The sequence below is a fragment of the Patella vulgata genome, chromosome 4, assembly GCF_932274485.2.
Source record: "Patella vulgata chromosome 4, xgPatVulg1.2, whole genome shotgun sequence".
Lineage (NCBI taxonomy): Eukaryota > Metazoa > Mollusca > Gastropoda > Patellidae > Patella > Patella vulgata.
The window spans coordinates 49163783-49224730 of record NC_065882.2 but is presented as its reverse complement, the minus strand read 5'-3'; the positions used below and the strand labels follow the sequence as shown (position 1 = coordinate 49224730).

The window sequence follows — 60948 nt, the reverse complement described above, 5'->3', positions numbered from 1 at the left end:
AAATTTTGCCTGGACAGCGGCGCTACGGCCTACTGTTATATCGAATTCCAACTGCCAAGGGTTCTTTTTCGTGCACGCTAAACTGTACACCGGACCCCGATTATTCGTCCCACCCGAACGACTAGACAGCTGTACTGCCCCACTGAAAAGGGGAAACCGAACCGGGAATTCCAGAGACCTCCAGGCTAGCAAGCCAGCGCCTTACTCACCGAGCCACGACGGCCCGTATAATCTGTATTACAGCCTGATTCGGATAATCTTATTTTTATTTCTCTAAAATCGTACATTTAATTACAATAAGTATTTATATATAATTTTTATATTGCTTGATTTTATAATTTGTGAATTCTTTTCTTCATGCATTCTTTCAAATCAGAATTGATAAAATGTTTATTTAATGGAAGTTTTTAATCAGGTGTGGGAAATGACGGGTGTGTAGGGGTGCTGTTCGGGTTGAACAGTGAAGAATAGGCGTACACACAGCTGTGCTGGCAAAATTTTTCTTAGTTCACACTGCATGGCGTAATATGCCCGTCTTCTTCAGCCGGATTTGTGCAAAAAATTAGAAAGATAACGCCATTCATTGCTTTACTCAGAACTCGAATGAATTTTTCCAAATCGCTATATTATATCATTTCAGATTATTAAAAAAAAATCCCTTAATGGTAAAATGATTGAACAAAAAGAAAGCGTTTGAAAAAAAGAGAAGGTCTAAATGGTGCTTATTGTGTTTTGGAAAGGAGACTTTTCACAATACTGACCATCAAGACTTCTTTGAGCAAGGTCAATTGATTTCATTTCAAGAGATTAACGTCATTTGTTAACGTATTGTAGTTTCATTCTTTGTTTTAAAAGCTTTCAGTTTCACGTGACTGTATCTGTAGACTTAAAAGCTTAAAAGCATATACAGATAGTTACCTCGCAAGCTAAATCAATTTATAAATCAAAAAGGCAGGAAACTAAATAACCGAATACATACACCGGTTGTCTTAAATCGTAATGGCGACTTCCGTTATGCTGTGAGTTATGTAATGGCTGACTTGACAAAATCCTTCACAACATGACGATGACGTAATGTGAGGTGCTCCATAATAAAACATGAAAATTGATGCGGTAAAACTGGACAAAATAACGTCATCTATCTTGCTTTGGATCAAAGCCATGTAGCGATTAATCTTCATTTTTGATTAATTGTAGTTAAGTACCCCTTTAACGTGTCAGGTAATTTACGATTGACCAATAGGGATAGGTAATGAGTTTTACCTGTCGTTGTCATGAAATGCATATGAGTGACAGCAGATTTTCTCTGACTCCGTGGACGTCAAGACCGACTGAAAAACCACTGGCTGTCAAGTAGGCAATATGTCACCCGCCATTTATCAAAAAAAACAACCAAAACATAAACGCCGCCTACGACATTCTTTGGATATATAAGAGTGGAAGACAGTTGTGAATAGTTATCGTAGTATTACTGAATCTTGTTCAAGAAGGTAAGCCATTCTTTAAATTAACCATCCTTCAGGTTCTCTTTTTATCAAAAACTATATTTTATCCATGTGAAATACTAAACACTGTTTCGAATGTTTCTGGTGAATTTAGCGCCTATTTCTTCTGATATTTTGTGACTATGACATACAAATTTGGATATAGCCTCCTGATTTTAATTTGAGTATGCGTACAAGCATTATGAAACAGTAGTAGAAACACTACCAAAATGGTAGTCATTTCCAAATTTGTTCTTCTCCTATAGATTCGGGCTATACCAGTAACTTGATGAATATTTCCTCTAACATTTCAGAATTCTACCAATAACCATGATGTATTTACTGATTGCCGTTTTGTGTGTATCGGGAGGATATGTGTCTGCTCAGGCGCCAGCTTTTTGTAAAGGTGCGGAATGTCCCATGTTTACAACCATATCATCAACTCAAGTAAGGAGACACTCTTTTGTTATGCTACTACAATAAAACAAAATATCACTAGCTATGTAAACTCCTAAAACGCAACGTGTCACCACCATTTGTTCTAGTAGAGATATCCTTCACCAGGCGTCGTCCCAGAAAAATGGCGGTGTCACGTCCTGATAACATTTCCTCCCATTGTTTGCTAGCATTCAGTTTTCAAGCGTGTGTACATATTTTCTTCTTGGGGATGCTTTTCTTTCGCAATGAAGGTATAGCATCTATGAAGACTACCCGGTAACAAATTGATAAATTAATGAATAATCTAATTGTCGAATTACTTTCAGAATTATGATGTCAGACATTATGGACCATTAACATGGGCAACTACATCTTTTGTTGGACAATGGAAATCTAATATTCTTGGACAACTATTTGGTCGTTTGTTTAATTATATCCAGGGAAACAATACTTTGGGTAAGATATTGCTCCATAAAAATAGTAATTTATTTAGCGTCTCTGTGAATCATTTGAATTTGAGGAAAATATCAAATTCTGCACAGTCCATTCCATGCAATAATGTCCTCAAATTTATTATTTAAAATTGAATTAGGAAAATAAAATAAAAATATCAACTGTAGATAATCACCGAGCTTGGTTTGAATCGGATTAAATAGTGGTCTATCAAAATATTTCAGCGCTACCTTGTTATGAGCATATCCCGTATATATCGCCTGCGGGGGATGCTGAACGTTGACAAATTTCCAGTTCATAATATCTTTATAAATACTGAACGGAATCGAACCTTTTTGGGCTGATATTTCTTCTAGAGATTCCACATTCACGATATCGTAGTTTGAAGGTGTACCCTAAAATTACATTCAAAGACTTTAAATCGAAGATATTTATATCGATAGCTGTAATAAAGATGAACCACAATATAATGGTTTGCTAACAGAAAAGTCTTGGAATTTCTTGAAGTTATATCAAAATTTAAAAATTAGCTTAATCTTCTATGAATCAAATAACGGCAGTATATTGAACTCGAAATGTTTATGGTTTCTATTAGCAACGGATAAATCTGATTTTGGTCCATGCTACTACGATTGCTGACCTTTCAATTTAAACTCTGTTTAATTTAGGGCAAGTAATGCAAATGACGGTACCAGTTTTAACAAGAATTGAGAGTGCGGGTCAAGTTGGAACTAAATACACAATGCATTTTATGATTCCTGCTGGTAATTCTCTTAATATCCCTAGACCAATTGATCCAACTGTTAGTTTAATGACTATCCCACCAGCTACTTACTATATCAGGTAAGATATCAACAAATCTGTATACATTAAACATACGTTATGCAAGAGCTAAATCTGCCTATTGCAGGTCTTTTTTAAGTTTTAAATGTTATATAAACTATTAATTAGACATTAATTAACCTATCCAGACCACAATCAACTCTTGATGTCATCGCTAGCCTGCGATGTTTATTGGATTAGGTTTCGATTTGCTGTTTGACTTCTATTCATAATTTAATCATGAAATGGATAATAGAGACTATGTTTTCTTTTATCGTACCGATTTTAGTAATGATGATCGAGGTTAGGCCGAAAATTCAATTGCTAAAATCTCGGTTCAGAGTGAATCAATTTGACCGAAATTGACAGCAAATTCCCTTTCCATTATCTAGTTTTTAACTATTATAGTGAGAACTGTCAGCTCTTTATCTAATCTCCCATAATGTATCTTTAATGTTATATGGTGGACTAAACAAATCCAGTAGTTTCACAGATTTTACTTTTACGAATTCATACAGTCTTCACTCATACATGTTTGGTCCATACTGATCTTGGCCTCAAATAATTGCAAGACAGAAACTTGGGATAGATATGAAAATAACTTCCGCTTAACCCGCGAAAAATTTTTGTAGTCGAATCAGCTTGGGATTCCAAACAACATGACGTCCTATTTGGTTTACGTTTAAAATTATTAATGGTTGGCTTGTATGGAGATTTGGCATCCATGTTTGATGAGATAAATATGTAAAATTGTGTATATAACCCAGGGATTCCAATCAACAAGACGTCCTATTTGGTTCACATTTAAAATTATTGATGGCTGGCTTGTATTGAGATTTGACAATCATGTTTGATGAGATATAAAAAATCTTTGTTCAAGATAACTCCAATATTAGTCAGTAAATGTATTACTCAAGATCAATTTATCCAGAAGTCTTTCTTTAACGTATGTAATTTTTGAATATCCCCTAATTTTTAACGTTTTTTGCAGGTCTTTCAGTGGATATGCAAATGGTCAGATATTTATGACAGAGTTACAAACATTGGTGAACAATATCAACAATCCTCAATCATACGACAATACTTACTTTATGACAGCCACCTACGATAGTCCTTCAGTTAAAACTAACAGACACAACGAAGTCTGGTTGAAAAAGATCGCATAAATTCTCCATTTTGCCCATTTGTAAAATATGTTGAACTATAAAATCATTTTGTACATATTAATCATTAAAAAGGCCTCACTAGAATTATTCTTGTTCATTTATTTTTGTTTGTTTTGAATTGCGTTTGACTAGAGGGGATTTTGTCTAATACTTTAAGGTGATCCTCAACATTCAGGTGCCAACCTTACCTTGGCATGTCTTTTAGTGTAATAGTTGCACTGAAACTACTTTTTAAAAAAAAAAATCACATTTTATACCCTGTGTCTGTGCCATATAATCGTGACTTTCAACATTCCCATCTGTAGTGAAAACCTATGGGTTCCCGTCCTGATCACGTGTTAAAATTCAGAGTAGTTGATTAAAATGTATCTCTAAACGACATTTACAATCATCCATGTATAAAATGGATGACTTTACATTGCCTTACACAGAAGACACGGGTGATGAACAGACACCATTCTTTAATATATTTTCAAATAAAATGGGGTTTAACGTCCTATTATTCTGGGCCGACTGGGAATATATTTTCAAGCCATCAATTTTACTTCTCGGGTGTTGCTATTATCGAATAAGCTTCAACCGTGATAATGAAGGGGGTGCACTCATCCTCGGTATCCACAGTGCCGTTCCACCCCACTTTACCCTAGTTTTATCCATGGGGTATTCACGTATTCAAATTATTTGCCCTTGATAGTAGCTTGATTCTACGAACCAATCAAACCAGTCGCATCCTCATTGTTTACGTTCACAACAATATGGCGGCTTGTTCGCTCGATTGAGAAAGTTTCCAAGAAATCCAATATAAAAGGAGTGACATGCCCACAAAACGATGTCCTAAAACATTTTTGACGGGAAAGATGTTTTTATGTCAATCAAAACAGGCAGTGGCAAGTCGTTATGCTATCAAGCGTATTGATCGATAAATATAGCACAATCATCAAGTGCAGATAATTTGAATACGTGTCTCCCCCATGGATGAACCTAGGGTATAGTGGAGTAGAACACGATTGCTGGTTAATGATTTAATAAAAAAAATAGAGATCCTCACGTGACATTTCCGATGATTACGTAGTATGATGTATTCAATTCATTCTTTATTAAAACAGCGAGGTGGACAGACTTGTTCTTGTTTCATTAAACGGTAATAGATTTTATATTTACTTGAAAATACCTTGGTAGTATATTGATTTTGGCTTAGGTAGCCAATAGCCTTGGTGGCTTATTGATTTTGGCTTAGGTAGCCAATAGCCTTGGTGGCATATTGATTTTGGCTTAGGTAGCCAATAGCCTTGGTGGCTTCGGGTTATACCTTGGCGGTATTCAACTTTTGAAAGTTCTGATAGAAATAGGAAAGCCTTGGTGGCATGAAATTATTTGTGCAGCAGAATTAGCCATTTTCAGTAGAGAAAGTTATTGGTGAATGTTATTTGTAGCAATATTATCTTAGATCGACGCAAATGATTAATTAAGAGAAAATGAATGGCAGACTAGCTAAACGTTTTATTTGTGTGTAAATTGTTTACATGCTTGATTGTGGATAAGTAGTTTAGCGCGTGTTTGTATTGAATTGTAGTGAGTGTCATCAGCTATGATAGGTGTATATCCTCACGTGACATTTCCGATGATGACGTAGTATGATGTATTCAATTCATTCTTCATTAAGATAGCGAGAGCGCTAGTCAGTTGTACGGGAGGACATGAGATATGATTTTTCCCACCCACAGTCTTTCAGTTGTGACACTACGAGGTAGAGGTGACTATCTTTCGTCACGGCACTAAAAAGGAATTAGCTGTGACATTATAGATTTGACACTTTTGTCTATGACTTTCTTCGACTTCACGTTGTGAAAACTATTTCCAATGATCAATTAAGTCTGAAACACTGTTTATGTTGTTACTACGTTTATATATCGAATACAGCAAACTACAAAGGGTAAATACAGGAAACTACAACATCTATGATAGTACTTTTCGAGTTATTAAAATATCCACGGTCTGAGTTTAATATCCTTTCTAACTCTGACGGCTTAAACGTTACAAGAGCCACATACTTCTTGAGTGTTCTACATAAGGGTCGGGCTAGGATGATGTGTTCACCCTAGCCTCTACGCCGAGGAGGCTATGGGTATGTAATACTATATTAAATAGAACACCTTTCTTATAACTAAAATAAACCCTATAGTATTACACAGTTGTGTTGATCCTCTTGCATTCAGATTTATCACATTATTGTTCCTTAATACTTAATACTTCTGGAAGCTGCAGGAATTGACATGCTGAGGTTTGGTGTACAACCGAGACTTTGTTTATTGTCGTAACGACGGTAGCAATGACAACCGAGATTATACTGTTTCTCTGAAATTTTCAACATGTTCTTTTTCTTTGCCTATTTGTCTACTATTATAGCCAGGATTGCCCACTCTTATTTAATCTTACATGATACATCTTTTAAGTGTCTTTGGGTTAGGACGTGGATTATCCATCAACAAGGATCAACATATTAGAAATCAATACTTAAAACATTTCCATCATCAATTTATTCCAACATACACCATGCAAGATATCCAACATACACCATGCAAGATATTACAAGACATCTATAAGGCGTTTTCATTTGACCTTTCCTCGCCTGGGAGGCCTCAGAAACAAAAGCATTAGGAATAGTCCGTAAATTGTGGATACATGTGTGCGAAATAATGGTGGCAAGGAGGTGAAATCGATCGTGTTTATTTAATTCTGTTTCTGAAAGTAGAAAAAAGAAAATTAAAGGAACACGTGCCTCCACTGGTCTGTGAAACATACAGCTCGACATATTGTCCTAGAGGTTTCGCTACAAAAACTCTACGATCAACCATATATAGGAATTCCCATGTATATAGATACCCAAAGCCATTAAAAACGCAATGCCCAATTCGTGAAATATTTCTAGTAAACGTTTTCTTGGGCTTTCCTATCTTATGTCACATAGGTGAAACTTGTGATGGGTCTCTTGTTGTGGAGTTCTGGGTTTGAACCCAATATCAGTTCTTGGTAATGAACTTTGTTCGTGCAAACGCAACACCTGTCCTTTTCACGATTTTAAGCAGTCCCATGTCACACGTTTTGCACGTACATTCCCTGCATTCTGGCCCTTTAAATACAGGTCAAAATTTCAACATTCATCACTTCGAAAAAATGCCATGCCTTACACAAGAAAACATGAACAGAGCTATTGGCATGCTGGATCATGGGGTTTCACAGATAGCCGTCGCTAGACACTTTAATGTCCACTCATCGACCATTGCTCGCCTCAGACAACGCTTCCACGCCACTGGAAGAGTTGCCGATCGACCCCGATCTGGAGCGCCACCTGTAACAACCGCTGCTCAAGATCGCCACATCGGACTACAGCATCTTCGCAACAGGTTCCAGTCAGCTACTGCTACTGCCAGGGGACCTGTTGGAACACGGCAACGTCAGATCAGCCCTCAAACAGTCCGAAGGCGCCTGGCTGTTCTTGGGTTACGCTGAAGTCGACCTTACCAAGGTCAAATTCTTTTGCATTGTCATCGACTTGCCAGACAGCGATGGGCCGCAAATCTGGGGTATCTGCACAACACACCATGGTGAAATGTCATCTTTTCGGATGAATCCCGATTCAACCTCAGTTTTTCTGATGGAAGTCACCGTGTCTACCGAGGTCGACATGAACGTTTTGCTCGTAACTGCGTGCTGGAAAAGGATCGTTTCGTGGGAGGTGACATCATGGCTTGGGCCGCTATCAACGCCACCTTCCGGCCCCAGTTGGTGGTGGTCCAAGGCAATCGCAACGTTTTTAGCAAAACTCACTGTTTGAATGTTTAAAGAGAGAGAGAGAGAAATGGGGTTTAACGTCCACTCGACACAAACCAGGTCATTTCGGGACTAACATATGGTTCAATTTTATTTCCATAATTCGCTTGCGCGTAGGGGTCGTTAGCTGTGGGAGGAAACCGGAGGACCCGGAGAAAACCCACGAGGTTGGACAGGCTATCCTACTCCTTGTCACATTCAACCGGGAAATCGAAACCCCGCCAGTTGACTCAATGACAGACCGTATGATACAGCGCGCGCGTTGAATGTTTAAATTCTCGATGCTTCATTATCAGCAATCGGAATTCTTCGCAACCAATTCTATTGTGATAGATTAATCTCTAATAAGTGTAGATTGCAGACTAAACGAGTGTTCCAAAAGAGGGCGATAAGATCTAAAATAAACTGGGGTCATTGAGAAAAATAGATCGATAACGAAATATTGGCAGCCCATTTTTCATCATTTTTTATTTGAACGGAAATCTTACTTGTCACTATGTAAGGATAAAAGAAATTCATTATTGGTTTTAAATGTAGGGTCTCTAATTGTGACTGGTCAGACTTTTTGCTGAAATTTGTTTTCGCTTGATTGCACCAAGACAACATCGCGAGCTTTTCGCATGAAACCCAAATCCAAGGCCTTTAAAATCCCGGGGTTCTCGCTTTCAAAATCAGTTGCACATGTAAACACTCAACGAGCCAAGTGATGCCACATCTAAACGAAAACCAACGCAACAACGCTATCGATCGGTTGCTTACAAGCAGGTGAATACCAGACAGATGTAGGTACCTGTACCTGTGGGATAGGTACCGACAGCGAAGATCAACACGTGACCGCCCAAGCTCAGGTCAAACAAGAGTGACCTATCTACTGCAGCAGCAATTCCTGGACGGCATAGGATCTCAGACCAGACAGTCCATAGACGCCTACGTGAAAACGTATTACGAGCCAGACGTCCCGTTAGAGCTGTTGTTTTGAAATAGGCCGACACCGTCAATTCTGACTCCAATGGGTTCAGACACCCAGGTTATGGCCACAGTAACGCTGGAGAACAGTTTGGTTCAGCGACGACTCGCGGTTCCTGTTGCAGCGAGGTGATTGTAAAGTGAGGGTATACCGATGACGAAATATCACTATGGGTTTCTTTTTTTGAAGAGTATATTTTAAAGAAAAATACTCCATGGTAAACAGAATTAGGGAGCCACGGAAAAAGGAAAAAATAAACTATTCTATAGTTGTTTTTATAGTTTTTTCTGTAGTAAATTCTACGGTTATCTTTTTGTCTTTAATCAATTTTTGTGAAGAAACTGCACACTGTCCCCAGTTTCTTGTTAATACTAACTTCTAAAATTCAGCCAATAAACAGTCTTCTGTTGGATTAACTTTCATCAGTCCGTTAGCTAACGGATAATGAAATTGACTTTCCAGCAACAGAAATTTAACGGACCGTTAACAAACGACACGTTAGCAAGATAACGATCCGTTAGAGTTTAATGGATCGTAAAAATAACTTAGTTTTGAGCAACCGGCCCCTGGACGTTGCTAGATTACTTTGCAATTCCCAAACTTATAGCTACGTCCTTTCTCTTTACTGCTGACGTGGGAACAGTAGCGTCCAATCAGTAATTGTGACATTAAGACAATCAAATCAACTATAGCGTCCTCAGCGGAAACCTTGACATTAAACGAACTTTCAACCTTGCAACTCGATTATCACAAGTAGACATTTTAGCTGGAAAGGGCGAGGCCCGGTATTCAGGATGATCGATGAATCTGAAGCTGCGTTCATCTGCATGCGCATTCAATGTGAATTCCGGAGACCAGCCTCCGGCATTCGGATTGGTTTTTCCAGGATTAAAAGCGGTGCGTCACATTACAGCTTATTCGGATGCGCAGTGAAGGTCATTCATATCCAAGATGGATGCACCAGACATTCGTACTGGTGATCTTATGTTGCTCATGCCTATTTTCTTGAGGCAAGCAAGGCTACATCAGCCACGCCGGGTCTTACATCTTCGGCACGTTGCCATGCAGCGCCGGGCACGATTTCGTTGGCACCAAAATCAAATGGGAATGAGATTGAGAATGATTACTCTTTTGGTAGCGTTTGCTTAACATCAACACGTATGTACTTGTACTTCACTCTTGACTCTGTACTAGCGAACATACATTTCATAATTGGAATGGTGTTGAACTTCCTACTGTTTTGCTCCGACTGGCCTTATAAAGATGGACATAGTCCACTTTCCGAGGACAGATCAAGGGATCTTTTACGGCCACGTCAATATATGCACGAGAACTCTATTTTTAGTCCCATTCAAATGACTAGACAGTTGCCCTTGTCAAGCCTTCCGCCCTGCAACACTGACATGGGGAAACCATGCCGGAAAATCAAGATGAACGTTTTCGTTCAACACCGGGAGCGACACCTCGACCACCAGACTAAGGAGCCAATTTCTTACTCACTGAACCATCATGGCCCCCACTTCATAATTCAAATCCTTTCAGCACTAAACACACATAATTTAAAGCAATACATTGTGTTGTCATTTTTATCCAGTTATAGACGATACATGCTAGAGACTAGACTCGATATGACTAAAGCTTGCCTGCCCCGCCCCCAAGATCTAGACCTTGATCTGAACATACCTATCTTTGTAATTGGACTTTTATATGTGGTCGTATATTGTCGTCGCCCTCGTCCGACGCTCTAGAGGCTATATCATGTTAAGGCCCACAGGGGCGGATCTAGGAATTTTGAAAGGGGGGGGGGGGCGCCGCAAAATGAGGGCACTGACCGCGGAGACGGAGCACGCCGCTGAGAGGGTTGTTGTTGTTTTTTTTTTTTGGGGGGGGGGGGGGGCACCAAGAAAATTATTCGTCATTTCCTTGCATCTGTAGCCATTCCAAGAGCTATTTGGCTGATATTTTCGTCTAAGTAAACGTTCGGAAATCGTTGAAAAAGAGCCTTAAAATCGAGCAAAAAAGCCAGTTGAACATGCGACTCGAAAATTTTCAAGGCGAGCGAGGCATTATGATGGGGAAAAAAGACGAATCTATTCCCTAACCACTTCACTATTTAAGCCTTGTAACTTGTACTGTGCACACATGAAACAATGCTACAGCAAGTTGCACTCATGCGCGTAGGTGATGGGCATGAGTGTATACGCCGTCGATTCCACAAGATGCTATCATTGATGTCTGTCTATAGTCACTCTATAGGATTAGGGCACCGTTAGCTAAACCACAAGAATTCGTTTGGAAGTGGAAGCATTAATTAGACCAGACTGGTGTGTTTGAGTCGATGGTTTGAGTCATTTGGGATCCCTGCAACGGGTTGGGAATGGACATATTTGGGTCTGAGAAAAGGCACTTTCAGTAGTAAAAAAGGTCACTGTCGAAAATTAGGGGGGGGGGGGGGGGCGACGGGCCCATAATATTTATGAATAGTGTTTAAGGTCATGGATGAAAAAGCCAATTGATTTTGAACGATTTACGATAATTACTGCCAGAGTTATAGCCCATAAAATAACAAATCCTAATAGATGCTAAAAACCTACATTTCACGTAAACTTCACAAGCGAAACCAACTTTGTCGCCAAGAGTTATCCCTCTATAATCTCGGTTAGCAGGCCGCAACAATTTCAATCACGACGCAATATGACTAATTTCCTATTCTTTTAAATATCTTGATACTTTAAAAATAATTTATTATCGATATATGAAAAATATTTTCTTTCATAAATCATTTACCAGCGACTCGAGACTCAAGAATTTTAATATTTGCAAGAAAGCGGGACGGCTTAAATCTTTTAATATTGAGAATTGTTTTTTGAAAAATTAACGACAACCCATGGCCAAATAACGACGTTTGAAAATACGTGTAAAAATCCATAACTATTTGATTTACAACATCGATAAACCCATTCCTGTTTCCGTTTCGAATTTCGGAAGGGGGGGGGGGGTAAACAGTTAAAGATGTCTTCCCGTGTACAGTCTGTGTACAGACTGGTTACGATAGGGGGCCTGCAACTGTGCCTCACATCGTCATCTCTCCAAAGTTGGAGAAGCCTCTCCGTAGCCCAAACTGCACCTCTGTTATTTGCCACTGCACCAGTTTCATAAGACGGAAGTAGAAGTGAACATGTCCGCAAAGTTATCATTTCCGGTAAAACTGTTGATCTGAATCAAGCGTGTCAAGACTCAAATCTTGATTGCGAATAACCGATTCGGAATAATTGTTCCGGGTTGAATCCGAAAAAATATACGGATTCGTCAAGTCAGATTCAGTTCGGTTTTTAGCGAATTGAGTGTGACGCCAAAGTCTGGAATAAGGCTATTTTGAATTCAATTCAGATTAAATCTCTATTGTGAAGGCAGCTGGATAGGCTCACAAGCCGGGTGAATACCCAATCGAAACGAGTGTCGAAATATACAGGCTATTACCCGAAGGCCTTGCTGAGATGCACGGAGTTAAAGATCATGCCTTCTATTGAAGATGATGCAAACTATACACTATGGTGTAAGCTGAATCTGAAAGGGGTATTGGTCCAGAAATCATTCAAATCCGTTCCGTATTTACAAGGATAAGCTTATAAACTAAAAATGTGTTAACATTCGGTTTGCTCGTCGGCATCGTCCCGTTCTACTCCACTAATCCCCGGGTCCAGTCACGGGAATTTAATTATTTGCTTTCGAACCAATCAAAAACAGTTAGCATACCAGTCTTGGCGTCATTGCTTAGGTTCACCAAAATTGTACGCTCGATTTAGTTTGCGGGTGGGGGATAGCCGAATGTTTAGCACGTGCGCGCTGTATCGTAAGGTCTGTGAGTAACTGGCGTGGTTTCGATTTCCCGGTTGTACGTGACAAGGAGTAGGGTCGCCTGTCCAACCTCGTGGGTGCTCTCCCGGTCCTCCCACTGCTAAAGACCCCTGCGCGCAAGCGAATTATTGAAATAAAATTGAACCATGTGTCAGTCCACAAATGACCTAGTTTGTGTCGAGTAGACGTTAAACCCAATTACAATAAAATGCGAGTTACTTCCCTTTAAATATTTGGATTTGTTGGTAATAGCACAATTATCAAAAGGCGGATAATTTGATCGTTTCCCCCCTCATGAATGGACCCAGTGCTGAAGTAAAACAGGACCACTGCGGATACCGAGGATGGATAACATACGAAAGAAAACAGTGAGAGCGAGAGAAAAAGCCAGCAAGATGGGTTTAACGTCCACTTGATACAAACTAGGGAGGGAACCTGGAGGACGCGCAAAAAAACCCTACTCCTCGTCACGTACAACCGGGGAATCGAAACCACGGAGTTTGACTTAATGACAGACCTTATGAAAAAACGCACGCTCTAACTATTCGCCACCCCACCCGACCCGACCCGATGGAAACAAGACCAGCACCACCTAATATCGGATAATACAAAAACAGTTTAATACAAACTGATTCGATTGAATAGGCAAGGGCCTATATAAGTTCTCAGAAACGTATTTTTATACTGAAATAGAGCAGACCAACACGGGGATGAAACCCCGTATCTCCCGATCAGTGAGGCAGCGCCAGCATTACCAATCGAAATAAGAGCCGAGTTTTTGTGCCTCAGTTTTACAACCGAGCTAATTGTCAATTTTATAGGGTACGAAATGCAGTGTCAAAAATCCCGAACTTTACACTTGTAAAAATGTAATGTTGGAATATAATTTTAATGTCCGATGTTTACGCACAGCGACTATGCACAAAGAGTTCAGGACGGTAGCCTTTTTAGCTTGCTCTAAATTCAAATGCTAATAGATATTGATCCCCATATTTTTGCGCATTTGTTACGTTACCGTAATAAACAACCAGACACCACTTTAACCCACTCAATATTTTATTTTAGTAAACTATCACTGCATTAATGCGAGCAACGACTCCAATAAACGTTTCCTAATCATATTGGATCGTTTACCCGGTGGTGATGATGGAGGCAATACAGAGTTGGTAGTTGGTAACGGCGCAGGGGTAGTTGACACAGGGGTAGTTGGCACACCGGTAATTGGCGACACAAGTTTCTCAGTTAGCTTCGATACTGAAATAAAGTATAAAAAAAAGGGTTATAAAAGTTTAATATACAAAACACTGGACCAAAAGTTTTCAAATTCAGGAATCTTAAACTTAGTTAAGTTTAGATTAAGTTTAGATTTAAGTCTAAACAGTTACTATCGATTTCAAAACAGTCGTTCTGCTTTTCGTACAAGCCCATGCTACTCGAATGAAAATATTCACATGGTTGCATTTTTAAAAAAAAAAAAAATGTCAACGATGTCGCTTACCAAAGCAGATATACTCTTAAGAGAATATAAAAAAAAAATAAAATAACGCACAGCCCATATTTGAACGGGATCGTGACGTTTCCATAAATCTTACTTGTTTTTAATGTTTTAGGTACCGACAGCGAAGATTCCTTGACAGCCGAGGCCAAGAGTGGCCCCACCTGGCCTGGATCGGGGGTCACATCCAGTTACGTTATTTGCGGAAACTGTTCACAACCGCGTAGTAGCAATTCCTGGACGGCGTATTATCTCGGACCAGATAGTCCATAGACGCCTTCACGAAACCGTATTACGAGCCAGACGTCCCGTTAGAGCCGTTTTGAAATACGCCGACACCGCCAAATCCGAATTCAAAATGCGTGCAACGTTGGGGAAGAGTTTGGTTTAGCGACTTGTCGCGGTTCCCGTTGCAACAAGGCGATGGTAAAGCGAGGGTATACCGACGACGAAATGGTCACTTTTTTTTTTTTTTTTTTTTTTTTTTTTTGAAGAGTATATTTAAGAAATTGTCAAATGTTTCAAGCCTCCGACAAGCTAGGTGATGGTCTGAAAAACGGTAGAATACCCACGATATTAGTGGCAACGTGGGGTGGAAACTAAGCGCTCGATCGAATTCCAACAGGATATTTTACGTATCCTCAATACCAGGCCGACTCTTCATCCTATCCGAACGACTAGACACCGTTCCTTGCATCACTAACAATTCGACTGGAAATTCATCACTAAACAAGAAAATCACGAGAAACCTCCTCGTTATCGAGGTAGCATAGTACTAGCCGGGTCAAATTTAATTTCTAATACCAAATTTAACAGAACGGCGTCTGTAAAAAATGGAAACTACACTCACCTAGCGTTTTTCGGATCGTCTCAAATTCATCGCAAGCGTCATCTAAAGATTCAAAAAACGGTCCAATAGAGTCATCTGAAAACTCCTCTACTCTCGCCTTCAGTTTACAAACTAAACCTATAACCTTTACAAATCGTCCTGCAATCCTGGGCCGCCTTCCACCTGTAAAATCCAAAAGCATTAAAATAGGTCCAGTTGCTATTTAATCTCCCTTTATGCGGACAATTCATTATCTGCTCATATACTGGGCTAATGAAGACGGGCGGCACTGTGGCTTACTCTTATCCAAGGGACCGTTCACGTGCACGCGGATGTATGCACGGACCTCGGTTTTTCGTCACATCCGAACGATTAAACACCTGTTCGTCCGGCCCTCCGTCCCGCACCACCAAGGGGAAACCACGTCGGAAAATCCGATGAACTTTATCCGTCAATGCAGGGATCGAACACGCGACCTCCAAGCTAGCGCGCCAGCGTTTTACCCACCTAGCCACAGTGGATTCCCATCCCGCAAAGAGAAGCCAACATGATTATATACTATTCAAAAAAAAGTAGGGGATAATTGATTTTTAAGTGTTATTAAAGTCACCTAATGAAACTGACGAAGAAACAAATGACAAAATGAAATGAAGTTCACATTCATCGATTTATTCCAAATGATCGTTAGACTAAGTAAGGCACAGACTGACCATTATAAGGGTAAAATGATACCCGGGGTCAAACAGCAAAGTTACCACAGCATCACAACCAAGTCAGTAACGGGTAAATCCTCCTCTGTTTGCCAAACAAGCATTGATCCGACGTGGCATACTCCTAATGAGACGTCTAAGTTCATTTTGGTCCAGATTGTCCCATTCCTGTTGCAACGCAGCAGCAAGTTCTTGGACATTGGCAGGACGTTGTTGACGTTGACGTAACCTCTGTCCAAGCATGTCCCAGACATGCTCGATGGGGGAGAGGTCGGGACTGGCCAAGGTAATGTGGTGATGTTCTGTTGTTGGAGGTAACCTGTAACGATCCTGGCCCTGTGACATCTTGCGTTGTCATCCTGGAAGATGAAACGGCGGCCATGACGTCGTGCGAACGGCACAACATGGACTGCCAAGATGTTGTCCCGGTAGTACTGGCCTGTAACACGCCCTGCAACAACATGTAAAGCCGTTCTTCCAGCAACAGTGATGCCTCCCCACACCATAACAGAACCACCCCCAAATCGATCATGTCTGATGACGTTAACATCTTGGAAGCGCTCGTTTCGACGACGCCACACCCTCCTACGTCTGTCCAAAAAATCAACAGTGAACCTTGACTCATCTGAAAACATCACATTGCTCCAGCGTCGATTATCCCAGTGTTGACGATCCCTACACCAACGACGTCTTGCCTGCATGTGATGATCTCTCAAACAAGGGATCACGCGAGGACGTCGGGCGCGAAGGTGACCCCTATGCAGTCGATTTCGAATCGTCTGGCCACTCACTCTCACACCAGTGTCTGTTTGAAGACGAGCGCTTATCTGATTTGCTGTGATGACACGATTTCTCAAGGCCAAGGTACGGATAAATCGATCCTGGGCTTGAGTTGTCGCCCTTGGTCGACCTGAGCGTGGTCTGTCCTGTACAGATTGTGTATCACGGTATCTGGACCATAGCCTGCTTATGACAGACTGAGAAACATTCATCGTCCGCGCCACACCGCCTGTGTTGTGCCGATCTGTAGCATGCCAAGGGCACGTAACCTTTCATTTTGGGTAAGCCGACGCATATCAAAATTTGTTTTCTGGTCACTAAAACAATTAAACTGATGTTTCCACCCTGGAATTCAATGCCACAATGACTGTAACATTCAAAGTCAGAGTCGTGCAAATCTTGGGTTGGACCCCCATGATGATCCCAAGCATCACCTGCATTCCATGCGGTAGCTATTGGTGCGTTTGGGCGTCACATGTAACTGGAAATGTTTCTTCTGTTAGGTTCTATAGTGACTTTTTTCGTAGTCACTTGCATATTTTAGTATTATGCCCCCAAAATCAAATATCCCCTACTTTTTTTGAATAGTATATATTATTCATAGTTAACCCCAAATATAAAAATTTCAATAACTAATCTTAGATTCCATCCGAATTAGAAATTGTATACACTAAACAGAAGATAAGACAAAATACTAAACACTAACAATAATTTTGAAAAGGTTAAAATCTCCAGCCGCCTAGTTTACCACATCATACACTTACCTCTACGTTGAGCATGTGCAGTACATATTATCAAGGCCATTGCGATAACAACCAATATCTTCATCGACAACATGACGCTCTAAAAAAACAATTTAACGTCTAATTATGGAGAGGAATTCGACATAAAAAGATTCTAACTTTTACCTACCTAGTATGCGGATGTGCTTACTTCAATGCATTCAACTTCTTACTTGCGTAGTAAATTGGCTATATAAAGTAATTAATTCATACGCATTGCACAAACTCGTGGGATGCGCAATTTTTCCAATTGTATATTTCAGGACAAAAATAAAGGTTGTATGAACGTCGCCATTGATGCGAACTCAAAATTGAATATTTTTCGATATGGCATATGACTCGGCAATTTTAAATAATATAATTTATGCTTTGAAAGTAAGAAGTTACATGCATGTGAAATAAACATATTAGCATTAAGGTTTATTATTAGGTTAAGAATTTGAATTATGTTGCGAATTCCGCCCAATACTCGACCCATGTGCCATGCTCTGTATTTTTACTATCGAAAATATTAGTTCCTAAATGTACCCCGTCTCGTGACAAATATAGGAAACATTTTACACAGTCGTGGAACCAAATGAAATGGAGTTTAACGTCCTACTGTTCTGCTCCTAAACTGGGCTAATGAAGACGGGCATACGACATACAGTGTGCTATGAGGGAAATTTTGCCCGGACAGCAGCGCTACGGCCTACTCTTATATCGAATTCCAACTGTCAAGGGATCTTTTACGTGCACGCCAATGTGTACACGGGACCTCGGGTTTTCGTCCCATCCGAACGACTAGACAGCTGCCCTTGTCAGGCCCTCCGTCCTGCATCACTGACAAGGGGAAACCACGCCGGAAAATCTGGATGAACTTTCTCGGCCAATGCAGGGATCGAACACCCGACCTCCTAGCTACGAGAACGTAACTAAAAACGCCGAGATATACTGATGTGCTTGTTTTTAGCCACGATTGGATGCCTTTAGTTCCAAGTGGCAAACTCAAATTTCTTTATTAATGCATGTACCATCTTAAATAAGTTAATTTTATACTATTAGTACTTATTACACATACGCAGTTCAATCTACTGAAACAAAATATTGACAAGTAAATCAGGCGTTGTTTTTATCAAAATTGATTCGGACGTTCATAATTACGGCGTATTACTGCGCAACTCTGATCAGATTCGTACTTTGATTGGCTATTGCACACGAGGCCCCACCTTTATGTGTTACAGACGTAAATTTAAAATGTCGGAAAAAGCTATCTACTGTCAGGGTACCCATCACTAGAAATGTCTGTTAGAGTATTTTTGTAACACCTGAAGATGTACGGTACACTGCTGTTAGATTTTCATGTGGTACACTTTTGAGCTAATCTAACCTAGTTGGGGGGCATGGCATATTGGGCGTGGAATACCAAACCCACTACCAGAAACCCGACAGACTTGCAATCTAATGATACCAGATATACATGCATTGAGACAAAATTGGTACACTTTTCAGCTAGTTAACCCCCTGGGCTCCCGCTCTATTTTAGCACCATTTCTTATCTCGAAACACGGAGATAATTCAGTCGATTAAAACACTGGCGGTTCACTGATGTTTTCCAAGCTAAATTGTACGTCAGTCGAATATTTCTATATAGGATCTTACTTTTACCTTTTATTCTCGACAAACAAACCGAGATCAATCTAAATCAAATAACTTCAGATTAATTGAAATCTGTCCCTACAGCTGATATTTATATGATTCAGTGTATAAACGTGTGAAGCACGTGCGCGTCAAACTCAGTTTCCATGTAACTTGAATTTAGGGGAGTGGTACACCTTGTCCCATATTCATTTGTCCATCACTTTGAAGTACTATTTCAACCGACCTGGACACAAAATAGTAAATTAGGTACTATGCGAGGTTTGGGGAAAGAACTTTAATAGTTCAAAAAGAGATAATGAAAAAATTGAATATATTGAAAATTTCAGGCAAGTTACTTTTATCTGAGCTAAGTTATGACTGGCTACTTTTTATCGTGTATCACAATTGAATTTGTAATAGACTGGTATTACTTTAAAAATTTGTATTACTTTGTATTAAATTGGTGTTACTTTTAACTTCGTATTAAATTCGTATAAAATTTATATATTTGTATTAAATTTGTATTGTTTTAAAATTGTATGACGTAAGTGCCGCCGTGCATTTTCGGAAGAATGACAAACATATTTAGTTCCATAGGAAACTTTGCAAGGGGCGCCGAACGCATAAAAAATGAGTTTTGTCAGTGGTATGCCAATTAATTTATATAATAAAACAGACGGAACGTATAGAACAAATAATAATATAGATAAGTCGAAGCGACCACCGCCACACTAAGCCACTAAGTAATAATTGTAGAGAGAAATGGGGATTAACGCCCCCTAGACACAAACTAGATCATTTGGGAACTAACACATGGTTTACTTTCAGATGAAACCATAGGACAAGGTGAAATTTCGCAAGGCTGGCTTACTCAATGAAGACAGACCTTATGATATAAACCGCACGCTTGAACGCCTGTATTACCGCGCCCCTTAACAAAACTGTCTAATCACAGCACCCGTATGTACATTAATATGTAAATAGAAATTAATGTACCTCATGATTTATAGTTTTATCTACATAGTTGTCTATATTTTCTAATACGTTCCTTATATTTTCTTGCTAGCTAGGCCGCCGCTCGGTCTGGGCAAACGCCTAAAGTCAATTAGTGTAAGAACTGCCGGGCCCTTATTCACGAAGGCCTGAAGAGGTATTGGATTTGGGAGGTCTGGGTCGGTTGGTAAAAAAACTTTTTTAACACAAAAGCTTTACGCTCCATTAGAACTTTCCTTCTTTTAATTGTTCTTCTAAGACACAGGCGGCACCTATTCGGAAACTAGATAAATCTCTTTAGATAGTCCCTCAAACTCAGATGGGTGTTATGGTCAGGTCAAGGACGCTGTACACCAGAATTAATATCGTCGCTAAATCATTTCCAAATTGGGTGAGCTTCGTATAAGTTAAGTAAGAAGTATACTTTACAAATAGCCAGGATTACCAAAAGTGTTTGCCTACTTATTACGTACAGTATATATTAATGACGATGTACGTAAATATATATGGAAGATATTGCTATAATAAAATTGACGGAGAGGTAGTACATAAATTAACTTTTCCAGTAGGGTAAGGCTACACAATATACGAGAGCTCTTCATGTTCAAAATATATTTCGACAATAGTTGCTAAGTATACGCCCAAAGTTCATGAGGAAACAGATTATCGTCACAAACTTCTCCAATTCTTGTAAACCCTATAAAACAGATCAAAGTTTTGCAAAGTACTCGTTGCTGAACAATCTTATGTGTTCTGTTGCTCAACCCCGCCGACCACCTCAGCCCTTTTTATCCTTTTCTTCACTTCGTTAGCTTTTGGGTGTCTCCCTACACTCGGCGTAAAGGAAAGGTGCCTCCCCAAATTTCCACCCTTACACTTATCAAAGTTTGTGTATCTCGTAGAATTTATGGAAGGATAGCGTTGCCAATATTATTTCAATGTTCACGGTGCAACATACATATGTTAGCAGTTCAAAATAGGTAATCTAGTTTTACAATTTGCAATTTCCATTTCTCCACAATACCATTGACACAGTGTTAAAATACAAAATAGACTTTTCAATTATACAAATACAGTATAATAGTTATCTTGAACATTACACTTTGCATAATTGACAAATGCATAATAGAATACCGTGGGATCTACGACGAAACTCATTTGCATACGAAAAAAAGTCGGACGGAAATTAATAATTTACGATATCAATCTACAAGAGATCAAGCTGGCATTCCTGTTGTGCAGGAAAGAGGGCCTGGCAAGGACAGCTGTCTAGTCGTTCGGATGCGACGAAAAACCGAGGTCCCATGTATACATTGTCGTGCACGTAAAAGATTCCTTGGCAGTTGGAATTCGATATAAGAGTAGGCCATTGTTTCGCTGCCAGGACAAAATTTCCCTCATAGCACGTCTTCATTAGCCCGATGGGACGTTAAACACCATTTCATTTCTTTTTTTCAAAATATGTAAATTTACATGAATCATCAAAATATGTACATATATAGAGAATATGTACATATTATTTAAATATTTGAAAAGAGAAATGAACATGATTTTTAGTGATTAGTAACATAATATCTAGAATTCGTATGAAGACAGGTACATGTATGTTTACTTTAAATATCCCCCGTAATAGTTTCGTACCATCCGACTTTGATCGTTTTTCTTTCCCGTTGTCAGTTATGCAGGACGGAGGGTCTGGCAAGGACAACTGTCTAATCGTTCGGATGGGAAGAAAAAACGTGTACACATTAGCGTGCACGTAAAAGCTCTCTTGGCAGTTGGAATTCGATACAAGAGTACAGTCATATATACCGCCGCTGTCGGGACAAATTTTCCCTCATAGCACACTTCATGGCGTATGGCCGCTTTCATTAGACCAGTCGGAGCAGAACAGTAGGACGTTAAACCCCATTTCATTTCAATAATTTCATTGTTCGTTTTCCGATGGTCTGTAATACGAGGACTGCCCCCTTCTACTGACCTTTGATCGCGTAAGTTATTGATTTCCGTTCTAGTCCGGAATTTTTTCCGTATACAAATGAGCTTCGTGGTAGATCCCCCATAAGGTATATGTTCTACTATGCTAAGTTCTATGAAGGAGTGTAATGTGCAAAACAACTATTATACTGTATTTTGTATAATTGAAAAGTGTATTCTGTATTTTAAACACTGTCAATGGTATTGTGGAGCGGGGATCACGTGGCTAAGTGGGTAAGACGCTGGCTCGCTAGCTCGCTAGCCTGTGGGTCGAGTGTTCGATCCCTGCATTGGCCGAGAAAGTTCATTCAGATTTTCCGGCGTGGTTTTTCCCTTGTCAGCGATGCAGGATGGAGGGCCTGACAAGGACAGCTGTCTAGTCGTTCGGATGGGACGAAAAACCGAGATCCCGTGTACATATTGGCGTGCACGTAAAAGATCCCTTGGCAGTTGGAATTCGATATAAGAGTAGGCCGTAGCGCCGCTGCCCGGGCAAAATTTCCCTCATAGCACACTGTATGGCGTATGCCCGCCTTCATTAGCCCAGGTTAGGAGCAGAACAGTAGGACGTTAAACCCCATTTCATTTCATTTGGTATTGTGGAGCAATGGAAATTGCAAATTGTAAAACTAAATTACGTATTTTGAACTGCTAACATATGTATTTTGCACCGTGAACATTGAAATAATATTGCCAACGTTATCCTTCCATTAGAATTAAGTGTTCTAATTTTATTTTCAGATCATTATGGTTTCCTTGCACATCTTTATAGCAATTTTACTACCAAGACTGTTATCTGGACGACAGCTTAATAACAAGCCACTAGCAGCGCTATACAAAGAGACACCAGAATCTTCACCCGAGAAAGTTCATCCAGATTTTCCGGCGCGGTTCCCCCTTGTCAGTGATGCAAAACGGAGCGCCTGACAAAGACAGCTGTCTAGTCGTTCGGATGGGACAAAAAACCGATGTCACGTGTACACATTGGCGTGCACGTAAAAGATCCCTTGACAGTTGGAATTCGATATAAGAGTAGGCCGTAGTGCCGCTGTCCAGGCAAAATTTCCCTTATAGCACATTGTATGGCGTATGCCAATTTTCATTAGCCCAGTTCGGAGGAGAACAGTAGGACGTTAAACCCCATTTTATTTCAAACTAGTTCAGCTGAACCGCCTACTGGTCCATATATACTATTCAAAAAAAAGTAGGGGATATTTGATTTTTAAGTGTTATTAAAGTCACCTAATGAAACTGACGAAGAAACAAATGACAAAATGAAATGAAGTTCACATTCATCGATTTATTCCAAATGATCGTTAGACCAAGTAAGGCACAGACTGACCATTATAAGGGTAAAATGATACCCGGGGTCAAACAGCAAAGTTACCACAGCATCACAACCAAGTCAGTAACGGGTAAATCCTCCTCTGTTTGCCAAACAAGCATTGATCCGACGTGGCATACTCCTAATGAGACGTCTAAGGTCATTTTGGTCCAGATTGTTCCATTCCTGTTGCAACGCAGCAGCAAGTTCTTGGACATTGGCAGGACGTTGTTGACGTTGACGTAACCTCTGTCCAAGCATGTCCCAGACATGCTCGATGGGGGAAAGGTCGGGACTCAGTGCTGGCCAAGGTAATGTGGTGATGTTCTGTTGTTGGAGGTAACCTGTAACGATCCTGGCCCTGTGACATCTTGCGTTGTCATCCTGGAAGATGAAACGGCGGCCATGACGTCGTGCGAACGGCACAACATGGACTGCCAAGATGTTGTCCCGGTAGTACTGGCCTGTAACACGCCCTGCAACAACATGTAAAGCCGTTCTTCCAGCAACAGTGATGCCTCCCCACACCATAACTGAACCACCCCCAAATCGATCATGACTGATGACGTTAACGTCTTGGAAGCGCTCGTTTCGACGACGCCACACCCTCCTACGTCTGTCCAAAAAATCAACAGTGAACCTTGACTCATCTGAAAACATCACATTGCTCCAGCGTCGATTATCCCAGTGTTGACGATCCCTACACCAACGACGTCTTGCCTGAATGTGATGATCTCTCAAACAAGGGATCACGCGAGGACGTCGGGCGCGAAGGTGACCCCTATGCAGTCGATTCCGAATCGTCTGGCCACTCACTCTCACACCAGTGTCTGTTTGAAGACGAGCGCTGATCTGATTTGCTGTGATGACACGATTTCTCAAGGCCAAGGTACGGATAAATCGATCCTGGGCTTGAGTTGTCGCCCTTGGTCGACCTGAGCGTGGTCTGTCCTGTACAGATTGTGTATCATGGTATCTGGACCATAGCCTGCTTATGACAGACTGAGAAACATTCATCGTCCGCGCCACAACCGCCTGTGTTGTGCCGAACTGTAGCATGCCAAGGGCACGTAACCTTTCATTTTGGGTAAGCCGACGCATATCAAAATTTGTTTTCTGGTCACTAAAACAATTAAACTGATGTTTCCACCCTGGAATTCAATGCCACAATGACTGTAACATTCAAAGTCAGAGTCGTGCAAATCTTGGGTTGGACCCCCATGATGATCCCAAGCATCACCTGCATTCCATGCGGTAGCTATTGGTGCGTTTGGGCGTCACATGTAACTGGAAATGTTTCTTCTGTTAGGTTCTATAGTGGCTTTTTTCGTAGTCATTTGCATATTTTAGTATTATGCCCCCAAAATCAAATATCCCCTACTTTTTTTGAATAGTATATTACATCAATAGGTACTTCGAGACAATCGCCTTCAACTACCAGCACAAACAGGAACAAGACAAAACAGACTTAAAAGACACCTATTAAACGCTTTACTTCATTTATTACATTGAAAACATGTGGAATAAAGCCTTGGTTTAGGGAAATATAATGTAGTTCAATTTTATCATTGTTCATCGACTACTATTACCGTCAAATGAATAGTGTCAGTCATCAATTTTAATTAACGCTTGAATGCAGTTGCAACATGGTTATATGCCCATATTTTGCATCCCAACAATCGTCTATTAAAATCCTTATATACTATTCAAAAAAAGTAGGGGATATTTGATTTTTAAGTGTTATTAAAGTCACCTAATGAAACTGACGAAGAAACAAATGACAAAATGAAATGAAGTTCACATTCATCGATTTATTCCAAATGATCGTTAGACTAAGTAAGGCACAGACTGACCATTATAAGGGTAAAATGATACCCGGGGTCAAACAGCAAAGTTACCACAGCATCACAACCAAGTCAGTAATGGGTAAATCCTCCTCTGTTTGCCAAACAAGCATTGATCCGACGTGGCATACTCCTAATGAGACGTCTAAGTTCATTTTGGTCCAGATTGTCCCATTCCTGTTGCAACGCAGCAGCAAGTTCTTGGACATTGGCAGGACGTTGTTGACGTTGACGTAACCTGTGTCCAAGCATGTCCCAGACATGCTCGATGGGGGAGAGGTCGGGACTCAGTGCTGGCCAAGGTAATGTGGTGATATTCTGTTGTTGGAGGTAACCTGTAACGATCCTGGCCCTGTGACATCTTGCGTTGTCATCCTGGAAGATGAAACGGCGGCCATGACGTCGTGCGAACGGCACAACATGGACTGCCAAGATGTTGTCCCGGTAGTACTGGCCTGTAACACGCCCTGCAACAACATGTAAAGCCGTTCTTCCAGCAACAGTGATGCCTCCCCACACCATAACAGAACCACCCCCAAATCGATCATGTCTGATGACGTTAACGTCTTGGAAGCGCTCGTTTCGACGACGCCACACCCTCCTACGTCTGTCCAAAAAATCAACAGTGAACCTTGACTCATCTGAAAACATCACATTGCTCCAGCGTCGATTATCCCAGTGTTGACGATCCCTACACCAACGACGTCTTGCCTGAATGTGATGATCTCTCAAACAAGGGATCACGCGAGGACGTCGGGCGCGAAGGTGACCCCTATGCAGTCGATTCCGAATCGTCTGGCCACTCACTCTCACACCAGTGTCTGTTTGAAGACGAGCGCTGATCTGATTTGCTGTGATGACACGATTTCTCAAGGCCAAGGTACGGATAAATCGATCCTGGGCTTGAGTTGTCGCCCTTGGTCGACCTGAGCGTGGTCTGTCCTGTACAGATTGTGTATCACGGTATCTGGACCATAGCCTGCTTATGACAGACTGAGAAACATTCATCGTCCGCGCCACAACCGCCTGTGTTGTGCCGATCTGTAGCATGCCAAGGGCACGTAACCTTTCATTTTGGGTAAGCCGACGCATATCAAAATTTGTTTTCTGGTCACTAAAACAATTAAACTGATGTTTCCACCCTGGAATTCAATGCCACAATGACTGTAACATTCAAAGTCAGAGTCGTGCAAATCTTGGGTTGGACCCCCATGATGATCCCAAGCATCACCTGCATTCCATGCGGTAGCTATTGGTGCGTTTGGGCGTCACATGTAACTGGAAATGTTTCTTCTGTTAGGTTCTATAGTGACTTTTTTCGTAGTCATTTGCATATTTTAGTATTATGCCCCCAAAATCAAATATCCCCTACTTTTTTTGAATAGTATATTATTTATTCAGAATCTTGCTACCCTGTAGGAGCCACGGTGGCCGAGAAAGTTCATCGGGATTTTCCGGCGTGGTTTCCTCTTGTAAGTGGTGCAGAACGGAGGTCCCGGCAAGGACAGCTGTCTAGTCGTTCGGATGGGACGAAAACCGAGGACCCGTGTATACATTGACGTGCACGTAAAAGATCCCTTGGCAGTTGGAATTCGATGTAAGAGGCCATAGTGCCGCTGTCCGGGCAAAATTGTTCCTCATAGCACACTGTATGGCGTATGCCCGTCTTCATTAGCCCAGTAGGACGTTAAACTCCATTTCATTTTCATGATACCCTTACTCAACTTAATACAAGTCTATTCGATTATAGGGTGACCCACCATAAATAAATATCTCGACAATTACGCCACAATATATATGTATATACCAAGCCTTAAATCAGTTTCACACAAAGTCACTAAATAAACGATCATGTTGTACTTAATAAGCTATGACCATTTAATCATCTATAAATAATAGACTGAAACTGGTTCCAAGTGTCGTCCATAACATCCAGACACTTTTGAGTTAATGATAGGTTACGTGCCCTTGTTTTGAAATTAGTCTCACTTAACCAGTGTACGTCTGATTGACAGGTCGGGATAATCAAGACTTCCTTTTTACGAAACATAAAGCTGGAACAAGAAATTGAATTTAGAAACACGCACTTTAGCCAGCTCAACAATTGTTTTAAGAAACTTGTAAAAGCAAAATGAAACTACTGTTAGTATCATGTTCGTGCACATTAGCCGTGTCGAGACCAACTTTCTGTAGAGCGACGGGTCACCCTATGACGATTAGTAAGAACTTGTATGACGCCCGACACAATTATTCACCCGCATGACTAGTTCTACAGAAATGGGGGTTAACTAGTGCATCTACGTGGGCATTACTTTTATGTGCAGTGATGGACTTTGACCCTGGCAGTGGCGCTACAGCCTACTCTATTTCGTATTCAAGCTGTTGAGGGTTCTTTTAAGTGCACGCCAATGGTACACGGGACCTCGGGTTTGCGTCCCATCCGAACGACTACTCGTTGCCCCTTGCCCGGCCCTCCGTCCTGCGCCGCTGACCAGGTTGAACTACACTTAGGAACCATTGGCTAATGAATTCTATATTCGGCCGAATGCTTCGGCGAAGCGGACACACCAGGCGAATATAATTCGGCCGAATATATCAAACCTGTTTGATTCGGGCGAATCATTAGGCCGAATAACAGTGGACACACTAGGCGAATTTAGACGCCGATTGATTCGGCCAGTGTGTTCACCGCTTAATCGATTACTGGATTAAAGGATATCGACCGTTTTGTTGAGTTTTCAACCATTTTCTGCACCGCACTTATTGTGTATGCTGTAAAAAGGATGGAATCTTCGTTATGGCTAGTGGTAGGCGTATGTTAACTTTAGCGGCTAATTGTATACAACATTCAGAAAAATAGATTGGCCTAATCGAAAATTGGCAGACTTATCAAGCTGCCGGGCGCCCAAAAATATTGCAGAAACAAGGAGACAAGCTATTTTGTAACCAAACTAAATTTATTAGGCTGGGGTAAATTATTTCAAATATTCAAGTAAAGCCTTTACTAGACGTCTTCTCTTGATTCTATTCGGGTTCTCTGCTGGATGTGATCGCTTGACAGGCGAACTCGTGGAGGATGGTTTATAGGGAGCGAGTTTCGTACAGATATGTTTTCTTAGTCTAGCACCTAAAACAAATTTTAAGAAGTGTTAAATATACATATTACTTTCAATTCAACAATACTTAAATGTAGCCTAATTAATATCATGTTCATGAATTAATGAAGACGGGGATACGCAATACAGTGTGCTATGAGGGGGAATTTTGCCCGGACAGCGGCACTACGGCCTACTCTTATATCGAATTCCAACTGTCACGGGATCTTACGTGCCCGCCAATGTGTACACGGGACCTCAGTTTTTCGTCCCATCCGAACGACTAGACAGCTGTCCTGCATCACTGACAAGGGGAAACCACGCCGGAAAATCTGGATGAACTTTCTCGGGCAATGCAGGGATCGAACACCCGACCTCCTGGCTAGCGAGCCAGCGTCTTACCCACCGTGATCCCCGTCTATCTCGGATAAGGAAGGAAGTAAAAATAGCACGAACATTAAATAGCGCGGCTCTCGGAAATGGGAGCTGATTTAGCTGACGACCCTAAAAGCTCCCGACGTCCATTCTGTTTCAGTGGGTCGACTAGAGCTACAACCTTTAGAAGGGATTATCTTGGAGAAGTCTCTAAGCCTAGTACTTTCCAAAATGTATTGTTTTTAGCTTAAAACATAGAATTATATCTTATGGCTTATGGAGGTTTGTGAAAAATTGAAAATTTCACCAGTGCATGTAATGCACACCATGAAATAATTTGATGATCAAACCGAAATAAGATATATATCACTCCCTAGATTTTCAATACAACTTAGTTTCTGATAGTTTTGGTTTCGGTTTAAATATATGGGTCTAATAATTCGTTTTCGGCAAATCCACTTCCTAGTCTCCGACGATCTTTTCATCTTACCCGAGAACGTACGAGGATTCCCATCTGGTCTAGTTTTAAACTTATTAAAGGGGACAGGTAGGGGGAAGGCTATATTTGTATATAAAATAAAATGAAATGGGGTTTAACGTCTTACTGTTCTCCCCCGACTAGGCTAATGAAAACGGGCATACGCCATACAGTGTGCTTTGAGGGAAATTTCGCCCGGGTAGTATGTAGCTAGATTGCTGAAGTTTTGCTCTTTTAGATAGTAGCATTATATTAATTAATATATTTGGCTAATTAATAGATTCACACATTGTATAAAAGTAATATTGTCTAAATATGTACATAAATCAGAATGAGTGAATGAGTGACAGATTGATACATAAAAAGAATTATAATTTCGTAAATATTCAATTCTATCACGTGGGCAATTTTTACTGTAAGTGTCCACTATCCATATAAGTATTATAAGGGTGATTAACCAATCACTATAATTAATTACGTCATATTTGACCAATTAGATAAATAAACGTCCAAACCAAAACACACAAAACCATCATATTTTGAGCATTCTTTAGATGCAGCTGGATTCTAGAAAGAGAAGATGTAACAATTTCTATCAGCAGACTCGTTGCGAGTCTGCCTGGGTGGGGTGGGGTTTGCGGGCATGACTTTATTGTAACCTATTATGCATTGTACCATATCTAAGCAGCTTGATATATAAAATGTAAAAAGGAACTGTTGCATTGTTATTCCTGGTAAGACAAACGTCTTAACTACTGAGAAGACGTAAATACACAAAGTGAAGGGGAAGCAAAGACGACAAGTGAAAATGCTAGGCTATTAAGATATGTAGCAAGAAAAGATGCATGGGTTATGCGTAGGATGTGACGACCGGTTTAGTGCGTTGCCCGCTTTCCAAGTCTGACAAAAGACCCATGATACAACAAGGGACTCTATAGCCTACTCTTATATCGAATTCCAACTGTCAAGGGGTCTTTTACGTGCACTCCAATGTATACACAAGACCTCGTTTTTTTGTAGCATCCGAAGGACTAGACAGCTAGTATATTCGTATACGAGTCATTTTATTTGCTCCTCGTGTTCTGTGTTCTAATCCGACAAAGGGGGAGGGGATTTTGCGTTCTTATGTTATTGGTATTGTCTAGTGACCCCAATAACGAAGTCGAATTGGAATTACATCCCCTTCCCCACCCGTTTTGCCGATTTTATCCGAGATAGAGGATTTGGCCTTCTTAGGTTAGTGGTATGTTCTAGTAGACCAATAGTGAAACGTTTAACCAAAAATTATTTGTGTGCGGAAGTTGAATTATCTCTGGAGGGGGGAGGGGGCGTTCTTAAGGGGGGAGGGGGGGACTAAGGGTCGGGGGTCTTCTTAAATTAGCTAAGTCTCTTAACTCAATACCATCCAAAGTCTTTTACATTGAAAACATAAATTATTTGATGTTGTGATCTTACCGCGAAAAGATGACCTTCTGATATCCAATATTTAAGACAAAATAAACATTTTACCATCGGTACACGAATGTACCATGTGTTTCAGCACCATTTGTAACAAGGGACTCGAAGGACGAGGCTAGACATATTTCACAAGTCATGTCAAACGGTGACGCCACATTCTTATCTGGAGAGTATGCGCAATAAATATTATCGGTGACAATCGGTGTAGACTGAAATAACCAGACGCTAGAGATTGCCATTCGATTGAGACTTCTGGCGTTTTTCGCCGAACATAACTGATTAGAAATTAGAGTGAAACGGAAACGATTGAATGTAAATCAGTTTATATACATTCATCGTACATTCTGCGCGTTGCGACCCATTTGTGTCAATTTCTAGGTCCCAAATATTAGCGATTTAGCTCCTTTAAGCAGTGCTTTTGGTGACAACTGAGGTTGATCGACTTATTCACGAAGGTTGATCGTTGTATGCAAAAGTCGAATAAAACTGGCAATTTCGACATTCAGTCGGACCCCCCCCCCCCCCACACACACACACCCTCAAGGGAAGGGGGCCCGCAACTTAAGAATCAAGGTTTGATTTCGAGTTTCGGGCACTGCTGGGTTACTCATCATAGTAGAGATTTTGTACGTGATTTTCGAAATAACCTGAACCTAGCTCCCCTAGTACACAGAATGCTGAAAATCAACAGGGTACAATATCCTCGTCGATAGTAATGCGTAATACTAAATTTAAACAGGGTTCATCATCTCACAGTGCTAATGCCAATATGTAAATAAATCGGTTAAAAACTAGCCTCTATCGCGTTAATACGTCCAGACTGAAATCTTTAAAACTGTAGAGTGATTAAAAAGGTTCGACGTAAATGTGCGCATAAGAATGATGATAAAGCTGTTTTGGTCCGCTTTGTAACTTTCCAAAGTTCGGGGAGGAGGAGGAAGGGGGGGGGGGGGTCACACCCTACAATATGCTGATGATGGAAAGCTTTCCAAATATGTATCCCACTATGGGTGTTGAGGTCGGCTGCGCCTTTGTACATTCAGTGTATATAAGGAATCAATGACGGAATCTGAAAATTCCTAAACACGGAAAAAATAACAATTTCTGATGCTTACTTAATTGTTTTTTAATTGGGTCATACTTTGTACATGCATCTATTAAACCACTGAACACTTTCTCCATATTACTTCCCAGTTGAGCATTTTCTAGTTTCTTGGCTACTCTGCACACATAATTTAGATGATTAGCCAATCTGGCTGGTCCAATTCGAATTGCTCTTCCTGAAAATATTTATGTTAGTATATAAGTTGCGTACGGTGATATTCCGACTTGGATTCATTCGGATTTAAAACAGGTCCACCGATAGCGAACATTATATAATATAGATCGATGAAATTACAATTCAACATTCGAAGTACTGAATAGAATATTTCTAACACAATGTTGTACTTTGTATATTGACGAATTTGTATTTACGGATCGTGGAATAGTTTAAAAGATTGCTCTTGCAAATATCGGATTCAGTTTTTAATTTTAGTAAACCGGTTACGTAGTTGCCGGGAAAAAGCTGCCCAATCAGTATAATAGATTTGATTATTGCAAAGCGATTAATCGGGTTATTAACCCTCAGTTATAACACCCCAATTAAATTTTAAACCAAAGCCTTTAGTTTGCAGGACTACATGTACGTCATGCAGACGGCAATTCTATAAGGCCACAAGTTTTAAAGTTTCGCCTGCTTTGTTGATTCTCCGTTGAAATGAAATGGGGTTTAACGCACCACTTTTCTGCACCGACTTTGCTAATGAAGCTGCGCATACCTCATACAGTGTGATATGAAGGAAATCTTGCCAACTGTCAGTGTGTACACGGGACCTCAAACGACTAGACGCTGTCCTACTAAGGAAAAACCGCGCTAAAAAATCCTGGGGAACTTTCTCAGCTAGCACCGGTTGGTCAGCCAGCACCCTACTCACTGAGCCACCGCGGCTCCTAATTCTCCATTTATAATAAATTTCTGGCATATGGTTATTTTTCCGATCACTAAGATGATGGGTTTTGTAATGGTATCCATAGCAACATATCTAGAAAACCCAGTAGCTTTTGGCGCCATGTCCTAAATACCTGAGACGTCACTCGGGTGTGTGGAATTTTCATTTTTTTTATAACTTTGTGTGGATATGGATCAAACGACAAGACTTACTAAATTTAAAGCCCCAACATGCCATAATAGAACTTAAATGGCATAAAAAGGGCCATGGCGATTCGGGATCTGAAAATATTTATATTTGACTTTGTTAACCGATATGATTTGAGACAGTTCTAAACGAGTTTAATTTAGTGTTATTAAAAATATGAATTTGATATGGGTCTTAAGCCCTTTAAAATACTTACGGTTTAAACCAAAAGGATAAACAAAATCTCCACCACCGCTTTGTCTCTTATTACGGTGTTGGTCCAAATTAATTGTCAGAACAAAACTTGGTAAAACCACCAAAATATAAAGTGAAACCATAATCTGAAAGAATATGAAAAATTCCTTAGCTATCTGTATCTATAAATAAGCCCTAATTGAGATTTAGGCTTTTAATCAATTTCTGATTTTTAAAAATCAAACAAAAAAGGCTAAAGTTATTATAAAAGTATATTTTGATATGATCTCTCGAGTTAATCCCATTTGGAATTTAGTTCAGAAAATTTTCTTCCACAAACTCAAATCGCAACCTTTCATAAAAGCATTCGGGAAATGCCATATTTTGTCTATGTATTACCTGTGACAATTGCTAACTGGCCTACATTGATAGCCAATACATTTTTTTTTAAAATATGCTAAAGCAATGTCTTACCTTTTTTTCAGAACTTACGGAGGGTGATCCAAGGCAGCTCGCTTAGAGAGCTAATGGGGACAAAACAAAAATATCTTCGGAACTAAATTCTAAATACCATGGAATTACTCTTGAATATGAGAGCAATGCAATAGTGGTGTATATCTGCAGTGAAAGCAGGCCATGACACAAAATAATTGAAAACTTTAACCTATAAATTAGTTATGATATATATATTTTTTTTCAGATTTCAGGGTTGGAGTTTGTTTATATTGACTTTTAGTCATTATTATATAGCAAAGTAAACGTATTTTCTCATAGAAAGACCCCTATATCAAAGGATATAAATTATATAGCCCAAATTTAAAAGTTCCAATAAATAGTTAATGGTTCGAAGGATGTTTCCTGAAAATTTGATGCCTATATCTTCAATGGTTGCTGAAATATTGTCTTCGGTCACTTCTTTGCAAATTTTGGGTCATAAAAGTGCAATAACATTCTTATTTCTTAATCGATTTTGAAACTGTTTTGGTTCCTTAAATGGGAGAGGAGGGGGTACTATTTCAGTAACGTACCTCTACCAGTTCCTGTGATCGTAGAGCCTTGAAATTTTCAGGGGGTGTTCACGGGGACTAGCCATGACCTCACACCAAATTTCAGCCGAATCGGTCAATAACTTGTTATTTTACCGTAGTTTAGCTTCTATAAGAGATAAGTTTATCCGATTTTGACGCCATTTTGTTTGTTGACTATTTAGGCTTGAATGACGTCATATGTGTATTGTGGGTTAGGATAAGGGTTAGGGTAAGGGCTAGGACCTGTAGATTTCGTCATAGTCTCAAGATATAGAAAGGGCTAGCCCTAACCCTAACTTGTTATTCGAGTCTAAACAGCCAACAAACAAAATGGCGTCAAAATCAGATAAATTTCTCTCGTTATAAGCTAAACTGCGGTAAAATAAAGAGTTATTGACAGATTCGGCTGAAATTTGGTGTGAGGTCATGGCTAGGCGGCGTGAATACCCCCTGAAAATTTCAAGTCTCTACGGTCATGGGAACTGGTAGAGGTACGTTACTGAAATAGTACCGTGGAGGGGGGGGGGGCTTGTAAATATTCAATTTTAGTCAGATTCAAAAATTTAAGAAAGCTTTTGCATTGCTACATTATTTTGGATTTATACATCGGACGCGTTCGACACTCGCTGTTGAATTATGTATATAATTTGGGATTCATGAAATAATACAAGCAGTGATAATTGGGGTGATCAGGCCATTCTATGCAAGTCTGTAAATCACAAAAAAACACAATTGTAACATACCCCAACAATAATTTTATCCTGTCGTGTGAACAGTCCCAACTACTGTATTATTAGTGTTGTTTATACTAGTGCAAGAAACACGATGCCCGTGCAGTTTTCTGAGGTGGTTCAGTATAAACATATAGTTTGGGCGATTGGAAAATGGAGATGGACTTTTAAAAGACAATGTCAACATCGCCAAATTTTAACAAGTGAGAAAGAGAAAAATGGGGTTCAACGCCCACTCGATACAAACTATGTCATTTCGGGACTAACATATGGTTCAATTTTATTTCAATAATTAGCTTGCGCTTAAGGGTCTTTATCAGTGGGAGTAAACCAAAGGACCCGACGAAAACCCACGAGGTGGGACTGGCAACCCTACTCCTTGTCACGTACAACCGGGGACTCGAAATCACTCCAGTTGACTCAATGACAGACCTTGTGATACAACGCCCACGCTAACCATTCGGCCATCCACTCCCACCCACCCCTTTTTACACATGTAGTAAACTATTTTATCACCCAATAATACATTCTTCAGTAGATATCGCTTGTGTGATATATTTCATAATCTACTGCGATATCTCCTTAGGAGATATCGCTTTACATGAATTTGATTGGTCAGTTGAAAAGGAACTACTTTTTTTATTTTCAAAGAACAGTTCATTTCTTATTAAAAGTAACTTTTTTTTTATTAAAAAAGAACTATTGTTATTCAATTGACCTTGATGGAAACACTGTGTCAATATAAAGGACTTTGCAATGGTTGAATTGCTGTCAAAAAATGATGTATCACTACGCCGTAATGTTCAGTAAAAGTGAAATCTACAGCAAAAAATTATATTTATCTATTTGTGCATGTAAGAAGGGATTTGGTGATAAATAAAATCTCCTACTCGTCTGGTAGGAGATTCTCTATATATCATTACAGTAACATTGGTGTACCGAATATCAAACACACAAGTTGTCCGACAACTATCCACACGCCCACCAACTCTGATACATTGGAAAAAAAACAGCGGCTGCCGGACAGGATACGCCCACATTTTGCAAGAGATGGATAGAGAACAAGCTAAAAACCAACATGATTTTTTGTACAATCAGGGGCAATAATCCAGAAAGTTATGGCCTGAAATGTGCAAATATCAACAGGGACAGAGATCTTTGGGATAAAAAGATATGTTTTAAGTTTCATCAAAATCGGATAAAAATTGTGACCTCTAGAGGATCCACAACCTTCGCATTACACACTTCTACACAATTTGCGTACAAAGAGCGTCCATTTTGTCGGGCAGTTTCATTTCGATTTTCCCGAAATACGAATTCAACCTTCAATATGGTGGAATGGTTATGTATTTAAACTTTTTTTTTTAAATCGGGAAAAAATTGTGACCTCTAGAGAATCCGCAAGCTAAAAATGCGATTTTTCGAACAATCTGGGGCCATAATCCAAGAAGTTAAGTTCGGGTATGCGCGATTATCAAAAGGAACCAAGATCTTAGTGTGTAATGGTGATATATTCACACGTTTTTTTTTTTAAATCGGATACAAATTGTGACCTCTACAGGGACCACAAGCTAAAAACGCGATTTTTTGTTCAATCAAAGGCCACAATTCAGGAAGTTACGATCCGATATGCGCGAATATCGAAAGAAACCAATATCTTAGGGTTATAACCATGTATTTCAAGTTTCATCGAAATCATATCAAAATTGTGACCTCTAGAGGGTCCACAACCTTGATTTACCACATGTTTACACTATTTGCGTACGGGGGGCGGCCATTTTGTCCGGCAGGTTTGGCCCAATTTTCACGAAATTCGAACTCAACAAACATTACGGTGTAACGGTGATATATTCGAGCGTTTTTTTTTAAACGAATAATAATTGTGACCTCTAGAGGGACCACAAGCTAAAACGCGATGTTTCGTACAGTCGGGGGCAATAATTCAGGAAGTTATGATTCGATATGTACGAAATTCGAACTCAGACATTCTTAGGGTGTAATGGTGATATATTCAAACGTTTTTATTAAATCGGATACAAATTATGACCTCTATTGGGTCCACAAGCTAATAACACGATTTTTCGTACAATCAGGGGCCATAATTCAGGAAGTTATGGTCTGATATGCGCGAATATCGACAGGAACCGAGATCTGTGGGTTATAAACATGTATTTCAAGTTTCATCAAAATCAGATGAACATTGTGACCTCCAGAGGGTCTACATCCCTGATACACAATATTTTGACACTATTTGCGAACGATGGGTGGCCATTTTGTCCGTCAGTTTCGGTTCTATTTTTACGAAATCCGAACTCAACCATCCTTAGGGTGTAATGGTGATATATTGTAACGTTTTATTTTAAATCGGATAAAAACTGTGACCTCTATGGGGTCAACAAGTTAAAAACGAGATTTTTCGTACAATCAGGGGGCCATATTTCAGGAAGTTATGGTCCGGTATGCGCGAATATCGAAAGGGGCCGAGATCTGTGGGCTATAGACATACATTTCAAGTTTGAACCAAATCGGTTAAAAATGTGACCTCTACAGTGTTCACAAGCTAAAAACGTGATTTTTCGTACAACCAGGAGCCCCAATCCAATAAGTTACAGCAAAGAATTATTAACGCATTTAAGCGAATATTTAATGAATTAAGTGAATCGAAGACATGTCTTTAAATGGTATTTAAAATAGACCCCTTCTGGTATTATCAGCACATAGCATTTCTTCGTTTCGATGTGAATTTTCCGGTAGTTCTAACTTTTACAGCAGAATAAATAATGCGCGAAAAATAAAGGAATCCCGAGCATCAAGTTGCAGTATGCCTATTTTTTTTTTTTATGGCCTTCGCCATTTTAGAGAGAGGGAGAGACGTTGTTTAATGAAATGTAAAATGTAAATTTCAAAAAATCTGTAAATTACCAAAAAAAACCAAAACAACACAATTGTAACATACCCCAACAATAATTTTACCCTGTCGTGTGAACAGTCCCAACTATTATTAGTGTTGTTTATACTAGGGCAAGAAGCACGATGCCCGTGCTGTTTTCTGAGGTGGTTCAGTATAAATATATAGTTTGGGCGATTGGGAAATGGAGGTGGAACATTAAAAGACAATGTCAACATCGCCAAATTTTACACAAGTGAGAAAAAGAGAAATAGGGTTTACCATCCACTCGACACAAACTAGGCCATTTAGGGACTAACATATGGTTCAATTCTATTTCAATAATTCCCTTGCGCTTAGGGGTCTTTATCAGTGGGAGGAAACCAAAGGACCCGGAGAAAACCCACGAGGTGGGATTGACAACCCTACTCCTTGTCACGTACAACCGGGGAATCGAAACCACGCCAGTTGACTCAATGACAGACCTTGTGATACAACGCGCACGCGCTAACCATTCGGCCATCCGACCCCACTTTTTATACGCCCTCATTGAAATGTGGACGTATATTGCCGTCGCCCCCGTCCGTCCGTCCATCGTCCACATTTTCTTGTGAACGCTCTAACGCCAAAAGTTATCATCCAATTGTTTTAAAGTTGATATATGTTGTTTACATTAGTGAGATGAAGAAGTCTATTTAATTTTCGTTTATTACGTCTAGAGTTATGGCCCTTGTTTCACTTTGTTGAACCTTGTGAACGCTCTAATGCTAAAAGTTAACATCCGACCTTTGTGAAATTTATATGCAATATTTAAGTTGGTGAAACAAAGAAGCCCATTGAATTTCAGCAATTTCCGTTTATTACATCTAGAGTTATGGCCCTTGTTTCACTTTATTGACCTTGTGATCGCTCTAACGCCAAAAGTTATCACCCGATCTTTGTGAAATTTATATGCATAATTTAAATTAATGAAACGAAGAAGCCTATTGAATTTCAGCAATTTACAATAATTACTTCTATAGTTATGACCCTTGTTTCACTATTTAAATTTAAGCAATTTCTGTTTACTACATCTAGAGTTATGGCCCTTGTTTCACTTATTGAACTCTGTGAACGCTGTTACCGCCAAAAATTATCACCCAATCTTTGTGAAATTTATATGCATGATTTAAATTAGTGAAACGAAGAATCCTTTAGAATTTCAGCAATTTCCATTTATTACGTCTAGAGTTATGTTCCTTGTTTCACTTTATTGAACCTTGTGAACGCTCTAACGACAAAAGTTCTCATCTGATCTTTCTGAAATTTATATGCATTATTTAGATTAGTGAAACGAAGAAGCCTATTGAATTTCAGCAATTTACAATAATTACTTCTAATTATGACCCTTGTTTCACTTTGTTAAACCTTGTTAATGCTCGGTTGATGAAAGTTATCATCCGATATGTATGAAATGTATATGCATCATTTGGGAGCCACGGTGGCTAGGTGGGTAAGACGCTGGCTCGCTAGCCTGGAGGTCGGGTGTTCGATCCCTGCATTGGCCGAGAAAGTTCATCCCGATTTTCCGACGTGGTTTCCCCTTGTCAGTGATGCAGGACGGAGGGTCTGACAAGGACAGCTGTCTAGTCCTTCGGATGAGACGAAAAACCGAGGTCCCGTGTAAACATTGGAATGCACGTAAAAGATCCCTTGGCAGTTGGAATTCGATATAAGAGTAGGCGAGAGTGCCGCTGCCCGGGCAAAATTTCCCTCATAGCACACTGTATGGCGTATGCCCGTCTTCATTAGCCCAGTATAGGAGCAGAACAGTAGGACGTTAAACCCATTTGATTTCATTTCATTTTTTATATGCATCATTTAAATTTGTGAAACAGTGGTCTATTGAATTTCAGCAATTTCCGTCAATAATTTCTAGAGTTATGGCGATTGTGAACCTTGTGAACGTTTGAATGACAAAAATGATCATGTGATCTGTATGAAATTTATATGCATTATTCAAAGTAGTAAAACGAAAAAGCCTGTCAAATTTCAACAATTTCTGTAGGTTACTTCCAGAGTTGAGACGACCCTTGTTTCAGTTTGTAGAACCTTGTAAACCCTCAAACGACAAAATTTATAATCTGATCTGTATGGAACTGTCTTGTAAAGGCCCCCGATTACCTACAAAGCCATGACTATGCGACAACCCTTGTCGACCGCACGGACGATTTACCTGCTGTGGGCGTATGTTTCGTTGCCTGGCAACCCATATTTACACAAGTAGTAAACTATTATATCATTACAGTATCATTAGTGTACCGAATATCAAACACAAGTTTACCGACAACTAACCATACACGCCCACCAACAATGATATATTAAAACAACACAATCGGATCTAATAGAGTAAGTGGCAGTGCAGAAGAACCGCAGATCATAGACTGGTGTCTGTGATTCTCCAAAAGCGGCGAGTGGCGAACGCCAAAAAAAGGGATAATGCAACTTGATTCATTTACTTCTCGCTTATTTTTTTTTGTATTCTGCTGTAAAAATTAGAACTACCAGGGAGAAATTCACAACGAAACGAAGAAATGCCATGTGCTGATAATACTAGAAGGCCATTTAAAGACATGTCTTCTATTCACTTAATTCATTAAACATTCGCTTATACATGTGCTACTGCACTGATCCAAATGACAGATAATTGGCTTGATGCTATCGATAATGGTGCGATGAGTGGTATAGTGTATCTTGATTTTAGCAAAGCATTTGATCTCATTGACCACAAGCTTATTATTGAAAAACTACATCTTTATCGATTTGATAATAATTCACAAATTTTGATTGAATCATATCTTGACTCACGGAAGCAAAAAGTATGTTTAGGATCAATTACCTCCTCAATTACTACATTCAAATGCGGGGTTCCACAAGGTTCGATCCTGGGTCCTCTCCTATTCCTTATTTTTATAAATGATCTCCCACTCAATATTGAATCAAATCAGATAGATTTGTTTGCTGATGACAGTACTCTGCATTGTTCACACAAAGATATTTTATCCATCGCCAATAATCTCCAAAATGATCTCTATTTGGTTGCTAAATGGTGTGAAAACAATGGGATGGTAATCAATCCTTCGAAAACAAAATCAATGCTGATTTCATCAAAACACAAAATAAATCAGAAAAACCTAACTTTATCACTCCATGGGGAGAAAATTGAGACGGTTGCTACCGCAAAATTACTTGGAATTCAAATGGACCAAGAACTTAATTGGGAAGCACATATAGCAGATATGTCTAAAAAAAACTTGCATCAAAAATATTTCTCATAAATAAGATAAAAGATCATTTACCTTACGAGACAAGAATTTTGTTTTATAACAGTTACATACTACCAATATTTGATTATTGCTCTATTATTTGGGGAAATGCTACCAAAAGTAGATTAGACATTCTTTTAAAATTACAAAAGAGGGCAGCAAGAACTATTCTTGATGCACCGATTGAAACTCCGTCCACCTCTTTATTTACTAAACTCGGTTGGCTTACCCTTACACAGAGGATTCTTTACAATAAAATTGTCTTATCATTCAAAATTATTACATTTAATACTCCACTTTATCTAAATTCCTATTTTTTTGAAAAATCTCTTGTTTCCAAAACGGATATCTTGCTCCGTTCACAGACCAGTAAATCTCTTTTTCTTCAAAAATGCAAAACGGAATCCATGAAACGTATTTTTCATTATTCTGCATGTCTTTTATGGAACAATCTGCCTTTTGATATAAAGATGTGTAAATATGTTGAAAATTTTAAGATTAAACTGAAAACTTATTTATTTTGCACACTGAAGGAACGATAATATTCAACTGATGACATACTTATTATTTTTAACTTGCAACGGCATTTAACTTGCAACGGCATTCTATCTTTTTTTGTGTGTAATTATAGTGTTCTTCCTATATTCTACTTGTATAATGTATATGTTTTGTAATTTGGGAGTGACTTCCCAAACTTCCCACTTTAAAATGCTATTGCATTTCAAATGATTTTGAATTTATCCAGATATTACATGTATATATGTCTTTGTAGCTTAGGAGGGACCTATGGAAGATTAGTTTTTTTGTTTTGTTTTTTGCAAACTAAATACGTTGCCTCATTAAATAAAGTTTTTTGTGATTACTAAAATTATTATTATTTATTATTATTATTATTTTTTTCGCCAAAGCCTATTTCTCAGTGCCTGTAACAGATACCGATATGGGACCTAAACTATTTTGAAACTTCTGCGCCGACCGGAAGTGGCCGAATTTCATGCGGTGCATAAAAATTAAAAAACGGCCGTAGCTTCGTCAATTCTGTACCTATTTTCATACAAATGATATTTTCTCGGACGATAGCAGTTGAAAATTTTGAAATTTCGAAACTTCGTCGCTGACTTCTAGCGTTCGAAAAATGAAAAAATTTGTTTAAAAGACAATTTTTGTTATTTTTCAAAATTTTCAAATTTGACCTACATTTTTGGATACCTGAAGACCATCCGATTCCAGAAATATAAGTTTCATTCCGAGTTATCGCCCTTTATTTTTCGATTTTTTTCGAATTTTCTGCCCATTTCCCAACCCTTATATTTTTTGGAAAGGATAAATCGATAGTTCTGAAAGTCCTGGAACATAAAGCTATATAGTCAGACCGCTGCATAAAGCAATTTCAAAAACGATCCGGAAACTGGAAGTAGTCGAAATAATGATAGATATTTCGGAAAAAAATCAAAAAATGGGTGTTTTCGGGAAAAACTCGTTTTCTCCGTCCAATATCAATGGATTGAACGAATTAAGCTTTCGTTCAGTGGCCCGAGGAATGGACTGTCGTATGATGCCCAATTTATACGGATACTATGACCAAGCAGCAAAATATGACAAGCTGAAAATCAAGTATTTTCTGATTTTGGGCGTTTTTGGACGCCTGTATCTCGAAATCTTAACCGCAAATTTTTTTTTAACTTTCTCTATCGAGAGTCCATTCGATAGTCTTGTGAATTATGCCATCCAATAAGACTTTGAAATGTCTTGAATACGATAAAAAAGGGACTGAAAATCGAAAAAAGTCGAAAAATCGTGAAATTTTGCAAAATGCTCTATTACTTTATTATTTAAATAAATTTTTACAAAAAGATTACAGATTCGGATAGCTGACCTAATTACGATTCTAACGATGTATAATATGTTTTGAGTTATTGAAAATTAATTTTCTATATTTTGACATTTTTGCATTTTTGGCACCTTTGATCAGATAATGTAATATATCATTACAGAGCCCTGCCGCTATTTAATTGCCCAAACTGGTTATTAAAACTATTCCGACAATAATCTCCATACCGGAAGTATTCAAAAAATGAAAAAAAAAAGGTTAAAAAATTGTCGCTCTTGCGAAAAGCTGGATTTCTCGGTCAGATATTACCGGACCAAAATAAGTAAAGTGTCTTTGGATAGCCCCATTAATGGAATATTATATGGCATCTCAATGCGACGATTTCGATGGTTAGAAAATAAATTGTGGTACGCCGAAAATCTAGTATTTTCCGATTTTGGAGCCTTTTTAGACGTCTTTTTCTCGAAAACGCAGAATCCTATCGGTAGTCTGTGGCGTGAATCCAAAAGGGAAAGGTTTGAAATAATATAAGGGGTCCAAAAATGGCCTCAATTTTTGAAAAAAGTTGAAAAATCGTTAAATTATTAAAAATGTTCTTTTATTTATCTTTTTTACAAAAAACTACTGAAAAGATGTTTCTGACACTTCTGTGACAGAAAGTTAAGTATCTAAACAAATTGTTAAAACTATCTCGACAATGATCCAAAAACCGGAAGTAGTCGAAAAAATATCCGATATTTTTGAGAAAAAAAAGTAAAAGAAGTGGTGATCTTGTGAAAAAGTGATTACTATGCCAGATTTCACCGAATCAAAACAACTAAAGTATCATTGTATATCCTGATCAATGGACGATTTTATGACATCTAAATGGTAAAAATTTGCTGGTTAGGCAATACATTATGGGACGCTGAAAATCTTGTATTTTCCTTTTTGGAGCCTATTCAGACGCTTTTATTTCGCAAACTACTCTTACCGGAATTGAAAATTGGCTGTGGTTTCGTCAATTCTTTATCTATTTTCAAACAAATGACATTTTTGGAAACCCCGAATCTTTTCCGAGATAATGGCTATCTCACATTTTTCAATTTCGAACATTCATCTATGGCTTTTGTCCTTCGAATTTTGAAAATACGTTGTTTACGAGACAATTTTTGTTATTTTTCAAAATTTTCAAATTTGACCAACATTTTTGGATACCTGAAGACCATCCGATTCCAGAAATATAAGTTTCATTCCGAGTAATCGCTCTTTATTTTTCGAATTTTCTGCCCATTTCCCATGTCATATTTTGCTGCTTGGTCATACTATCTGTATAAATTGGGCATCATACGACAGTCCATTCCTCGTTTAATCCATTGATAATGGACGGAGAAATCGAGTTTTTCCTCAATATACCCATTTTTTGCGTTTTTTTTCGAAATATCTATCATTATTTCGACTACTTCCGGTTTCCGGATCGTTGTTGAAATTGCTTTGTTCGGATAAGCTGGTGATTTGGCGATGAACAGTATCTGGTCAGCTCTATTTCTGAAATACTGCCCGGCTGCATTTCCGGCAGTCTATTTCACAAAATATCGTGGCGAAAATATTCATTCACTTGATTCACTCACTCCGTCCGTTTGACACTTTCATCTCTGATTTGGCGACAGGCGGTATCTGGTAAGCTCTATTTATCTCGACGATCAGTGTCTGAAATACTGCCAGACTGCATTTCCGGCAGTCCACTTTTCATATTTTCGGGGGCTTCGTTGAGGTTCGCAAGTCCGTTCATTTGACACTTTCCTCTCTGGGGTCGGATAGACTAGTGATCAGGCGACAGACGGTATCTGTTCAGCTCTATTTATCTCGACAATCGGTGCCTAAATTCTGCCAGACAGCATTTCCGATAGTCTATTTTTCAAAATTTTCTGGGGGAGGTCCCCCATACCCGTAAGCATTCCCTACATTGGCGCTCGTGAGTGGGTTTCGTCGAGGTTCGGTCGTTTGACACTTTATCTCAACGATCAGTGCCTGAAATACTGCCAGGCTGCATTTCCGGCAGCCTGTTTTTCTAAAATTTCTGGGGGAGGCCGTAGTTGAAGCTCGCGCCTTTGCCCCCTTAACCTTGGACTTGGCCCCAGCTTTGCCCCTCCAACCACCGGCGGCTGTTCACTTTATCTGTGCTTTCTGAGTCTGAATAAGCCAAAATTGGGCATTACAATATTTTTATTACTGTTAGAAATTAAATAAAAACTGAAAATAGAGAAATTTTCAGTAAAATCACAATTTTTCTCCAAATGTTTATTTATTTATTTATTTTTTTTTAATTTAACTTTTTTTTAGTTTTTTTCTGTAGTCAAAAATATTTTATTCATATTTTCTGAGAATTTAGTCTTTATATTTTCCAAACTAAGGCATATCAGTCAAAGCCTTGTCGCACAGACAGGTAACAGATCACTAATGATTTCCCCATTGACTTCTCGTCTCTTAGACCGCCCCTAACCATTTCCCAAATTTTCGTTGGGTAGAATGCTTTCTACAACAGATGGAGCAACATGTGGCAAACTCTTGCCCAATAGCACGTATGGGGTAAACATGCAATTTTCGGCCCTACATTCAACCTTTCCAACCTTTCAACTCTTGTATCCTTCCGCCTTAAAATTATGAATATTCACCAAAACCTGGCAGAAAATGTATTTATTTTCAAAAACTTTTCTTCGATTCTACATCAAAAACTCAACAAAAATTGCCATGGGGAAAGGGAAAGGGAGAGAAAGACTAAAAATAACTTTCGCCCGCCCTACATTCGTCAGCGTAGAGATACACAAGCTGGAAGTAGAGACAAGTAAGCATGCAATTTTCGGCCCTACATTTCAACCTTTCCAACCTCTCAACTCTTGTATCCTTCCGCCTTAAAATTATGAATATTCACCAAAACCTGGCAGAAAATGTATTTATTTTCAAAAACCTTTTCTTTGATTCTACACCAAAAACTCAACAAAAATCACCATGCAAAAGGGGGGGGGGGGGAGGGAAAGGGAGAGAAAGACTAAAAATAACTTTCGCCCGCCCTACATTCGTCAGCGTAGAAATATTTGGTGAGCTGTGTCTTACGCCGTCAATTTGTTTGTGGACACCCAGCAGGTCACAATTTTCATCCGATTTTGACGAAACAGGTCTATCTCACAAAGATCTCGGTTCCTTTTGATATTCGCATGTATCGGACCATAACTTCGTGGATTATGGCCCCTGATTGTACGAAAAATCACGTTTTTTGCTTGTGGACACTCTAGAGGTCACAATTTTGATCCGATTTTGATGAAACTTGAAACGCGTGTTTATAACCCAGATATCTTGTTTCAATTCGATATTCGCGCATATCGGATCGCAACTTCCTGAATTATGGCCGATGATTGTACGAAAAATCGCGTTTTTAGCTTGTGGTCCCTCTAGAGGTCACAATTTTTATCCGATTTAAAAAAAAAAAACGTTTTAATATATCACTGTTACACACAAATTAATGATGGATGGGTTCGAATTTCGTGAAAATCAGACCACAACTACCGGACAAAATGGCCGAGCCTTGTACGTAAATAGTGTAAAATATGATATATCAAGGTTGTGAACCCTCTATAGAGGTCACAATTTTCATCCGATTTTGATGAAACTTGGAATGCATGTTTATTTTCTAAAAATCTTGGTTCCTGTCGATATTCGCGCATATCGGATCATAACTTCCTGGATTATGGCCCCTGATTGTACGAAAAATCGCGCTTTTAACTTGTGGTAGCTCTAGAGGTCACAATTTTTATCCGATTTGAAAAAAAAAACGTTTTAGTATATCACCGTTACACCCTAATGATGGTTGTACGCAAATAGTGTGAACATTTGGTATATCAAGGTTGTGTACCTCCTAGAGGTCACAATTTTGATACGATTTTGATGAAACTTGAAATGCATGTTTATAACTCAAAGATCTTGGTTGCTTTCGATATTCGCGCATATCGGATTGTAACTTCCTGAATTATAGCCCTTGATTGTACAAAAAAAATCAATGATTTTAGCTTCTGGTCCCTTTAGAGGTCGCCGTTTTTATCCGATTTACAAAACACGTGTGAATATATCACCGTTACACACAAAGATTTTGGTTCCTTTTGATAATAGCGCATATCCGAACGTACGTAACTTCCTGGATTATGACCCCTTATAGTGATTGTTCGAAAATTCGCATTTTTAGCTTCCTGATTCTCTAGTGGTCACATTCTTTTCCGATTTTAAAATCCGTTTAAATATATCACCTCTCCACCATAATGAAGGTTGAATTCGAATTTCGGGTAAACTGAAATAAAATTGTCCAACAAAATGGCCGCTCTTTGTACTCAAATTGTGTAAAAGTATGTAATACGAAGTCTGTGGATCCTCTAAGAGGTCACAATTTTTATCTGATTTTTATGAAACTTTAAACATATCTTTATATCCCAAAGATATGTTCCTTTTGATATTTGCACATTTCAGACCATAACTTTCTGGATTATCGCCCCTTATTGTACAAAAAAAATCGCGTTTGTTTTTAGCTTGTATTCTATCCATCTCTTGCAAAAGGTGGGCGTATCCTGCCTGACAGCCGCTGGTTGGAGGTTTTGTTGTAATTTAACCATCTTGTTGACGGTTGAATTTGAAGTAGGCATGTTTTCTCTTCATAAAATAATATTTTGTAATTTAAAAGTTTATATTTACTTTTATCTAATTAAATTATTTTTTTGAAGACTATTTTCATTAAAGAACTTTGAAGCGATTAAATGCGTGTTCAATACATATTGTATGCAAACCTAGTTTGTGTGGAGTGGGCGTTAATTTCTCTCTCTCGCTCATTCATCAGTAACTAGATTAATTGAAGGATTAATTGACCAGATGGTGGGTTGAAACACAAACACCTTTCAGAAAAGGGAAATAATTCCAATTTTCTTACGACTATTGATTTGTCTTCTTTTAATCAAATTTTGATTATGGTAATTTATTTTGAAAAAGTTTATGTATACCAAAATATGGCCAATATAATATTTAATCATAAAACTGTATAATTGAATTTGTTTACATTTTATCCCAAATTGTATTAGTTAAAAAATTGGATGCTGTATCCCATTTTGTTTGCACAAGTTTAAACAGCTTACTCACAATCACAGCCCTTTTAAATTTACTCTGGTTTCTCCTCAAATATCGAGTAAATCTTTCGCCTTTTACTAAAGATTTCCGTGGGGAGGAACAATTTAATGAGTCTATACACAATTTTTTCAACCCTACTTACAAGGGTAACTAATCCAAATTTAAAAAAAGTCAATTGATTTTACTCTGCTGGTTGTGTTTTGCCTACCTCCAATAGTTTTCGGTTTCAGAACTTTTTAACCAAACTGTCGCACCATTTAACTGTAAGTGGTGATGGGTGTTCTGTATTATGCTTACTTCCTCTTTATAGCAGATTGTTGCAGAAAAGTAGGATGTACCCCCTCCCTCCATTTCATTTTTTCATGTGGACGTATATTGTCGCCCTTGTCTGTCCACAGTTTGTTTGTGGACACTACACAGGCCACAATTTTTATCTGATTTTGACGAAACTTGACATATAGGTTTATGCCCCAAAGATCTCGGTTCCTTTCGATATTGGCATGTGTTGGACCTTAACTTCATGGATTATGACCCCTGATAGTACGAAAAACCATGTTTTTGGCTTGGGGGTTTATAACCCAAAGATCTTGGTTCCTTTCGATATTCACGCATATCGGATCATAACTTCCTGAATTATGGCCGTTGATTGTACGAAAAATCGCGTTTTTAGTTTGTGGTCCCTCTAGAGGTAATAATTTTTATCCGATTTAAAAAAAACAACAAAAGTTTGAATATATCACCGTTACATCCTAATAACGACTGGGTTCGAATTTCGTGAAAATGGGACCAAACTTATCGGACAAAATGACCGCCCCTCGTACGCAAATAGTGTATATATATGGTATATCAAGATTGTGGACCCTCTAGAAGCCACAATTTTGATCCAATTTTAATGAAACTTGAATTAAATCTTTATAACTCAACCGTCTTGGTTCCTGTCGATATTCGCGCATATCGTATTGTAACTTCCTGAATTATGGTATTGATTGTACGAAACATCGCGTTTTGTTTGGCTTGTTATCTATCCATCTCTTGCAAATTCTGGGTGTATCTTGCCTGGCAGCCGCTTGTTCAAACACTCAGGGCCATAATCCATGAAGTTACGGTCCGAGATCTTTGGGATATAAACCTATGTTCCAAGTTTCTTCAAAATGGGATAAAAATTGTGACCTGTATAGTGTACGCAAACAAATTGTGGACGGATGGACAGGGGCAACGACAATATACGTCCACATGAAAATGTGGACGTATAAAAATTACAAATCAGTTGCATTGAATGTAATATTAGAGATCTATACTGAAACATGACCTATTATTCTGCTTGATCCCGGCGTTATGCAGTGTGCTATGAAGGAAATATTGCCCAGATATTCTAACTGGCAAGGGTTCTTTTACGTGCTCGGCAACGTGGACACGGAATCTCGGTTTTTTGTTCCATCAGCACGACTCGGCTCTCCGTCCCGAACCTTTACAAGAAACAGTTGTTTATTCACAAGTGATATGCTGTAACTACTGCAAAAATCCAGCACAATCGGTCTGTCTAGAATCATCCCATTCAAATATCATCGCAAAATGTACGCCGTCTTTCTAATCATCGCCATTAAAGATCAACAATATGGGAATAAAATGTCATGGTGCAGTTTGATCCACGTATTATAATGTGTCAGCTCCAAACCCATGTTTCTCCATAGACTGGTAATATTTGTTAAAAAGAATCATTAATTCGTGCTCTGTTAAGATGTTTTTCTGATGTAAGTAGTTTTGGCTCAGGGTAACAATTCTTGAAGTTGTAATGCAATGCCTTATTAGCTGCTTGCTTATCTCTACTAAATTTCTCTATGCCATTGGCAATGTCTACTTTTTCCCATAGGCCAGCTGTTGTAAATCATCTAAGACCGTGGATCCTCCGTGCATTTTAAAGGAGCTAAGTCGCTAATATTTGGGACCTAGAAATTGACACAAACGCATAATATGAATGTATATAAATTGATTTACATTCAAGCGTTTCTGTTTTTACTGTAATTTCTAATCAGTTAGGTTCGGCGAAATACGCCAGTATTCTCAATCGAATTTCAATCTCTAGCGTCTGGTTATTCCAGTCTACGTCGATAGTATTTATTGGGCATGCTCTCTAGATAAGAATATAGCGTCACCGTTTGACATGACTTGTGGAATATGCCTAGCCTCGTTTTTCGAGACACTTATTACAAATAGCGCTGAAACGTATTATGGTACACGATTCGTGTACCAATTGTAAAATGTTTATTTTGTCTTAAATATTGGATATCAGAAGGCCACCTTTTCCCGGTAAGATCACAACATCAATGTTGATTTAAACCAACAAATAAATCGTGTTTTCAATGTCGAAGATTTTGGATGATATTGAGTTAGAGACTTAGCTACTTTAACTTTGCCATTCGCATATTTGTTCCGATTTTAGTGATCTCGCTGAATGGTAGTCTTAGGGCTTAGGGATGTCCGAATGCCCCATTTAACCCTACTCCTTCAAAAGCCTGTAAATACTTTCTCATGTCATCTGAAATCCAGTTTGATAGATATTGAGGCTTTCTGAAATTCAAAATATAAATCCCGATTCATTCCAAAATTATCGCCCGGTGTCAAATCTTAAGCTCAGTTAATTTCGTATGTTGAAGAATGCAGCCTTTAAAGTTATCAAAGTGCATACAGAAGTTTTCATAGCACTGAAATTGCATTGATGCGAGTTCAGAAAGATATTGTACTCTCGTTGGTTAACCAGGAGTTCGTTCTGTTTCTTCTAAATTTATCTAAAACATAGAGTACAATATATTATTATTGGAAACGAAAAATGTAAAAATAGCGAATTGAAATACAGAGTCCCGCAGGGATCAGTATTAGGTCCGATTCTTTTCAGTCTCTATATTATCACCTCTTGACACAATTATTGTAAAGAAATATGGCATATCATGCCATTTATACGCGGGTATTTTAATACATCAAATCTAATCTTAAATATTGTACTGTTGATATTAGATGCTGGATGTCACAAATGTTTTCTAAAATTAAAAGATGAAAAAACCGAATATCTTATTATTGGCCTGAAAACTCAATTACCTAAAGTTAATGACAACAATTGTATTTCATTGGGAACCGGTCTAATTTCTCATCAAAATCAGCACGTAATATCGGCGCAATATTTGATTCTATATGATTACGAAAGCCAATTGTCAATAAACTTTGTAAAGTTGCCAATATACATGTATATTAGCAAAATCAGAACGATCATCTTCCCAGATGGAACTAGATCTTTATTCAGATCATTTATAACTTCAAGGCTCGATAACTGTAACTCCATACTCATAGGCTGTCCACTTCAACTCCTAGACAAACTTCGAAAGGCCCAAACTCGGCTGCACGTTTAATTTCTTCAACAACTCTACACTGGCTACCAATAGCATACATAATGGAATAAAAAGTATTGTTACAGATATGCCTGAATACATTGGCCCCGCCCTATCTTACTGAGCTCCTTCAATACTATAAACCCACAAGAAATTTGCGATCGTGTACTGACACCTATACCTATACAACGCCTTATAATTCATCACCATATGGTAACCGGGCATTCTACGTAATTCAGATCCGTAATGTACAATGCTATTGCTACTTTTAAAACCAAACTAATAAACATATTTATTTAAAAAGACTTTTACTCAGTGATCCTTTTATATAGAATATCCAGAGCTATTTAATTTCTAATTACATGTAATTTTATGTAAATCACAACTTTTATTTATCGAGTATGCTCTTTTTTTTTTATCTCATTTTATTATGTAAATGTAATATTATCTTGATCTATAATATATCTTTGTAAAGCGCACAAGAGCACATTTATGTGGTAGTTGTTTGCTGTGGAAATATGAATATAAATATACTTTTAAGTTAGGTCTTGTGGATACACAGACTAGATAAAAAATATTATATGTTATCTATATCGTAAAACTAAGTTGTTTGTATTGTACCCCGGTACAATGGCATGAAGGGAGTCTATGTTTTGGGGGACACTTATGACAATTTCTAAATCAAACCAGGATAGAAGCATTGTAGTATAAGAACTACCCATCATTAAGAACCACCCACGGCTTTAGATATGTTGTCAATAGATGGACTGAAATTTACAGCAGATACGTGGAGTGATCTCTGAAAAGTACTTATACTAATGCTTTCATGTTATTTTGTAAATCGAATTGGCCTTACCACTTCACCATGACATATTGAGTTTTGTTTGTAACCCAGTATAATTAAATCAAGATATGGCTGGATTGAAACGAAAGAAAAAGAAACTACAACTTTATTAACATTTTAAGAGTTGCCCCCCTTTCAACGGGGTTAACAACTTGTTAATTCAAAGATCTTTGCAAATAGAATGGAGTCATCTTTAATGTTCTGTCAACACAACACTTGAGGCAATTTTTATTTCTATGGTTACGTGTTCACTGTATGGTATTAGAATTCGGTTTTGTACCTTCCGAATGACTAGACATACTTTCCTTCTCACCCCTACAGGTCGGTCGGTCGGTCTTGACAAAATCCCGATGGTTTGAAGCCGGTAAATTCTACTAACAGATGAAAGGTGGTATCTTTTACCATACAGTTTGAGTATAACTTTATTTTGTTCGTCAAACAGATGACTTAAATGAACATTTATTTTTTTTAATCACATGTTCCAGATATTGCTTTTTTCTTTATATTCAGAATTCTAAAATAATATAGAATTCAATAGGACTTAATTATTCATTAATTTGAAAGACATTTCTATTGTGAAGGCATCTCCTATATAGACAGTGGATGGCGGGGGGGGGGGGGTACACCTGAATTCACCCCCTTTACCCTTTGTTACCGCACCTGGTGTAGGTTAAAAGCCTTAAGGAGGAAGCTAGGGTATTGTGATCACTCATTGGTAAACACTACATCAGATTAAATCATTTTAAGAAAGATCGCCTATCACTGACTGTTATGTTTAATATTACCTAAACAGAGGTCGATGGGGGTTATATGCACAGTAAATTATTGATGGGGGCTTGACTTGATTGATCAGCAATGTCAATAAACATTCCGCTGCACCACATCTATAATAAATATTTTTCTCCGTTATAAGCTTAAATACTTTGTACAGGACATGAACATAAGCACTGATATAAGTTATTTTTCTTTTCTTTTGTTTTTTTTACATTTATCACAAACTTCCAGACCATATCACACGGGACTATGCAAAATAACATTGACATTATATGGTATAAATGAATGAAATGTGAGTTTAACTTCTTACTTTGCTGTACCAACTGGGATAATGATAACGGAAGCTTTAGTATTAAAAAAAACACACTATGAGAGAGAGAGAGAGAGAGAGAGAGAGAGAGAAATGGGGTTTAACGTCCACTCGACACAAACTAGGTCATTTCAGTTTAATTTCAATCATTCGCTTGCGCGTAGGGGTCTTTAGCAGTGGGAGGAAACCGGAGGACCCGGAGAAAACCCACGAGGTTGGACAGGCGACCCTACACCTTGTCACGTACAACCGGGGAATCGAAACCCCGCCAGTTGACTCAATGACAGGCCGCATGATACAATGCGCGCGTGCTAACCATTCGGCAATCCACCCCCCCCCCCCAAAAAAAAAAACCCACTATGAAGTGAAGGGAATTTGTCTGTGTCGCTGTTTGGCTTAGAACCCGGTTTTGTTCGGTCATGGCCAGAAATTAATGTGTCGGTTTCTTTACATTGTAGATGTTGGTTTGTTATTTTGGGGAGCCACCGTGTCTCAGTGAGTAAGTCGCTGTTTGTTGATCTGGCTCACTAACAGATTTCCAAGCCAGGTTTCACCCCGTTTGTCATGTAGGACGGAGAGTCTGACAAAGAACAGCGTGATGTTGTTCGAATTATACACATAACCGAGTTGGAATTCGACGAAGAGTATAGGTAGTGGAAACAGCGCTTCCCGGGCAAAAGTTATCTCGTCGCACACTATGACGTATATCCGCGCCCATTTGGTACATAAAGTAGGACTTTAAATCCGATTTCATTTCGTTGTCTTCTTGGATGACAATCTGTTTTTATTCAAAATTTTACGTGGTCCCAGAGGACAAATTTTAATGAACGTTAAGATCAAATCAAATCGACAATTGATGCAAATGAAAGGGGTGTCGTCATAATAAGTTTATCCGTCTACCTAAACCTAAAATATGGGCGTTATTATAGATTGACGGATAAACTTCGAATAGCGAATCTTCAAAAATACACTCCTCTGTGTAAGAATGACTGGGTTTTGGTTTAGAATTTAATAATGATATAACGTGAAAATTTCCCTGTCTATAATATAGCTCAACCAGTCAAATGGAAAATATGCATTGAGACCAATTTCCATTACTGTTAAAATAAAATGTATAGTTTATCTCAATAGATAATATCTCTACAAATATTTTTATAATAAAAGTATCGCATAAAGATAGGCATAGTCACAGATTCTAGGCAGGGCATTAATGTGTTACATTCGACATTGCAGGATAATTGCACAGCAAGCACAGCCAGGATAAACGATACAGATACACTGTGGAAACAGCTCAAAATAAAACATATTTAGAGAAAACATACATTATTTAATCGGTAAAAACTGCTAAATATTTGATAACATTCATCAGTTATTTAAGTATTGATTTGTATAATTGCAAATATAATTTATTGTATATTTGTGTAAACATATTACGAACTTTAGAACCAAACATTTTTACTGCTGAATACATTATTTAGTTGTAGTCCTCTACTAAACTATAAATATTGAACCAAACTATATAACTTTCAAAACATATATTTTATATATTTTTAAAATTACAAGACGTATCATATCTGTACTCAAGTGAAGGCAAGTATGGTGAAAATGATCAAATGAATTAACACTGTATTGCCTACAACTTATTGACCCCACCTTCAACATGTATCAGCATGTTGTATAAACTGTTACACGAGTACAACTCGTATAAACTAATCAATAATTAAATATCTTTTATCTACAATGTTCGGTTATATAAATCAACAAATAACAATATATGACTGACAATAAAATAATTATAATATTGTACATGGCCATAACAATTCGTCAAAATGCAAATGAAATATTTTTAATAGAAGTTTTCTCTATATAATATGTGAATGATCAAACTTCGATCTGATTTCTGAATATATGTTTTAGTGGCATAATTACTAACCAACATGTCTCCAATGCACCACTCGATAGATAAGATCTAATAATAGACCTAAACTGGCAGTGGCGGATCCACATCGATTTTTCAAACTTTTCACAGAGGTGCCAGCCCTCCATACAAATAATCTACTTCCGCCCCTGGAAATGAAGAGTCACATAGCTCTCCGTGCATTTGAAATGACTCCCAATGACTGCATCCATAGTTCCACTAGATGGACAAAAAAATATCTGACCTTGAAGTTGTATACTTATAGAATGGCCCTAGCTGTTAAAATATGTTAAAATATTGGCCAAAAGAGCAATCAACTATCAACATTTCTCGGTAATTTCCGGTACTCCGACATATTTGTAAATTCCTCGGATATCATGCCAGTGGAAGGTCTAACCTAGAAAGTAGGAGTGGGGTATTTCCCCATTTAGATTTCAAAATGGATATATCTGGCATTTATGGAGCCTACTTCCGGGCAAATCGCAAAACGATCTCCAAGTAGAATACTTCCATGAAATTTTGTTTTACTATAAAATCATTATATACAGAATCTCTATTGTTGGAAAAGTTAGGCGAATGGTCATGGTTTTTTCCATTGATTAATTCATATTGATACGTCATCAGCAATGGCAAATCACGTATAATGTCCGCCATTTCGATAATCACGTTTATATTTGAATCGAATCATGCCATCTCGGATTACAGGTAAATTTCCAGAATTGATTTTAACAGACAAAGGATTGTTTTAATGCAATCACCGTCTCTGTCTGCTAATTAAGTGGTTAACCTACTAATAAAATTACGCTGATTAACATGTTTGCATTCAAGAGATATTTTTGAGCTTTTCGAAAGAAAAATAATCATTTTTCCACGGTTCCTGGAATTTTCTGAGGTGTTTTTGGTTAGGCTGATAATAGCGACCTTAATGACTTGTATATTTCTAGGTGCAATTATAAACTACAGACAAATTAGTGGTTGTTGATAAGCTATATCTAATCAGTTTATTGAAATCACATGATATTTTAGTTGAATTTAATCAACAGATTATCCACTTTATACCCACTTGCTCTTTCCTTCATCATCAGATCAATCCCCTTCGTTTGAAATGCACTTGTCATACTCGTCAGCGACCTTCACGTGGTTTACTACACGAGTTTGGGCGTTTTTCTTGACAAGACTGTTATAGTCATTTACGGAACCTTGTTAGCGACGTTGGTTTTGTTGCATTTATTTGAGTAGAAAATCGTAATGTTTGCCACAATATCGTGAACTTACTGATGAGTGATTAACGCTTTGCATTGGTTATTTTGAGATTAATGTGCTGAGTGATAAGATAGTAGTTCAGAATTTGATCTGGGGATTTTTTTACTTGAAGTATTCCCAAGTTCTTCTGCAGTGTAAAATCATGCGATAAAAAATACGGCATTGTAGTGTCTAATACATTCTTGAGATGCCTATTATATAAAACCTGAACTAGTCGCCCAAACTAATTTTGTTACGTCAGCTATATATAAAGAATGCATATAGGTATGTATACACGCATAGGTCAAAAACGTAGATGTATCTTTTAATGTGATTGGTTGATTAGTCTGACACAGATTTGACATTTACAGTCGACATTTATAATTAAATGATAAGAAAAAAAATCTCTAATTATGCCACAATTCAACATGAAACAACTGCTAACTTTGAAATAGCATTTTACACTGTAAAATAAAAGACAACAATATGGACGTTTTCTTCAATAAATAGAAACCCGTCTCCAAAATAAATCCAAATTATTGTCTATCTATGTCATAGGACCAAGCAAATTATTGTCGAGCAGACCTATAAAATTGTAAATTCTGTATATAATTTTTACTGTGATGTCATAACTCAAAAAATAGCCAAAAGTTCACATCATCTTATATAGTTATACTTATACTTTGGTTTGGTTTCGTTTTTTTTTCTTTTCGTTTTACCAGATGAAACCTATCTCTGAGCCCATCTGGCTTCAAAGCATTATGAGAGTAAGTATAGTACGACAGTTTTTATTTAGAACACAAAATTACTATTGATGAATCAGTTGTGAATCTTAATAAAGTGATGTTGATGCTACTCGGTGCACATTCTTGTCTTACGTCCTTGAATATAGTTAGCTTTGCGTAAACATATCTATGTATATATATATATTTCAATATATTTATATATAACATATAGGGCTTGTGATTCTCTTTTATAGAATCAGGTGTTCCTGAATAATATCCTAATTTGGTTATTCCCCACCCCACCCACAATGATGACAGCAACGCATTTACAAAAGAATATATAATTTCATATTTTATTTCGCTTAGGGCCACCCCGACTTTAATGTGAACTAAAAACTAACGATTACAATTTTGATCCTTTTTTTCCGGACGATTTGGAAATGTAATTATGGTTATGCATTAAAAAGGTCTATTAAAGGGGTACTGTGTCATACCATGTGACGTCGTGATCGTACGCCATGAAAATAGATCGTAAAGATACGATATCGTGAAGAGGATTCAAAGACTATCGTGACAAAAATTTATAAGATATATATTTTAGCCCATGGGCAATATTATAAGTTAAAAGGAGTGTCATGAAATCTATGCATTGTTATTCAAAATAATTTAAACCTCTTACTTTCGCTTTAGATCATTATAAAGTGTTGAATAAGGCTGATCTGACATTTCATTTATGAGGTGTGGGGTAAGCTCTAAATTTTAGTTTCGAAAGATTAAACGGAAGTCGGCTTGTTTACTAAGTTTGTCTATAGTACACAGCATATCAACAATAGCCGTAGCATTTCAACTAAGATAGACCGTTTTCATACGAAACAAATAGTACAATGAAATCGATAATTTTATTTTTGACCCAAATATGGTCATTTAAAAAATAAATTGTGTAAAGAAGATTAGAGATAAATTTATACAGACGCGTTGACCATGCATACTGTCTGAGAGTACCTATTTAGTCGTTTAAATAAACAAATAGCAAAGTAGAATCTTGACACAAACAAAGCCTATATATTATATAGGTAGTACCAATTACATGAAACATGTTCATCTAGACAGTTGGTAGAATTTACTCAAGCAAAATATGGCAAACATTCATGCCATATAAAATCTTTGTCTAACTTTTAGTAGCTCTTTGCATACGCGGCAACTATTATAGAATCTTTGTTAGATTCCCTAAGTCACAGAAACTTTGTCGATTAGCTTGATTCTTAAATACCAGGACACTGAAGTTGAAAACAACCTTGTAGCATAAGATGAATTGCATAGGCCACTACCTTTATCAAAATGGAACTGCACCCAAAACTTTCAAATAATTTAGCACGGTAGACCGATACATCTTTAAAAAATATTTTGAAAAATAAAATCTGCTGTGACGAAATTTGTCTCCCCTGCAACCGTTTGTCTCCAAGGAATGATTTCTAGATATAACAGATAAAAGTAGTTATTGCGAGAAAATCCAAGTCAATTAAATATATAACCCTGGGTGTTGTAACTTATCTTTATGGATTTCAGCCTCATTGAACGATTTCCGCAAATTATAGGTACAATAACAAAATATCACGGACCATTAATTATTGGCTTTAGGAAAAAACATATATATACAACCCTTTTGTTATTCTCTTTTTTTAAAAAAAAACCCGTTAAAGACACAGCAAGACAGATCGTTCACGTATACTGGCGCCCAAAAGACTTTGAATGACTATTGAATAAAAAAACAAAAAATATTTCTTGTTAAAATGATATATATATATATATATATATATATATATATATATATATATATATATATATATATACATATGAATTGAAACTGGCTATGGGTCATCGGATACATTGGACTTTACATCAGGGGCAGCATACGCGCAGATTTCAGTTCAACTTATCTTTGTATATGTTAATATGGATTTGTTAAAATGTATGCATTTAAGCGCACCCAAGTATAAATTATTATATTTATTAGTCATCCAAGACATGAAGATGGCAATGTGAAATCAATAAAAACCAATGTAAACTTAAAATGGCCCTATATTTTATACTGCAGTATTGCGGTAAGCTTTATTAATACTTATTTTCCTTTAATATAGTTTTTATTTCATTATCACTTATATTAATTTTACCATCACTAGTTTTTAGTTTACCAACACGAGGTTTTGTTGAGATATAACAGTAAATATTTAAACAAAAAAACTGAAGTATATAACATGTTTGTAGACATTATGGTATATACAACAAGTGAATGCTGGTCATTATAATCTTTTTGAAATCAGTTCCTGCTTTAATGAAGGCAAATGATATTTAAAATTTTGTCGAGCATGTGTACCTCTTTGATTTAAATAAAATAAAGTAATTAATTGGTTTCATCTGATGTATTATTTTGATTACTGATAGAACAAAATATCAAGCTGTCATATCTCAATAATAGTTTTAAATGGAGACAGAAAGTCATTTGTCAAACAATACATACTATATATTTCAATCGTCTGATTAATAATTAAGTTGGGGTAAGCCAAAATATGTATAAATAGGCTGACTAGATGGATATTTATTATTAACTTGAAAACGTGACCTGTATGTGTTACGAAACGTCGTTATTAAATAACAGAGAAGTAGTTATATCCATACCTTGTATTGTGTTTTGTTATGAAAAGGAAACATGTATTAAACAGCCCGACATATAGACGAATTAGAGTTAAATCTTTCTGAATCCAATCCCATTCGGTCTGGTAATGATTCTATTTTGACTTTTGCTATACGAACTAATGCAATGTATAATTTCTAGTAGTATACAAATAATGTATGCCTGTATGATTATGATTATAAAACAATATATAAATATTACAATCGCCAACAATAAACGTAAGATGTCTGTTTTTAATCGTATAAATTTTATTAATGTTTTATGATCTATTCCAGCAAAACTTACAGTGCCGTAAGAGCAGGATATGCTTGCATCGTTCGGAATAATGTCTAGAATTTGATTTTTCTAAAAATAATCATTATTAAGACTAGTTTACTAATAATAATTATCATTTAAATTAGTTTCGAAAATGTGATAGTCGAGGACAAACCCCATTCTTCTCGTACCGCCACCTTGTTACCGCCCATTACACGTGATAAATGAAGATGATGATAGTGCATAAGAACGGCCATGAACAATTTTGCTATATTAAATAAAGCTTGAAGTGATTATTTCAAATTAAAATGATTCACAGATGTGAACGTAAATGTTATTTTAGCGTATTCCTTTTTTAAAAGGATAAAAAAAATATATCTAAACTACATGTGTTATACGTTCTTAACAGGTGGTAGATTTCTACTTCTAGCTTTCTTTATTATAAACGATCAGAAATGTTAATGGTCCTCTATTTTAAAAGGTTCCATTACAGCAATTTCATACTTTTCATTACCAGGGTGAAAATACTTTTCATCGTTTTGAAAATACTTTCCGTCATTTTGAAAATACTTTCCGTCATTTTGAAAATACTTTCTATCATTTTGAATATACTTTCCATCGTTTTGAAAATAATTATTACTTTTACTGCTGTGTTAACTTGATCCTTGTGTTAGTGGGAGTGATCAGTGAGAATGTCTCTTTAACGTGCTAGTATAAAGGTTACGAGTTAAAG

The 60948-nt window shown here is 38.0% G+C and overlaps 1 protein-coding gene, 2 long non-coding RNA genes and 1 other non-coding gene across 5 annotated transcripts; 2 read left to right on the top strand and 2 right to left on the bottom strand.

The window, feature by feature from the left end:
• Nucleotides 1-1814: 1814 nt before the first annotated feature.
• LOC130012393 (uncharacterized) lies at nucleotides 1815-4363 on the top strand. The gene is made up of 2 exons (XM_056100224.1): nucleotides 1815-1931; nucleotides 4232-4363. The coding sequence occupies exons 1-2, from the start codon at nucleotides 1815-1817 to the stop codon at nucleotides 4361-4363; spliced, it is 249 nt and encodes an 82-aa protein (XP_055956199.1).
• Nucleotides 4364-14057: 9694 nt separating this feature from the next.
• On the bottom strand, nucleotides 14058-19355 carry LOC126817433 (uncharacterized). Its single transcript, XR_007679011.2, has 4 exons — nucleotides 19263-19355; nucleotides 17598-17676; nucleotides 15365-15526; nucleotides 14058-14273 (listed from the first exon to the last, which is right to left on the bottom strand). It is a non-coding gene; the product is annotated as an uncharacterized LOC126817433 (long non-coding RNA).
• Nucleotides 19356-28311: 8956 nt separating this feature from the next.
• On the bottom strand, nucleotides 28312-37958 carry LOC126817434 (uncharacterized). 2 transcript variants are annotated; one of them, XR_007679013.2, is made up of 4 exons: nucleotides 37867-37958; nucleotides 33174-33297; nucleotides 31895-32059; nucleotides 28312-28500 (listed from the first exon to the last, which is right to left on the bottom strand). It is a non-coding gene; the product is annotated as an uncharacterized LOC126817434 (long non-coding RNA). The 2 variants fall into 2 exon arrangements; XR_007679012.2 differs by lacking the exon at nucleotides 37867-37958 and adding an exon at nucleotides 34923-35030.
• Nucleotides 37959-48106: 10148 nt separating this feature from the next.
• LOC126819888 (U5 spliceosomal RNA) lies at nucleotides 48107-48225 on the top strand. The gene has a single exon (XR_007679840.1). It is a non-coding gene; the product is annotated as a U5 spliceosomal RNA (small nuclear RNA).
• The last annotated feature ends 12723 nt before the right edge of the window (nucleotides 48226-60948 follow it).

Bases quoted from the DNA above. Each gene is read 5' to 3' on its own strand.
- LOC130012393 (XM_056100224.1), top strand. From the start codon at position 1,815: ATGATGTATTTACTGATTGCCGTTTTGTGTGTATCGGGAGGATATGTG. The intron at 1,932-4,231 runs GTAAGGAGACAC...TTTATGACAGAG, and splicing joins CAACCATATCATCAACTCAA to TTACAAACATTGGTGAACAA.